General features: G+C 43.8%; 5 protein-coding genes and 1 long non-coding RNA gene across 9 annotated transcripts; 2 read left to right on the top strand and 4 right to left on the bottom strand.

The window, feature by feature from the left end:
* The first annotated feature begins 16,469 nt into the window (after positions 1-16,469).
* Positions 16,470-19,833, top strand: LOC103701505 (plant intracellular Ras-group-related LRR protein 1). The gene is made up of 4 exons (XM_008783580.4): positions 16,470-16,541; positions 16,719-16,881; positions 17,467-17,636; positions 18,816-19,833. The coding sequence occupies exons 2-4, from the start codon at positions 16,726-16,728 to the stop codon at positions 19,510-19,512; spliced, it is 1,023 nt and encodes a 340-aa protein (XP_008781802.3). The 5' UTR covers positions 16,470-16,541; positions 16,719-16,725; the 3' UTR covers positions 19,513-19,833.
* A 1,597-nt stretch (positions 19,834-21,430) lies between these two features.
* Positions 21,431-29,382, top strand: LOC103701504 (coatomer subunit beta-1-like). Its single transcript, XM_039129080.1, is given in 7 exon segments — positions 21,431-23,756; positions 23,759-23,872; positions 26,479-26,898; positions 27,129-27,230; positions 28,031-28,116; positions 28,269-29,084; positions 29,183-29,382. Coding segments are annotated over 6 exon segments (2,871 nt in total). The 5' UTR covers positions 21,431-21,812; the 3' UTR covers positions 28,474-29,084; positions 29,183-29,382.
* A 223-nt stretch (positions 29,383-29,605) lies between these two features.
* Positions 29,606-30,726, bottom strand: LOC103701503 (putative peptidyl-tRNA hydrolase PTRHD1). The gene is made up of 2 exons (XM_008783578.3): positions 30,277-30,726; positions 29,606-30,157 (listed from the first exon to the last, which is right to left on the bottom strand). The coding sequence occupies exons 1-2, from the start codon at positions 30,655-30,657 to the stop codon at positions 29,975-29,977; spliced, it is 564 nt and encodes a 187-aa protein (XP_008781800.1). The 5' UTR covers positions 30,658-30,726; the 3' UTR covers positions 29,606-29,974.
* Positions 30,727-36,414: 5,688 nt separating this feature from the next.
* LOC103701506 (auxin efflux carrier component 2) lies at positions 36,415-40,025 on the bottom strand. The gene is made up of 6 exons (XM_008783581.3): positions 38,546-40,025; positions 38,096-38,396; positions 37,505-37,590; positions 37,171-37,328; positions 37,007-37,083; positions 36,415-36,919 (listed from the first exon to the last, which is right to left on the bottom strand). Exons 1-6 carry the CDS (start codon positions 39,741-39,743, stop codon positions 36,853-36,855), a joined length of 1,887 nt encoding a protein of 628 aa, XP_008781803.1. The 5' UTR covers positions 39,744-40,025; the 3' UTR covers positions 36,415-36,852.
* A 1,474-nt stretch (positions 40,026-41,499) lies between these two features.
* Positions 41,500-46,663, bottom strand: LOC113462362. Of its 4 annotated transcripts, none has more exons than XR_005512871.1 (3): positions 42,506-46,663; positions 42,305-42,427; positions 41,500-42,219 (listed from the first exon to the last, which is right to left on the bottom strand). It is a non-coding gene; the product is annotated as an uncharacterized LOC113462362 (long non-coding RNA). The 4 variants fall into 4 exon arrangements; XR_005512873.1 differs by having other exon boundaries at positions 42,305-42,419; XR_005512869.1 differs by having other exon boundaries at positions 42,305-42,657; positions 46,419-46,663.
* A 7,137-nt stretch (positions 46,664-53,800) lies between these two features.
* Positions 53,801-55,278, bottom strand: LOC103701508 (WRKY transcription factor WRKY51-like). Its single transcript, XM_008783582.4, has 3 exons — positions 54,505-55,278; positions 54,267-54,392; positions 53,801-54,171 (listed from the first exon to the last, which is right to left on the bottom strand). The coding sequence occupies exons 1-3, from the start codon at positions 55,152-55,154 to the stop codon at positions 54,003-54,005; spliced, it is 945 nt and encodes a 314-aa protein (XP_008781804.1). The 5' UTR covers positions 55,155-55,278; the 3' UTR covers positions 53,801-54,002.
* Positions 55,279-70,364: the final 15,086 nt, after the last annotated feature.

Genomic DNA, 70,364 nt, shown 5'->3' with positions numbered 1-70,364 from the left:
CAGGTTTCATAAGAGAGGTGAGCTACCCCGAGTGGCTGGCAAACGTCGTACTTGTCCGGAAGGCGAGCGGGAAGTGGAGGATGTGCGTCGACTACACCGACCTGAACAAGGCGTGCCCCAAGGATAGCTTTCCGCTTCCACGGATAGACCAAATGGTCGACGCGACTTCCGGATATCAGCTACTGTCTTTTATGGACGCCTTCTCCGGCTACAACCAAATAATGATGGCTCCACAGGACGAGGAGAAAACTGCCTTCATAACAGACCGGGGGCTGTACTGTTACAAGGTAATGCCCTTCGGTCTGAAGAACGCTGGCGCCACTTACCAGCGCCTCGTCAATAAAATCTTCAAGGAGCAGATCGGCCGGAATATGGAGGTGTACGTGGACGATATGCTGGTAAAAAGCCGCCATGCAGACCAGCACATTGCAGATCTGGAGGAGACTTTCACCACCTTGCGAAAGTTTCGCATGAAGCTAAACCCAGCGAAGTGCGCTTTTGGTGCTTCGGCCGGGAGGTTCCTCGGTTTCATTGTCAACCAGCGCGGGATCGAGGCCAACCCGGACAAGATCAAAGCCATCCAAGATATGTCCCCTCCGACCAAAGTGAAGGAGGTTCAGGAGCTCGCTGGAAGGGTCGCCGCGCTCGGACGATTTGTGGCAAAGTCGGCCGAACGCTGCCAACCATTCTTCAAGGTGTTGAAGCGCCCAAAAGACTTCCTCTGGACGGCCGAATGCCATGCGGCGTTCGACCAGCTCAAGGAGTACATGGCGTCTCCTCCCCTGTTGTCCAAGCCGCAAGAGGGGGAGATGCTCTACCTTTACCTGGCGGTCTCCCCAACCGCAGTCAGCGCAGTACTGGTTCGGGAAGAGGCAAGACTTCAGAAGCCTGTATACTACATCAGCCGAGTCCTCCGGGATGCCGAGACGCGGTACACGAAGGCTGAGAAGATCGCCTTCGCGCTGCTGACTGCGACCAGGAGGCTTCGCCCCTATTTCCAGGCTCATTCTGTCACCCTTTTGACCGATCAACCACTGCGGCAGATTCTCAGCAATCCAGAGAATGCGGGACGGCTGGTGAAGTGGGCAGTAGAACTTGGTGAGTTCGACATCCGCTACCAGCCCCGACCAGCCATCAAGGCCCAGGTACTCGCGGACTTTCTCGCTGAGTGCACTGTGCAGGAGGCGGAACCTAAGCCGCCGGAGACACCCAGCCTCGATCTCCCGATCTGGACGCTCCACATTGACGGGTCGTCGAACCCTGAAGGTGGAGGGGCTGGGCTGGTCCTCACCAATCCCGATGGAGTGATAGCCGAGTATGCCTTGAGGTTCGGATTTCCAGTGACCAACAATGAGGCGGAGTACGAGGCCCTAGTCGCGGGACTCAAACTCGCCAAGGAGCTCGGCATCCGGCGTCTGAAAGTCTTCACCGACTCCCAGCTGGTGGTCGGGCAGGTTCGAGGGGAGTTCGAGGCGCGGAGCCCGACCATGCAGAGCTACGTCCGGAAGGTGCAAACACTCATTCCCGACCTCGGCAGTGTTGACATTCAGCAGGTCCCGAGGAGCGAAAATGCCAGGGCCGACAGGTTGTCCCGCCTAGTGGACGCAGACGCGCACAACTTGTCGAGGGCAATCTACCTGGAGACCCTGGATGCCCCGAGCATTGACGGGGCTGGAGCGGTGATGGCAATTGATCCGGAGCCGTCTTGGATGGACCCGCTCGTCGCCTACCTCGCCGAAGGAATCCTCCCTGAAGACGAAGATCAGGCCCGGCGGCTTGTAAAGAAGTCCGCCCACTACGTACTTTATGAAGGGAGGCTGTATCGGACCTCGTTTACCGCCCCCCTCTTAAGGTGCCTCCGCCCCGCGGAAGCGGCCTACGCCCTCGGCGAAGTCCACGAAGGCATCTGCGGATCGCACTTGGGGGCTAGGTCCTTGGCGCATAAGATCATGAGGCAAGGCTACTATTGGCCGACCTTGTTGGAGGACTCGAAGGACCACGTGCGGAAATGCGACGCCTGCCAGCGCCACGCCAACGTCCAGAGAGTCCCCTCTGTCCCCTTGGCGCCAATCACCGCGCCCTGGCCCTTCGCACAATGGGGAATGGATATCCTCGGACCATTCCCCGTCGCTTCGGCCCAGCGGAAATTTTTGATTGTCGCCATCGACTACTTCACCAAGTGGGTGGAGGCAGAGCCACTGGCCACCATCACGGAGGCACAAGTCCGGAAGTTCGTGAAGAAGAACATCATTGTCCGATTTGGAGTACCTCGGGTCCTCATCTCGGATAACGGTCGACAGTTTGATAACAAGCACTTCCGGGACTTCTGCGAGGAATTTGGGATCGAGCATCGGTTCACATCCGTGTCGCATCCCCAAACCAACGGCGAGGCCGAGGTCACAAATCGGACAATCCTCCAAGGTATCAAAGCGCGGATCGGCCGGACGGGGCAAGCTTGGGTCGAGGAACTCGAGAATGTCCTTTGGGCGTATCGGACCACACAACGGACTCCTACTGGAGAGACGCCTTTCAGCCTAACCTATGGCACGGAAGCCGTTGCCCCCGTGGAGCTCGGACTCCCCTCGCCTCGGGTGGCCGCGCACCGACCCGAGGCCAATTCAGAGCAACTCCGAGGGAACTTGGATCTCTTGGAAGAGGCAAGGGAAATGGCTCAGGTACGGATGGCAATGTATCAGCAGAGGGTGGCCCGATATTACAACTCCAAAGTCCGACCGAAGCTTTTCAGAATTGGAGATCTGGTGCTGAGGCGAGCTAAGGCATCTCAACCTACGGAAGGTGGGAAGCTAGCGCCAAATTGGGAAGGCCCGTATAAAGTTCGTTGGGTAAACCGACCTGGCTCCTACCAGTTGGAAGCCCTAGATGGCCGAGAAATTCCAAGGGGCTGGAATTCCGCTAACCTGCGGATGTATTACCAGTAGAACAACAAGGCCAGAAAGACAATTTAAAAAGGTGCAATACTTTTCATTTCAATAATTTCTGGTTACAGTGGCGTGCTCGTGTGATTACAAGGAATTCCCAGAGGGGAATTAGGGAGTAAAGAAAGTAAAGAAGAGGTGGGGACCCAAACCCTCAACCCAGGGCGGCTGCAGTCCCACCAGAAGTGGGTGCTTCTAACCGGAGGCGCCATCCAGCACCTCACCAAAAAGAGGAGGAGCCGCCGCAGAAGAAGCTCCCGCTGCCCCCAGGGGAACGCCGCCTCCAAAGGATATTCCCATCTTCCCCAGTGGTAGGAAAGAGAAGGGATTCGAGGGGGAAGAGTATATGGAGGCGCGGTCCCGGATTGAGCGTCCGGCGCAGAGCTCAACCGGGAGGCTGAACTTCAAGGAGGGGAGATGTGATCCCGGATGAAACGCCTAGAGCGGAGTTCCGCCGGGGAGACCCTCCTTGTTGATCCCAGATGAAACGGCTAGTTGGCTGAAGTTGTAAGGGGAGCGCCTCCCCTTTCCTTCGACAGGAGTCTCTCAGTCATATGCCAAGGAGGAGGTCCGCGATCCATGGCAACCTGCAGCTCCGGCTTAGCAAATTCCATCGTACCTGCACCTGTATTTATAGCCAAGCTGCGGCCCCCTGGTAGTTCCGATACGGGTGGCTCCAATAAATGCAGGCGCACTGAATCCGGAGCCGTTCCGGCTCCCGAGGCGTATCTCCCCGCGATTTCCTAAGCGTCATTCTCCTTAAATCGCATTCTTTGTGCAGGACGATCCGGGTGACGTATACCCCTAGGTCCACGTGTTTCCGCTCGCGCCCAGGCCGCATCCTCCTCGAAGAACCCGCGTATCGCGGCCGCTCAACTAACACTCCTCACCAGCAGCAACTGGCGATCCGATTTCCCAGGTAACGCATTAATTAGCGTTTAATACCCTTCTCGTGTTCCCCCCAGGCAACGCTTGGAGGAGAGGAGAAACACGGTCGCGGCTGGGCACAGAGAAACCCCGATGGGCGGCGAGCGACAAGTGGCCGACCAACGAGCGGAATTTCCCTGAGGCTTGACAACCCTCAGATGCCTGGCTAACCCGATGATCATCCCGGGAGCAGACTAGCCGGAAGCCCCGACCGGTCGCCTCGGCTTGCGCCAGCCTAGGCCGACCAACGAGTGGAATCTCCCGAGGCTCGGCCCTCGGATGCCTGGCTAACCCGATGATCATCCCGGGAGCAGACTAGCCGGAAGCCCCGACCGGTCGCCTCGGCTTGCGCCAGCCTTGGCCGACCAACGAGCGGAATTTCCCTGAGGCTTGACAACCCTCAGATGCCTGGCTAACCCGATGAACATCCCGGGAGCAGACTAGCCGGAAGCCCCGACCGGTCGCCTCGGCTTGCGCCAGCCTTGGCCGACCAACGAGCGGAATTTCCCTGAGGCTTGACAACCCTCAGATGCCTGGCTAACCCGATGATCATCCCGGGAGCAGACTAGCCGGAAGCCCCGACCGGTCGCCTCGGCTTGCGCCAGCCTAGGCCGACCAACGAGTGGAATCTCCCGAGGCTCGGCCCTCGGATGCCTGGCTAACCCGATGATCATCCCGGGAGCAGACTAGCCGGAAGCCCCGACCGGTCGCCTCGGCTTGCGCCAGCCTAGGCCGACCAACGAGTGGAATCTCCCGAGGCTCGGCCCTCGGATGCCTGGCTAACCCGATGATCATCCCGGGAGCAGACTAGCCGGAAGCCCCGACCGGTCGCCTCGGCTTGCGCCAGCCTTGGCCGACCAACGAGTGGAATCTCCCGAGGCTCGGCCCTCGGATGCCTGGCTAACCCGATGATCATCCCGGGAGCAGACTAGCCGGAAGCCCCGACCGGTCGCCTCGGCTTGCGCCAGCCTAGGCCGACCAACGAGTGGAATCTCCCGAGGCTCGGCCCTCGGATGCCTGGCTAACCCGATGATCATCCCGGGAGCAGACTAGCCGGAAGCCCCGACCGGTCGCCTCGGATTGCGCCAGCCTTGGCCGACCAACGAGTGGAATCTCCCGAGGCTCGGCCCTCGGATGCCTGGCTAACCCGATGATCATCCCGGGAGCAGACTAGCCGGAAGCCCCGACCGGTCGCCTCGGCTTGCGCCAGCCTTGGCCGACCAACGAGCGGAATTTCCCTGAGGCTTGACAACCCTCAGATGCCTGGCTAACCCGATGATCATCCCGGGAGCAGACTAGCCGGAAGCCCCGACCGGTCGCTTCGGCTTGCGCCAGCCTTGGCCGACCAGCGAGCGGAAGAATTTCCTGAGGCCTAACCCTCGGATGCCTGGCTTAGCGCCGGAAGAATTTCCTGAGGCCTAACCCTCGGATGCCTGGCTTAGCGCCGGAAGAATTTCCTGAGGCCTAACCCTCGGATGCCTGGCTTAGCGCCGGAAGAATTTCCTGAGGCCTAACCCTCGGATGCCTGGCCTAGCGCCGGAAGAGTTTCCTGAGGCCTAACCCTCGGATGCCTGGCTTAGCGCCGGAAGAGTTTTCTGAGGCCTAACCCTCGGATGCCTGGCTTAGCGCCGGAAGAATTTCCTGAGGCCTAACCCTCGGATGCCTGGCTTAGCGCCGGAAGAATTTCCTGAGGCCTAACCCTCGGATGCCTGGCTTAGCGCCGGAAGAATTTCCTGAGGCCTAACCCTCGGATGCCTGGCCTAGCGCCGGAAGAGTTTCCTGAGGCCTAACCCTCGGATGCCTGGCTCAGCGCCGGAAGAGTTTCCTGAGGCCTAACCCTCGGGTGCCTGGCTTAGCGCCGGAAGAATTTCCTGAGGCCTAACCCTCAGATGCCTGGCTTAGCGCCGGAAGAGTTTCCTGAGGCCTAACCCTCGGATGCCTGGCCTAGCGCCGGAAGAGTTTCCTGAGGCCTAACCCTCGGATGCCTGGCTCAGCGCCGGAAGAGTTTCCTGAGGCCTAACCCTCGGATGCCTGGCTTAGCGCCGGAAGAATTTCCTGAGGCCTAACCCTCGGATGCCTGGCTTAGCGCCGGAAGAATTTCCTGAGGCCTAACCCTCGGATGCCTGGCTTAGCGCCGGAAGAGTTTCTTGAGGTTTAACCCTCGGATGCCTGGCCTAGCGCCGGAAGAACTTCGGGAATCAAAAGTCAGCAAGAAGCAACCAAGAGCTAAAAAAAAAAAAAAAAAAAAGAGGACGAGGGCGAGATGAAGAAATATTCGACGTGCATTAATTTTCAGGGCCGAGGCCCATACAATTGGGCAAAACGCCGACATACAAAAATAAAAAAGACAATAAAAGGTACAAGAGGTCAGCTTGGAGGAACTCCCGGGTCGGGAACGCCGGGCTCGTCCGCGGGAGGCAGGGAAGCAGCAGGAGAACCAGCAGGCGATGGCGCCGGAGAGGAGTCCAGGAGGGAGATCTCGCTCAGGTCAACTTCGGGATACTTAGCCGACACCCTTGCCAGGCCCTCCTCGAAGCCCAAGGTGAAGGCTTCGGCCCCCGCGTCCGACGCGTCATGGACAAACTCGTCAGACTGGCGATAGGTCCGCACTGCCTCCGACATATCATGGGCGAACTCGGCGGACTGGCGATAAGCCTCTACCGCCTGACGCCCGATTTCCGCCCTCTTCTCGGCCAGCTCCGCCTCAGCTCGCTCCATAATCTGAGCCTTGGCCTCCAAGACCTTCGCCACAATCCGGCCTTCGGCCTCAGAGGAGACCCTCAGCAGATCAGCCTGAGCCTCTTTATGCTTCGCCTCGGTAGCAACCCGAGCGGCCTCGGCTTCCTTCAGGCGCGAACGGAGCTCTTGGACGTCCGTGCATGACTTCTCCAGGGCCGACTCCAGTTCGCCTAGTTTGGCTTCAAAAGAGCGGATTCGGTCGCAGGCGTTGTCGGCAGACCGCTGGGCCTTCTCCCACCGCTCTCGATAGTCCGCGATCTTCCGGGACTGCTTTTCAGCCCGTTCCTCCGCCTTCTTGACCCTGCTTTCGAGGCCCGAGGCGGCTTTGAGTTGCTCCCGAGCCTCTGACAGTTGCTCCTCCAGGGCGGCGAAGCCGAGTGCCCGCTCTTCGGCCTCCCGGAGCCTCGCCTCGAGGTCCCCGGTCGTCCTGCCTGCCGCAGCCCGGCCTCCCTCTTCCATTGCTTTCAGCCGGTCCTCGGCCTTCGCCAAAAGCCCCGCCTGTTCCTTGTAGCACTCCTCCAGACGGATCATGTACTGGGCGAGCTAAGAAATAGGAAAAATAAGGGAGTCAGGCGGAGAACAACAGAGCCAATAAATGGTGAAAGACGGCCAGAAGAACACTCACCGACATGAGACAGACGCAGCTGGCGGCCCCAACGTCAGAGACATCCAACTCCCGGACCCGCCGACGGTCCTTCTCCAGCAACACTGTTTCGATGAGATTTCGGGCGCCATCGGTAGTGAAGGCAGACCCCGATTTCTCCCCGGAGCCGGATGGTGGTTCTGCAGCCTTACCCTTATCCATCGCCTGGGGAAGAGTCCGACTGATCGCGCTCGGGGCGGGGGTCGCCCCAGGAATTGATAGGGTCCCGCTCGGCCGGGGCCTCGGCGCGTCCCTCCTCGAGTCATCAGGAGCCGACCGAGTCGAAGGCCGGGTCGGGGACCGATCACGTCCGACCCGTCCGTCTTGAGCAGGCTCAGGTGGCACCTCCGGAGTAGCGGCAACCTTACCACCGGAGGGCTGATACAGCGTCAGCTGCCGGTCGGTGCCCACGACATCTCCCTGACCGATGGGCCCGGACTCGTCGGTCGGCATCGGAGGTATCTCCTTACGGGACTTCTTCGCCGGTGGGGTCCCGCTCGGAAGAGCTCGTTTCCTCCTCCGGACTGCTTCCAGCAGGGACGCCTTACCAACAGCCTTCGACTTCACCGACCGCATGACGTCGTCGACCTCTGCAAGAAGGACGGGATGGTCAGGGACTGAGAAACCGAAAGGAAGAAGGAACGAAAGAGAAGAAAAGAGCTAAAGAAACGATGGCGGACTCACGGTCGGTGGGGACCGAGCTCAAACCGACGTTCACCAAGGTATCCTCAGAAATGAGGCGGCCCACCGGGGGAAGCTGGCCCTCGGCGACCAACCCCTTCAAGGCGGCGACGCCCTCGGATTCCTCCCTCGACAACTTCGACAGGCCAATTGGGGACTTCACCGGCGTCCCCCAGATTGCCCTGATTTCCCAGGAGGGGTCTGCATCAACGAAAAAGAAGCGCTCCTTCCAGTGGTGAATGGAGGTAGGACCCTCCTTGACAAGGCCGCACCCTCGCCGCGCTGCGAAGCACCACCACCCTTTGTCCTGGGGGTGGCCGCTCAGGCCGTAGAGCTCCCAGAAAACGTTCAAGGTGGCGGGAATCGCATGCAAGCGACAGAGAACCTGGAAGACCGTCAGAGCACGCCACGAGTTCGGCACCAGTTGCGTCGGTGCCATTCCTAAACCCCGGAGCACCTGTAAGACTAGGTCTGAAGGGGGAAAGCGGAACCCGGCTTGGAGGATGCCCTCATTGATGGCGATCTTCCCTCGGGGAGGATGAGACATCCTCTCCTCAGGCCCTGGGAGCGTGACATTGCAGGCCTCGGGAAGGTGGTACCGAGCCACAAATCCGTCTAAGTCCTCGGCGACCAGTTTTGACTTGATGCTATCTGCTCCCACTTCGCCCATCCCTAATGGCCAATCTACGGTCAGGACGGGGTCAAGAAGGAGGGAAAGGCCGGAACGACTGGGGTGCACTAGTACAAAAAGAAAAAGTATGAAGAGCTCAAAGTAGAAGAGTGGGAAACTCACTTGAAGAGGAGGAAGAACGGCTCCGAGAGCGTCAAAGGAAAAGCAAGCGAACGTTTCGGCGGCAACAATGGTAGCGCAAAGGAGAAACTCGAAAATGTCCGTAAAGAAGAAGACGGACGGGGGAGGGCCCCCGATTAAATAGGCGAAAGGGCAAGTGACACCTCGATGACGCCAGAAGACGCCTGGCCGCCGAAGGGTCGCTCGCACCCCAAAGGCGAATCGACACCATTAAGGAAGGATGTCCGCCGAAATCCTCAGGTTGCCAGGTCAGCAGCAACCGCCATACGCCATAAAGAAGGCGGGAAGCTTGAAGCGCGCGCGCCTCTCCGAAGGATGGCGGCAATCTCGAAACATCACTCCCTTCACCTGTTCCCCTTCTGGTTCCAGGCTCGGAAGTGGGGGGCTACTGTTATGGGGGAATTGAGCCGCCATGCCCCACGTGATCGGCACGCGTATCCAGGAAAGCTACAGCTGCCCTATGATCCAGCACTCCGACCCCGAGTCGGACCTCCTCGGCTCCGCAGCCCGACCCCGGGTCGGCTGCCCTATGATCCAGCACTCCGACCCCAAGTCGGACCTCCTCGGCTCCGCAGCCCGACCCCGGGTCGGCTGCCCTATGATCCAGCACTCCGACCCCGAGTCGGACCTCCTCGGCTCCGCAGCCCGACCCCGGGTCGGCTGCCCTATGATCCAGCACTCCGACCCCGAGTCGGACCTCCTCGGCTCCGCAGCCCGACCCCGGGTCGGCTGCCCTATGATCCAGCATTCCGACCCCGAATCGGAGATCTTTTGATAACGACAGGCTATTCTCCAGAGGCACGCCGCGGCCTCCTGCTCCACTACTCCCTGCAACGGCTGTACCCGATGCTGCCCACGATCTCCTGTATCGCCCGTACAAAGCGGAGCTCCACTACGCCCTGCCATGACCGTACCCGGCACTGCTCCACGACGCCCCGTAACGGCCATGTCAGTGGCCATTCTATCGTGCCCCACGACGACAAACCCCCCTGAGAGACCTCCCAGCCAGGCATATATGCGGCTGGGGGGAGAAGGGGGGGGGTAAGCAATACCTCCCAGAGCACTCTCTCCCACTTGTGATTATCATCTCTCCTCCTCCAATCTCCTCTGACTTGACCGTCGGAGGGCCATCACCACCCTGGTGGTGGTGCAAGGCTTGTTTGCAGGTTCCTTGGCGGAAGGTGGAGCGCAACCAGCACCAATCAAGACAACTCAGGCGGAACCCCGTTCACACCGTCGTGTCAATCGTTCTCGGTTTGGACCACCAGCAACAGTAAGAAATTGAGTATTAGAGGGAGTGGATAAGATGTGATTGTTCATGTATATCCTAAGGTGTTGGAGTCAGAGTCCATTTATATATTCTATCCAAGTGTGGCAATACTATAGTTCTGAAGATATATAATGTTTGGGAAACATCATATCTCTTCGAAAACCAACATTCTCTTACAAAGAGTTGTGGCACTTCAGAAAGCAGCATCTAGCAAAAAGTATTTTAAAGCATTTAAACCAACTAAAATTTAGGAGATAAGGTTGGTTTATTTTTTAAAAAAATATTTTTTTTCAAATTAAAACTCCAACAATCTCCCAAAAAATTAATTTTTTATTAAAAAACGTAAAGAAGAATGTCCAAACAACTTATACTATGCAATCGGTAAGGTGTCCTATAGACTTGAACCTCACTTAGTGTTGATTGTATCTATCTAAAAGAATCATAGTAGATTAGACTTTGAACTAAGTCCTTTAACTCAAACTTCTACTTATCACACACAGCATGGATCAAATGATTCTTTATGCGGTCAATGCCATTAGAAGACCTTGCGCTTAGTACTTTAACTTTTTATGAGATTTTTTTAGGGTTAGCCCAAACTCCTAATCGCGGTATATATGATAATTCTCATATAGGTAAATCCTCCAAAAATATTGGTGATTTATACCCTACAGATTTTTTTGTCTTGGACTTATTAAGAGTATAACTCAATCCTCCAAGATATCCACTAATATGAACACTCGTCTAAAGAATGGGAGGAGGTAAACTCCAAGAATATGCTTTGACATTACTTAATTAGATTTATTTATACTATATTGAACCTCTTTCATGAGGTCTCTAATCACAGTAATTGGATATCCATTATCGGCGACCAAGTAATAGGCTTAAGCCTTGTCTTCCTTGATGATTAGGACTCTACTCCTAAACAAACTCTTGGTTAATTGATTTGCTAGGTTTTTCTTAAACTTAACAAATTCTTAGAAAATGACATTACTTTTTTTGATTTTTTTATAAATTTATGATAAATTTAGATACGACAATTCATTTTTTTATTAGTCAATTCTATCATGGCCATATTATCGCAAAGGATTGATATGGCCAGAGCTAGCTTATATGCTAAAGGTAGCTCTAAAATAAAATTTTTAATCTACTCTACCTTAGTATAGATAGTATCCAAAACAATCAACTCAGCCTCCATGGTACTTTGAGAAATAGTAGTTTATCTAAAAGATCCCCAAGCTATGGTAGCACCATCGAGAAGAAAAAAAATATCCGATGGTTGATTTACAGATCAAGAGAATTAATAATCCAATTTGTATCACTGTAACCCTCAAACACCTCAAGATATCCAGTGTACAAGAGAGATAGATCAAAGGTTTTCTTAAGATATTGGAATATCCTTTCAATGGCTGACTAATGAGATTGATTTGGATTTTGAGTATATTTACTTAGTCTCCCTACATCATGGGCAATATTAGGTCATGTCTTGTTCGTCTTATATAAGAGATAACCTATGATTTAGGAGTATTTAATTTGACCAATTGGTTCACCTAAATTCTTTTTAAGATGAATACTTGGATAATAAGGAGTAGATACAGCTTTTTGGTCAGAATAACCAAATTTTCCAATCATGTTCTTTATAGAATGAGCAAGGAAGAGAGATATCTCTTTAGGGGATCTGATCAACTTTAGCCTTAGGATAACATCAACTTTATCTAAGTCTTTCATATCAAAATATTTTGAAAAGAATTGCTTGATTTCATATCTGATTTTAAGAGAATTTTCCAAGGGTAGTATCAATATACTTACAAAGGATCATATAATCATAGTCGTTAATCTTGCAATAGACACTTTTATCATGATCATTGATGGTGAAACCAAAAGACTAATTAGTTTTATCAAATTTCTTGTTCTATTGTTTAGGTGTCTGTTTTAGACCATACAGAGACTTACAAAGTTTGCAAACTTTGTTCTTTTGTCCTTTCACAATGAATCCTTCGGCTATTCTATATAGATATTTTCATCTAGATCTCCATTTAGGAACGCAATCTTCACATCCATTTGATAAAAGACCAACTTATGGATGGAAGCAATAATAAGAAGGGCTCTAAGAGTCAAGATTCTAGCTATAGGAGAGTAAGTATCAAAGAAATCTAAACCCCTATTTTGGTTATACCCTTAGCTACTAATCTAATTTTATACTTTTCTATATATTCATCATGTCTAAGCTTTCTACAAAATATATACTTGCAACTTAATGATTTACTACTTAGAGGAAGATCAGTTACGATCCAGATCTGGTTTTGAATTATTGAGTTAAACTCACAGCTAATGGTTGCTTTCCAAAAAGAGATATTAGGTGAAGATATTGCCTCCACAAAAGTTGAAGGTTCACTTTAACTATAAAAGTAAAGAAGCATTCACTAGAGTCCTTTTCCTTCTTTGTTCTTGTGCTTTTTTATAGGTTCACAAAATACATAATCTAGGGTTTTTGTATGGGAGCAAAAGATCCATAAATCTTGAGAACTAAGAGCAGATGAAAGTTGAGAAGTAGGTCCCAAAGATGGTCTAGGATCAGGAGACTCTATAGCAGAGATTAAATCTAAAATGGTGAGCCAATATTTTACTTAATTGGCTTTGCCATATACTAAAAAAGGATCCATTAAATTTCTCAGATTAATTTGATTGTACTATAATCATCAAAGGAATCTAGTTATGAAGTTTTGATTATTTAATTGATTCAACAAAGATAAGTTTTAAGGGGTTTAGCCTTATTTGTTTAAATAGTCAATTAATGTTTCAATAATACAATACTAGGTTTTGGAATAAATATAATAAAGAGCAATAATAACAACAAAATTAAATAATTATACAAAGAAATATGACAAGTTAAGTAACTTTATAGTTTTTGCACATCTTTCAAAGCAGCAGCAATAGGTATTTTTAAAAATAACTAATAATATACATAGCTTTGAAAGTAGTAGTAATTTCTGCATAATTTTTAAAGATGAAGAAAATTTCTGCACAGATTTTGAAGAACATTTTTGCACAAGTTTTAAAGCTTGTGAAAAAATAGTTTTCATAGAATGTAGAGCTCTATAATACTTCTGTATGGATTTGCAAGTTGCAGAAAATTTTGGTACAGATTTTAAATCTGCAAAAAAAAAAAATAATCTGTTTGCACTATTTTTATAGTAAAGATTGATTTTTGTAAAGAAAACAATCTTTAAATTATAAAGATAAAAACTTTCTAATTTTGTGCAATCAAAGTAAATTCAATTTTCATCATTCAATAGCAAATTCTAGATTTATCAAGATCACATTCTTAAACTGTTGGTGGAATTTGGCTTTGAAATAGCTATGTTGCTATTTTTAGTTTTTAGAATAGTGTTATAAAAGAATAATCTACTAAAATAAATTTAGAAGATTGAAAAGATTTTGCCTGGGTCGATACGTGTGGTGTATGACGATCTCGTCCTCAAGGTACAACAATCTAGTTCAGTCTGATTCTCTTCTAACGGGCATGATTGCTGTAAGGCTTAGACCTAAATGACTTCGTTCGGTTGTCCAAAAAAGAAAAAAAAAAGTGGAAGAAACTTAGAAAAAAGTACTTTAGAAAATAGTATCTCAGTCTCAGAAGTAGTATGTTGTGAGGGAGTAACATATTTCTTCGAAAACCATCTGAACTAAATATGATGTGTTCAGATATATCCGAGGGCGCTAGACTCAGAGTCTATTTATATACTCCATCTGGATGATTGAGACAATACGATAGTTTCAAAGATACGTGATGTTTTGGAAGTAACATATTTCTTCGAAAACCAATATTATCTTCTGAAGGGCCGTAACTCTTCATAAAGAGGTAACTAGCAAAAACTATTTTAAAATATTCAAACCAACTAAAATTTAGAAAATAAAGTTGTTTATTTAAAATAAATAAATATTTTTTGAATTAAAACTCCGACACTTGCGGCTTTGGGATGCCATTAGAATCTAATAACTTAGTGATACTTTGCCATTAGAGAATTGTGTACATAGTTTTTTAAGTCAAATAAAGATTATTCTTCCTCTTCTTGATGATCATAAGACAAGATTTCGAAATGACCAAGGCACCAAAACCTCTTGAGGTTCCTCTTCATTTTAAACATGTTTTGAGACCGGGTAAAAAGATAAAGAACTATTTCAATTCCTTAAAAAAAGGCAACAATCCTTATAAAAAAGGCAAGGAAGCATTTCACCCGAACTCTCTATTTGCAACAATCCTTATCAACCGTTCTAGTCCCTCCTACTTTGGAGAGAATACAATGGTAAACAAAGGGCCATTTGATACTAATCCTCTCATATCTTTCGTTTTTTTTTTGGTAGGATATTTCTATATCGTGGTAACCTAATGCACATGTACCCAAGGTCAACTATCCTTGTATTTACAAAACTACTACGGTTTTCTAATTAAACACAAGTGGACCACTATCAAATGGTCAACCTTTTTGATAAGAAGGCGATGGTCCACCATCTCTTGTCTTCCAACCCATGTTCTGCCGGACGCCAAAAGCAATACTACACTTCAACTATCCATACTTTATACAAAATAGTTGAACCAATTTTTTCATCTTAAGATACCAAACCATCTTAAGATGCTTGTATTGATTTCGTTAGAATAAATTCAAACAAGGTGGTTATGATTAGTTGCAGGAATATATCTAAGGTTTTGGCATTGAGCTGGAGAGATCCAATTTTCATAGACATTCATAGACAAAGATGCAGTTATGCTAATTGCTTGTGAGGCCAATTTCATTAAAAAGAGCCATCTTGATTTTGTTTCGGTTCTACACTAAATGCTACATTTGAAGCATACAATTAGAGAGAGTCGGGTTATCTATCTTTTTGAATCGATATAGGGCCATGTTTTTGAACTCATATTCTCTGGATCTAATGCAACCGGCTGACATCTTACTAAATTTGTGTTCTAATCTTATTTTAGGATATGCACCAGGAATGAATCAAGTTGAGTTCAATTGCTTCACTGGTTCTCATCCTATCTAGCAAATCCAAGGATGAGGCTCAGATCTTAGGTGGTTGCCTGCAAACAAACTCGAAATGGCAGCACATGATGCATGGTAGTAATTAGATGAGTTTATATCTTATATTCCATGAGTTTATATCTTATATTACATATTGTTGCGATCTAAAGGGATCATATGTTACCGATTCACACACGACATGTATTGCAAGTAGTCTACATTTGAAGCCATCTACAACTTAAAAGACTACTACTGCTACCGATCATCCACCAAAATCACCATTCAATTCACCAGGCTGATATGGTAGCCAGAGATTGGTGCACTAAATGTGAACTTGGTAGTATTAATCTCGAACCGTATATCTTGCAGCCAATTAACAATTTACCTCTCGGATTAATGAATTGAGCTGGGATCCGGTAAGTGATTTTTAACATTTTTTTAATCTGATATTTTTAATAATAGATATAGATTTGGAATGGTCTGAACAATCTGGTTCGATGATTTTGTAGTTTACCATCGGTGATGGCATTCGATTGTAGCTTCTTCTTTTTTTCTTTTTTTTTTTTGTACAAAGGCGGCTCGCATGCGATGGATGTTGATGCAGCCAATAAAATTTAAAAAATATATTTTTAAAATAAGATATGAATATATAATATTTTTAGATAAAATTTTTAAAGTCGTGAGTCGCGAAGGAGACAACCCTTTGTACTTTGAAAATTTTATGGTAGGCGATATGGATATCACAACTTGCTCGAGGATGAAAAGGGCAGCTGACAACCCACATTTTGATGGAATCATACTATAGTCGTAGAATATGTGACAATCCCCAATATGCGACGAGGATCCTCAAGTCTGTCCCAACACCAAACACACTGCCCTGAAAAGGCCTCCGCTGGTAAATGGTAATTAATGGAGCCAGCTGGCCATCCGCTAACACTCTGCGACGTTTTGCTGTTCGAAACCAAAGACCGAGGCATGCGGCCGATCCCCTCCATCCAAGAGCGTGAGTTCCACCAATTGGACGATCACGATCAAGATGCTCTCATACCGTAAGCCTGTAAACCCAAAACGGGAGCAAAACACCGTTCATACTGCTCCGCAGGATCTGGCCTTTCATGCACCGTCGTGGTTGACGGAGAATTGTATTGCCCGTTCTATCCTTGACGGCTCGCAAAATCCGTGGAGTTTATTTACGACGGAAATAAATGCCGTTCCGTTATCAGCGGGCGACCGTTCTACCAGCCTATCAGATGGAAGGGGGCGTGGAAAATTTAGAGAGAGAGAGTGGTGGCCGTTAGGGTTGACTTTTCCTAGGCAAAACGTGCCGCCCCGACAGTCGCGCGTCACGCATACGTGTCTACCGCCCCGGTACATCCGTACGTACTTGGCAGCCCCTTCCGCCTTCCGGTATTTAACGCCTCATCCCCCCCCAGCATCCGTTCATTCCTCCTTTAAGCCCCTCCCCAAAACTTGTTTCCTTGTTTTCGTGTACCAAAACTTCCTCACCTGAAAAGAGGTGAGGCCTGGAATAAAGTTTTTGTCTGTTTGATTATTTTCTTTTGTTTTATTAAGTTTTTCATTTGTTTTTGGGTTTGTTTCTGTTTATTTGTATTGGTTTTGTTTGTCTACATATTTGTTCTGCTTATTTTCTGACCTGTTGTTTTGTAATGGCTTTTTGGTGGGTGTGATGAAGAGAAGAGATGGGGATGGAGGGGAAGAAGATGGTGGAAGCAGAGGAGGAATTGGAGAAGACCCAGAAGCTGGACCTCAGTGGGATGTCCTTGGACACCCTCCCCAACCCTTCTGTCAACCTGGCTTCTATCACCAAGCTTGACCTCTCCAACAACAATCTTGAGGTTACTTTCTGAGCGCCATAGATCTTTCAATTTTGGTGCAGATAGCATTATGGTTTATCTGTTGGTTTCGGAAGGATTTTGGGTTATTTCTAGGAAATACACGCATCTCATGGCCCAAAAAGAGAATCCTTCATTTTTGCTAATCTCTTCGTACGCTTCTTTGACCATTTTTACGATAGATGCACGGATGTTTTTTTGGTTCTTCTCTAGAAACGAAGTAGGCATGTGGTCTTCCTGTTAATATTTTGGAAAAGGACTGTCCTTTCTCAGTTCCTCTTTTTGTACCGTTCATAGATCTTGACTGATATGGAAAAATGACAAATTAGATTTTTTCCTTTCTATAACTAGTTACTATTGGAAATTATCTTATTTATTTATAATTGCTTCTTGTCTTCAACAAAGAAGAGACAACCATTGCTTTGGTTTCTTGTGCTCCTTTCCAAAACTATGGATCTCCTAAGATGTATAATATCTTCTATGTTCTAATTTTCTATCTGGATTCTAGTTGTGATAAATATATTCTCATTTTGTTGTGTTTTTCTTTCTCCCCTGTTGTCTGGTGGTTGTTGATTGATGGGAGAACAGAGTATCCCGGAGTCGCTGACGGCAAGGCTACTGAATTTGGTGGTGCTTGATGTGCACTCCAACCAGCTGAAGGTGCTGCCAAACTCCATCGGGTGTCTCTCCAAGCTCAAGGTCCTCAATATCTCTGGCAACCTTATCGGCTCCCTCCCGAAGACCGTCGAGGACTGCCGGTAATCATCTTCCACCTCTCTGTATTTATCACGAGTTATATATTTTGTGCCATTTCTTAAAATATATTGAGAATCATGAGAGAAGAGTGATCCAAATGGATAAGCATCATCAGTTTTTCAGAAAATTTTTGCTGTTTTTACAAGAGCAAGAGACAAAGCGACATAAGGTGTAAATAAAGAAGAGTGGTCCAAATAGATAAGCATGACCTGCTTTCAGAAAATCTTTGTGCTGTTTGTATAAGACGAAGAAGGAAGGGAACGTGAGGTGTGAAGTTCTAAGCAAGGAAGTTTTTTGTTTTTTTGGGTGATTGGAAGAAGGTTGTCTGAAAGAATTAACTTTTTTTTTTCTTGGTAGAAGAAAGAAATAACATTAAGAAGGCAATATAGCTACTATAATTTCTTACAACTTCATTAGATACGATCTATTAACAACAATTTCAAGTATCTGAAAATAGAAACAGGAAAACGGTACGTCCCAATGGCCCACGTGAATTCGAAATTAGGTCTAAATTAGTTAAGAGAAAAATTAGAGTACAAAGTAGGCTTTCCAAGTCTTTCTGACCAAGCTATGAAATATAAATTATTAACTTAAGCTTGTAGATGAATATGTTCAAGGGTTATGGTGTTGAAGGCTGCTGAAATTGTTCATACGCTTCCTATTGCTATTAGTGAAAGTATATTTTGATAATGAGGTTTATACAGGCAAACATGAGAGTCAACATTATTTATGAGCATGTTTTCTACCTAACTATGATACTAAAAGGAAGGCTACTAATTCAATGTTTTTTTTTCCTTTTTGGGTTCCCTCTGTTATTTTCTCTCACTCTCTTCGAACTAGGACTCATTTAATTTTTAATTTGTTTGACAACTCCAAGCACTGTGGAATTTGTTTCTATCTTATAGTTGTCAACTGTTTTCGAACCAGCGAATCTACCCTTGAACAACTGTAGAAATTATGCATAAATGCTAACCAATGATCGCTTCAAACTCAAATGGAGGAAAACTCCATATATTTCTCCTGTTCCCTTTTATTCTTCATATCAGTCAATTTGGTTATATGTTTACGAGAACAATGGGTATTAGCTTTACTTGTTAGAAAGGAATGTAATGGTATAATTCAGAAGGTTTTTCTTTTCTTTTCTTTGGTAACGTTTGTTCGTCTCCCCTCACTATGAACAGGGCTCTAGAGGAGCTGATAGCCAACTTCAACATGCTGACCAAGCTCCCAGATACCATCGGGTTCGAGCTGACCAACCTCAAGAAGCTTGCCGTCAACTCCAACAAGCTTGCCTTCCTTCCCTACTCGACGTCCCACATGACCTCCCTCCGAGTCCTTGATGCGCGGCTTAATTGCCTTCGCTCCCTTCCTGATGGCCTCGAGAACCTCATCCACCTGGAGGTCCTAAACGTGAGTCAGAACTTCCACTACCTCGAGTCCCTACCTTACTCCATTGGCCTCCTCGTCTCCTTAGTTGAGCTCGACATCAGCTACAACAAGATCACCATTCTGCCCGACTCCATGCGATGCCTCACTAAGCTTCGTAAACTCCACGCGGAAGGCAACCCTCTCGTGCGCCCCCCCATGGAGGTTGTGGAGCAGAGCGTGGAGGCTGTACGAGAGTACCTCAGTGCAAGGATGAACGGAAGTGCAACGAGCCCCAATTCCATTAGGAAGAAGTCATGGATAGTGAAGCTGGTGAAATGGGGGACGTTCAATGGTGCGATGTCGCCGAGCCATGTGGGGATCAGAGATGAGAATGATGGGTTCTTGCTGTCAGATTACCGCTCAATTAATGGCCTCGCAACCCCAAGGCATGTGGGAATGTTCTCGCCTCGCCGACTCTTCTCTTCACGCAGAGCTTCGCCACGAAGCTAGAAGCACTTCGCATACAGCCTGCAAAAACTTAAGAGCGGATTCTTTCTGGTTAGTGAAGGAATTCGATTAAGGGTGTTATGATACTGGAATAGTAGTGAAATGGGCTGCTCAGGACTGCTCCTCTTGTAAGAATGTTAGTCCCTAGAATTTTGCATACCAGAGACTGTAAGATAACTGTTACATGAAGATCCTGCTCTTTGTCGTTGGACTACTTTGACATAGAACTGAAAACTAGGCCATCATTATGTAAACAAAAGCATGAACAACAGAAAGTGTGTAAATTTGTTAAGATCTAATATATGATGTTGTCTTTATTGAGTAGCCCTCTATGTTAAGATGATCAGAAGCTCTAAGTAAAAATTTTACTTTCTAACATCTACTAGATGCAGAGGGTGAGCCGATCTTGGAGATTATCGATTTGAAACAGAGAAATAGCATCTCTGTATACAAGATTAGAACTGTGTATATATGTAACCCTCTCTAGACCTCGCAATAACTGGAGCCTCTTTGATATATTTGGAATGGAAGATCCGCAGCACTGGGAGGCTCCATAAACGGCTTACTGTAAGAAAAACTACAGACATAACATGTATATCAGCTCAAGAAACAAAGAAGAATCAGTAGCGTTGATAACAGGAGATCAGCTAGTTTCGGATCTTTGTTTATGAGCTCTTGAAAGAGCAAGAACAAAGATCTTGACTTTCAGATTTGTGGGTTCAAAATCATCCATTGTTGCAGCATAGAGTTGAATTTGACCGACACAATGCAATCGATCTTCGCTGACTGCAATGTCTCAAGAAATCACAGGAATATTGATCTATAGGCTAGACAAGCATTTGGGTGTAAAATCCTGGGCCAAAACAAGGTAATTTGAAACTGTCATTCCCTCCTCTGGATTTTCTGGTGTGTGACTAGGGATTGATTCCATAATTCTGCAAGGCAAATGCCCTTTTCACACTAGTGTTGGTGCAATTTTGGGTTGAGCATTTTTGCAAAGCACATTTACACATGCATTTGGTGCAACCTGGACTGATGGTTCATTGCCAAGTCTATATACACTTGTGTCGAAGAACAGCCATATTGTGGATCTTATATGAAAATAATGGAGCCATTTCAGAAGGCAGGGGTTCAGAGGAATCATTCTCCCTTGATTGATAATCAAAGGTTTATAGCAAAAGTAGCAGTATCAAGAGGTTTGTGTGATCCATTCCTAACCCACCCCACGTAGAATATAGAATGTTGGTAAGGTATAGTAACCAGGAGGTTAATTCTAAAGTTTTAGCTGCCTGTTTAAACTTTCAGAATGTCTTGCTTCTTTATTTTCTTTTCCCTCCTGAAAATATGTGCTCCTTGATGCAATGAAATACTAGTTCTCTTCAAATCATGATTCTAGGATTTTCTCATCCTCTGATAACAATTGTCATAAGCAACCAAGTTTAGCCTAACACAATGCTCCTTGCCTCCTTTAATGTTAATTGGTTAATTTTTGTCTCAGAAAGTTTTGGAATGACACATTCTTATACCATATTGTTTTATTTCCCAAACATTTTTCAATGTCCATTTTCATCATACACCAAATTGATTTCATTGTATGCAAAAAATTCCGAAAATATTATGTTCCACCAAAGGTGGGCCAGATCTTATACCGCATAAGTAAATGAAGTGCAAGCCTGCCGTGAAGCCGGGCATAGCGTTAATTTGGCCCGCACCAGCCTGGGTAAAGCGGGCCGGCTGTTCAAGGAAGAACCCGTAACCCATCCATGAGATCATAACTACTATGACGAAACTCCATAAACCGAAGTCTTCAGGCTCGGCTTCTCCCCGTTTCAGCCTCCCCTTCTCGCGCGCGTCGTTTCCGATAATCCGATCGGGCTCTCGGATCCGATCCCCCAGCTCATGCAAAGGCACGCGGTACGCCATTCTTCCTCTCTAACCTCTAAGCTTTTCTCCTCCTCTTCTCAATGAAGGAAAATGCCAATATTTCCTAGGTTTTATTTACTTTTTATCCCTGTTCCTTCTGACGTGCCACATCTCAATCGATATGTATTTTGATCTAAATAGACATGCTGCAGTTCTAAAGGCAGGTTTCCTTCTCCAGATCTGGTTCTCACGCAATCTCTTCTTCTCCAATTTCACTGTATTTCTATCCCAAATGCTCCAATTCTAGATTCATTCCTCCAGATCCGGACCCCATGGAGCTCTTCTTCTTCCTCCTTCTATAAAGATAGATGGAGTCGACTAGTTAGCAGCAGCGAGAGAGAGAAGGGGTTTGTTGTTTGGAATCGAAACAAGAATAAAAGATGGAGAAATCTTGCGCGCTGCTGGTTCACTTCGACAAGGGTACGCCGGCGATGGCGAACGAGATCAAGGAGGCCATGGAGCGCAACGACGTCCCGGCGAAGATCGACGCGATGAAGAAGGCCATCATGCTTCTCCTAAACGGCGAGACCGTCCCCCAGCTTTTCATCACCATCGTGCGTTACGTGCTCCCCTCGGAGGATCACACCATCCAGAAGCTCCTATTGCTTTGCCTGGAGATCATCGACAAGACCGACGCCCGCGGCCGCGTCCTCCCGGAGATGATCCTTATCTGCCAGAACCTCCGCAACAACCTCCAGCACCCAAACGAGTACCTCCGCGGCGTCACTCTCCGCTTCCTCTGCCGCCTCCCCGAGCCGGAGCTCCTCGAGCCCTTGATACCCTCCGTGCTCTCTAACCTGGAGCACCGCCACCCCTTCGTCCGCCGCCATGCCCTCCTCGCCGTCGCCGCCATATACCGCCTCCCCCAGGGGGAGCAGCTCCTCGCCGACGCCCCGGACACCGTGGGGCGCACCCTCGCCTCCGAGCAGGACCCCTCCGCCCGCCGCAACGCCTTCCTGATGCTCTGCCACTGCGCCCAGGACCGCGCCGTCGCCCACCTCCTCTCCCACGTCGACGCCGTCGCCGGCTGGGGCGAGCTCATGCAGATGGTAGCACTCGACCTCGTCTGCAAGGTCTGCCGCTCCAAGCCCGCCGAGAAGGGCCGCTACATCAAGATCATCATCTCCCTCCTCGCCGCCCCCTCCGCCGCCGTCGTCTACGAGTGCGCCGGCGCCCTCGTCTCCCTCTCTTCCGCCCCCACCGCCATCCGCGCCGCCGCCAACACCTACTGCCAGCTCCTTCTCTCCCAGAGCGACAACAACGTCAAGCTCATCGTCCTCGACCGCCTCGCCGAGCTCAAGTCCTCCCACCGCGAGATCATGGTCGAGATGATCATGGACGTCCTCCGCGCCCTCGCCAGCCCCAACCTTGACATCCGCCGCAAGACCCTCGACATCGCCCTCGATCTCATCACCCCAAGGAACGTCGACGAGGTCGTCCTCACCCTCAAGAAGGAGGTCGTCAAGACCCAGAGCGCCGAGCACGAGAAGAACGGCGAGTACCGCCAGATGCTCGTCCAGGCCATCCATTCCTGCGCCTTGAAATTCCCTGAGGTCGCCAGCACCGTCGTCCACCTGCTGATGGACTTCCTGGGTGACAGCAACGTCGCCTCTGCGATCGACGTCGTGCTCTTCGTGCGGGAGATCATCGAGAGCAACCCGAAGCTCAGGGTCTCCATAATCACAAGGCTGCTCGATACTTTCTACCAGATTCGGGCTGCCCGCGTCTGCTCGTGTGCTCTCTGGATCATCGGGGAGCACTGCCTCTCGCTCTCCGAAGTAGAGAGCGGGATCGCTACCATCAAGCAATGCCTTGGGGATCTCCCATTCTACACTGCTATAGAGGAGCGGGAGGCAACCGATTCTCTGAAGAAGCTGCAGCAGATGAACTCTTCCGTCACTGCTTCTTCTAGAAGGCCGGCTGTTCTTGCAGACGGGACCTATGCCACTCAGAGTGCTGCTTCTGAGATTGCTTTCTCAGCCCCCACCCTTGTCCCCGGATCCTTGGCTTCACCTCGGAATCTGAGGTCCTTGATTCTGGCAGGAGATTTCTTCTTAGGGGCAGTCGTGGCATGCACTTTAACAAAACTAGTTTTGAGGGTGGAAGAGGTCCAGCCATCCAAGGCTGAGGTGAACAAAGCATGTACTGGGGCCTTATTGATTATGGCTTCTATGCTTCAATTAGGGCAGTCTCCAGTTCTTCCCCACCCGATCGATAATGATTCTCATGATAGAATTGTACTCTGCATAAGGTTACTCTGCAATACTGGAGACAAAATGAGGAAGATATGGTTACAGTCTTGCCGCCAAAGTTTTGCTAAGAGCCTAAGATGCTTGCAGATAAGCAGTTCCAGGAGACGGAGGAGATCAAAGCAAAGGCTCAGATATCTTATGCACAACCGGATGATCTTATCGATATCTACCATTTAAAGAGTAGAAAGGTATGGAAGGATAGCATTATTCCTTTATCATTTTTATTTATGTCATCCTTTCAAACATTATATCATAAATATCTAGTTATTCGATATTTATGACTATAGATGATATGTTAGAGTATGGTTATAGTACTCTATACCATGCCTAGATCACTCATATTGCAACTTGCTTACTATTTCATGTTGGACACCATTCACAAAAATGCACGTGCTATGCAAGGCTAATTTTAGGGTACAAGTTTATCTTTTAGCTAAGTGAGCATTCTAATTAATTTTTTAGTGGAGGATTAAACATGGTGGCAGCAGGGAATTTGTCTTTTTTTTTTGCTGCAATAGATTATTTATATAATTCTAGTATGGAGACATCTAAAAAGTTTAAAAACAACAAGTCTCGGAGTGCTCTGGCACCTCCCCCTTCCCAACCCACAGGGCTTCTCCAAAGTGGTCAGCCACATACGAGGCCACCCAATCCGCAACTCCATTAGCTTCTCTATAAACATGCTTGGCCTGGAAGACAACGTCACCACTTGCCATGGCCCGAATGTCCCGAAGCAAGGGATGGCACCCACCCATGCCACCGGTGCCCCCCTGAGAGAATTTGACTTTATCAACTGGGCAATTGTTTGTGATGCAACATGCTAATGGTGCCTTGAAATCAAAGAACCAAAGCATGAATAGGATACTGGTGTGGAAGTGAAGGAGGAAGAGGAGCTTTGTTGTAGATGATCATACAAATTAAAAAGAATGGAGGGGTTTAATGGTGTGTCAGTATTGCTTTATTTTGTTGCCTTCTAGCTGTATAGCCAGAGGGAAAGTGAGTTTCAGAATAGCAGTAAAATGTAGGATGAGAGTGGTAATAATGTTCAGTCTTTTGTTTGTTTTTTTATTGTGAGGAGAACATGTTCTTTCTGATACTTTGATTAGCAGCTTTTGAGTAGATGGAAACTTGCTATACTGCCAAGTTCGATGAAGTTATTCTTTTGATAAGAAAGCAAAGCATAAAATATTGCATTAAAGCATTTCAAAGTAGCCCAGGTTTTTGTTTGCAAGAACTATTTCGAGTCTCTTTTGAGTTCCAATGTCTACATGGACTTAGCCCATTCTTCAGTGCAAATGTCAACACCTGATTTGCTGGACCATTAGCTTTTGGAAAATGGTTCTTATCTTGACTGAGCAGTAACATGCCAGTATCAAGACACCAAATTGTTTTCAACCACTCTCCTGTTGAAGTTGAATCTCCCTCCCAAATAATGTTGTTGGTCCAACAAATTTAAGACGGCATACTTCATTACTATCAAGTTTCCATCAGTTTGGTTTGTTTCACTAAATTTTGTAGCGAGATAAAGGAATGTAGTTGTAACAATTTGACCTCCCTTTGATCCAATAAGAAACCAGCACCTGCAATCTTGGATATTGAGCAGACTGCCCAGTCAAAACTTTTGCTGTGGATTAAGGAAGGGAGGTCCCTCTTTCATGCAGATAAAGTCTATTCTGGCTGAAGCTTTACTAAGTTTGCAAAATTTAAAGCAATATCCAATTTATTAGGCTTGCAATTGGACCCAGCCGGATAGGGGCAAGCATAACTTGGACCCATCTTGATTTTCTTTTAGGTCATGATTTTAGACCAGACCCAAAATTAATCTAATGCATTCAGGTTCATGTTAGATAGGTCTAGGCTTGTGCACGATGCAAAACAAAAGAAAAGTACACTAGTCATTCTATGTTTAGAAGAACCTAAAAAAGACATGTATGTCATATGTTGAGAACTAAGGGTACTAGTGTGGATTACTACCACTAATGTCATTATCAACAACATAGTTCAACTATAATTGTGCCTTTAACCTACAAATAAATATCACTAGTACCTAGCCTACAAAGCTAGACATGGTAACAAGGAGAGTCATGGATTTCCCGGTTGAACTGGACCAGGCCAATTCAGGTCAAGTTGGGTCATCTAATATTTGACCTGTTTGACCTGGTTAATATGTAAATGGGGTCAAGTAAGAATACCTATTTTTTTAACGGTGCTCTTTTTAAGCCCTTGGCATTAGATGTAAAGGTGAAGTTTCGGTAACAATCATGGTGTGGAGTTCCCTGTAGCTGGGTTGCTGGGGTTATCGAGTGATTAGTTGCATTTTTTATTCTATAGTGAGAACTTGTGTTATGCCATGATGGAAGTTATATTTCTTGAATTGCTATTAATGTTGTTAATATGTCTAAACTTGGTGACACTATGGTGATATCATGAGTGGTTATACTCATGTATTTTTTAAGGAAAATATTGATAAATGAGAGCTGAGTAGGCCTATCATATAGGAGTTTTGCTCCCTTTGTTGGGGGTAATTATATGTTAAGAGAATAAATTTAGCTCATGTTTTCATTGCTCGAATTTTTATAAAGCAACTGTTTTGTAATTTTAAATTACCAATGGCTTTGTTATCTTCTGATTTCGGCTTTACAAGAAGGGTTAGCACTGATGTGTGAAATACATGATTTTCTCATTGGCAGTCACCTGTTTGATGCTATTGAGTCTCTAGTCTTTTTTCAGACAATGGCAATTTTAAATTGTTTATTCCATCAAATATGATCTTGATGACATCCCTTTTCTGTAGGGTATGAGCCAGCTTGAGTTGGAGGATGAGGTTCAAGATGATTTAAAACGAGCAACAGGAGAGTTCACTAAGGACGAAGATGATGCAAATAAACTGAATCGCATTCTTCAACTCACAGGATTTAGCGATCCAGTGTATGCAGAAGCCTATGTGACAGTTCATCATTATGATATTGTCCTTGATGTTACAATTATCAATCGTACAAAGGATACTCTTCAGAACTTGTGTTTGGAGCTAGCAACCATGGGAGACCTCAAACTTGTAGAGCGCCCACAGAACTATACACTAGCACCAGAGTCAAGCAAGCAGATCAAGGCCAATATTAAGGTCTCTTCAACAGAAACTGGAGTCATATTTGGTAACATTGTTTATGAGACTTCAAATGTGCTTGAGCGGATGGTGGTTGTCCTCAACTCTCGTGCCGCTCCAACGGAATGAACAAAATGGAACAACTGCTTCATCAAATCCATGGCTAAGCTGCAATAACGGAAGGCGGTTTGTCACAATTTTGACATCTCTATTGGGAATCCGTTGTTGTTTAATCCGATCTGTCCATTTTGGTATTTTGTTTTGGTGTTTTTAATTGATCAACAAAAACAAATCTTTCTTTTCTATTTGTTCTAGTTCAATGTTTTGACGGGGTCGTGCAGTGCAAATCCATTCACGTTGACATCATGGACTACATTTCTCCGGCTGCCTGTGCTGATGTGACATTTAGAACTATGTGGGCAGAATTTGAGTGGGAAAACAAGGTATTTTTTCCATCCGTTGCTTAAGATATGTTTCGCAATGTAGTCACTGTAGACACTATTAATGTACATAATTCTAACTGATTGCCTTGTGTTACAAATATTACAGTTAGTTATTCTCCATATGATTTTTTTTTTTTGTATTAGTCATATCCCGCACATAGCCTCGACCAAAGTCCAAAGGCAACTAGAACAAGATATGGATATTAATTTGAATATGTGGATTTATATTTGTCTTTTGTATTTTCTCAATGTAATATATGATAAAATCATAGTTCAAAGGTTTGCTGATAGTGACATGGATATATAACATGGGTTATCAAGTTTTGATCCAACTTAATTTTAAGATGGATCCAAACAGAGCCAAACATCTTACATTGAATAGTCATGTATTGGCATCAATTGGTGGAACTGTTTGGATGCATAAATTTGGTAGGTCTATTGTAATTCTTTAGTTTACAAGGCTATAATTCTGGTTGAAATCAAAGTCAGTTATGAAGAAAGGGCTTGTTATTTTGCTTACTTTGGAGTGGGTATATCATATGTTGTATCAGGAAAGAGTAAACCTGTAGGGCGTGTTCTTAAGGAAAGAAGCAAGTGCAGGAGCTAGGTGCACCTTTTTTTCTCCTCATTCTTTATCTGATGGTGCAGAATTCTGGTTTCATTGATTATTTTTTTTTTGGCTTTTCATTTATCTCTTGCTTTTTTTATGGCATTCTAGATTTACTTTGTTGACCAATGGATAATGCATGCCTACTATTTGAATTTATAATGAGTTATCTTTTTTATTCACTTATTTTTAGGTGGCGGTGAGCACTACAATTGAGCATGAGAAGGAATTTTTGAATCACATTGTCAAGTCAGCAAACATGAAGTGCCTCACCCCACTGTACGTTTCTAATCCTCCAAATTGTTTGTTGATCTCTGTCATAAAGATAGTAATAGATTTTATCATTAGCTAACCACTTCTGGAGCCTTTCCTTCTTAATACTATAATCATTGCCCGAATATCTAATTTCCACTTCAATTGCTGTCCTTCAGGTCTGCTCTGGATGGGGAATGTGGATTTCTTGCAGCTAATTTGTATGCAAAGAGTGTGTTTGGAGAGGATGCATTGGTGAATGTTAGCATTGAGAAGCAGGCAGATGGGAAACTGAGTGGCTACATTAGGATAAGGAGCAAGACTCAAGGAATTGCCCTCAGTTTAGGGGACAAGATTACTCTCAAACAGAAGGGAGGCATTTAATCTGAAATCTTTTCATTTTGTCAAAGCCAATTGGCTTTCCGCTTTAACATCATTTGTTCATTTATATTATTACTTTTTCCAGATTTTCCTCATTCTGAGCACAAATAGTCCTTTCCCCTTTCTTTTCTTGTCTCTTTTTTGCATCAGTCTGGGCTCGGAGTCTCTTTGCCTGCCTGAATTTGTTCCTTGTTAACTCGTTGCTTTGTTTTGTTCTCAATAGAAATAGAAATGTATACATAACTATACTTTTGCAATGTTAAGGATCTCCTATCATTGTTCCTTTGACCATGCTTGTGCATGGAACCCTATTTCATCTAAGCAACACGTGAAGGTCCTAGAGTAATACCGTGATGATATGAGATCACATGGCTACGGTTATGCCTCAAGTTTCCAAGTTACCTCCACTGAACATCATAAGTAATAGCCTTTTGTTTTGTGCGCTTGAAATTGGCAGCATGTTTGTCTTGAATTGCTTATTAACTGCTTTTAGCCTAAATATTTCTTGATGGTTTTACAAATTGATGATGTTAGAATGGTTTCAGGTATAACCCTACCGTATTGAATTGCACAGTTGACCATGAAGGCCTAAACCCTTTTTTCCTCTCCTCCCGGTAATGAGAAGGCCTCAAACTTGTACAGCAACTATAATTTCATGCTAACTATAAATGCTCTCTCTCACGCATGCAACCTTGCCTGTGTTTTTAAACAGAGCAACTTCTTTTGAGTCATCTGAAGATGAAGTGACAAGTTGCGAGAATTGGAGCTTTTTGGTTGAAGGCTTGAATCCAAAGTTGCTTATAGGGTATTATGATAAGTGCATAATTAGTTATTTGAATATAAAATCAAGCTTGTAATATTGTATGACCTAGAATTTGGAACAACAAAGAGGCTTCAGGAAAACATATTTATCTAAAACAAATAAAAATGAGATGGATATGCTGAAAAATATATGAAAAGACAGTGGAAAATGAAAATACAAGAGATGTGGAGCTGCCAATGAAATATATCTTCACTTTTTCAACTGGAAGACGTGCCGTTTAAATTGGCACAAAAAAAAATTTGAATAATATACATCATGTAATATGAAAATCTGAATAGACTAGGATACTTCAGTTTTTTTTAAGCTTTGGGCTTAGAAGAAATAGACATAGATATATGAAAACAAATTGAAATCACACGAAAATATTCGGCAAGTGATGCTTAGAACCCCGATACAAAATAGATGATTCGTTCAAACATGTTTAACAGTGATGGTTATGGCTAAATGTTAGTGCACATCCACGTCAACATGGCGAAATATTTAATTTCCCCATCTTCTTAGAGAATGCCCCTTTCGCAAATCGACAACTTGTGCTTTTAAATGTCTGTAGAAATTATAGAGCAGAATCTCCACGCTTTTATTCTTCTCTGAAGCAAGAAAAAGGAATCACAGCAACTCTGTGGATTCTCTGTGAAAAGACACGAGATCAAACAATGGGCGGGCGGTCATGCTTTGCCTGGCTCACTTGCAAAGCTTAAGCTTCTTGAAGGAGGAGGCAACTTGGGATTTAGGGTATGGCCTGGTAGCAAGACAGGTGGGGATGTTCTCCGGTTGCTCGATCCACAGCTTATGCTCGATCCGTCCTGCCTCCAGCTTCTCCGACAGGTTCCGTAGCTGCGTCTCCCCCTTCACCTCCAGAGTCACCTAAGCAACACCCAGAAAAGAAAAAAAAGTTGAAGAAGAAACGTGGATGCTGTGAGCGTCATTTCTACAAACACTCGCTGGTGCATAAGAATTCTATGAGGTAATTTCGTCGAGCAGACCTTGTGCATGGAGTCGATGTTGGATTCGGAGCAGTAGGCCGCGGTGTCGGGATGGTCGCGGTGGGACCAGATTGCGGCCACGGAGGCGTGGCAGCCCTGGCTCACGATGCTCCCGAGCGGCCACGTGTCGACCAGGTCGCGCCGGAGGACCACGTACTGTACAATCGCGTCGCCCTGCTCTCCGCCGCCATCGGACGGAGGAGCGGGCTCTCCGGCCGTCGCCGCCGCCTCGGTCGAGGTGCTCATCTTCTTGACGAAATTAAGGTTGGAAACCCTAACCAGAGGACCGGAATAAGAGCGCGGAGGAAAATAGATCCGGAGACCAGCACTCGACGGGGTATAGAAGGCCAGGCGAACGGGCAAAGGAAACGCTGTTCGCATTTCGGTCCGCAGCTTGCCGATTTACTGCCGCTGGATATCATCAAATTTAGCCAGGATCCTCTCCACTTACACCAAGTTTTGCCTCCAATCATAAATGTACATGTATCGCATAACGGTCATCATTACGTAGATAGGTTTTACATCATACGATGCACCGCTTCGTGTCCTATTTGCAGGTCGTTGATTCAATCACAGCCATCGCACTATATAGCACACAGATGAATCCAATTAGCAACGAACGGTCGTGTATTAAAAGACCATTCAAACTCAAATTTGAATCAGGTCAAATGATAGGAAGGTGATTATATTGTAAAGAAATCTATACTAGTGCAAATAGAAGATCAAAGGGCATCAAGGAATCTTTTTTTTATAAAAATGCAATCTTATGTGCTAGTCGTCCGACAAGGCTCATGCTTGTACTATGCGATGGAGTTCTTAAATTGACAGGTAGATTGATGCGATGTTATAGATTTATAGGATATGATATAATTTTGTGTTGTTTATCTGGATCTAAGCAAGCACATTGTGATGCAATTTTATGTGTTGGTCCTTCTGGCACAGTTCATACTAATAGTATGTAACATAGTTCTTAACTCAGCTTAAGAGTTATTGGATCATCCGAGAATCAAGAATGATCTTAGATTTCTACTTTCCTTCTTTTTCCCTTTTTATATTTTATCAAAGAGCAAGAGAGATGTCAATTCTAGTTAATTAGCAATCATTGGTGGCAATCCTCGATGCGAGCAAGGTTCTTTAATCTCATAATGAAATTATTATATCAAAGATTCCTTAGACTGAATTTTTTTATCTTGTGGATTAAAGCACATTTTACTGAGAGGAGATAACTAGCATATCTAAGCTCTTAATTTTATTCATGAAAATCCCAATTGTGCAATAAAACATTTCATTGTTGATATGATTTAAATTTTTTTTGTTCTTCTGATAAATGCTGTTGAGATCATAGATCTGTTTATTTCCACATAATGATTTATGGAGTGTTTCATATTATACCCATAATGACATCGAACATCCCTCTGACGTATAGGATATATTTTTCAAGTATCCTAAATAACTACAATTATTTGCCATGTAGTATGTTATAGCAAACTAATATTTCTGCCCCTCACACCGGAGAGCATCTGTGACTACACGATAAAAAGATTCCAAAGGGACATGGATGACAGTCTAATTAGCTTTTAAACACATTGGCTGCAGAATAGTCGGTCTGACTTGATAAGAAGTATCTGATGGGTTTTTTTTTTTTAAGAGAGAGAGAGCTCAAAAGCAAGCTCCATGGCTGAAGGATGTACAGGAAACCAGGTTGGAAGAAACAGGTCAAAACATATTAAAAAGCAAGCAAAACTTCTAGGAAACACTTAAAAAGGAGAAAAGAAAGATGAACAGGAAACCAGGTTGAAACAAACAAACAGAGAAACAGGTCAAAACATATTAAAAAGCAAGCAAAACTTCTGGTAAACATTTCAAAAGGAGAAAAGAAAGTTTACCTGCATCAGCCATCTCCAAAAGTTGCAGCCATGATTCATTACCATGAAAGTTTTTCTAATTAATATTTCAATCTAAATTTTTCCATTCTATTCCCCCTCAATCGATTAACCAAGCTATTGGCGTAATCTTCCATTCAAGCTAGACAGCTCTAATCCATCTTAAACAAAAAAAAAACACCGCATAATGCTACCGATCAATGCGTGGCTAGGTTTCCATGCCAGATTGGTGCAAAGGCTAATTGGTTTTAAGAGATTGTTCAAATGTGCCAATGCATGCATATGTTTTCAAATGGTTTTTGCGCAGCTTGTGGTTGATCCACTATTTAAACAGATAAATAGATATGGTAATTCATGTCATATCTTTTGAATCAATCAGAATTGTTGATCTTTTTATTCATGTGTCGGTGAAACGCCACTTCATGATGCATTAAATACTAAACTCAAAAATGCAGAATAATGAACTCATATTTCTTCGCACGCATTTAAATATATTTAAAAATTTTATTGGTGACAGAATTCAGGTGATCCTTCTAACTAAAATCTTTTTAGAGCGAAGCAACGATGTTTCAAGTAATTACGTTAAGCTTCAAGCCCCATCTCTATCCCTCACCAACTTGAACCCCATCTCTATTCCTCACCAAACTTGCATGGCTGTCATGTTCTTTTTACCATGCAAGCATGCAGGCACCATAAAAAAAAAATAGTGTTTTTCGACTGTAATCTACTAATGCTGGAAAGAAATGTTGGTAAGTTAGTTAGCATGCTAAAATTTGCAGACGCTTACGTACAGGTTTAGAAGCAGATTTCGATTCTATTCCTTTTTCTTTCTTTTCAGCCAGTCTTTCTTACCACCCCTGTTTTTCTTATGCTGCTTCCTTCTTTTGATCATTTCTCGAATATCGTCTAAGTTAGCATTATCCCCCTAAAGAATAAGATCATTGTCTTCTTTCAAAACATAATTACATACAGTCGTCCAGAATTTTCTTGTATGCACATCCAACTGAGCTCCATTAAATTTCGTAAACTTTGGTTTTCAGATCTTTTTATGAAAGTATACCTGCTTACCGCGGCCAAGACTGCTGCGTGATGGTGGTAACTGGGTAATATCTGTATCTGATGCGGTGTACGATTTATTGCGTCTACGTCTACCCGCGCATGTCTGAGCCCAAGTTTCCAAGAAGGTGCGTGCAGCTGAGAGGACACGTGCCCGACAGTGTGAGCAGGGAAACGACAAACTAAGATGAAAAAAGTCGCGATGACGTCATGTGGACTGGACTTGTCCAAGCATGTGTGGCCACCCCAGACCTCTTCCCCTGGACCATTGGCATTAGCCTGCAAAGAGATTCGTCATTGGAAATCACACCTAGAATCTGTCCCCCACCATTTTTTTTTTTAAAAAAAAAATCAATGGGTACGACCGTATGTTGATCCGTTCTTGGCCAGAAATGAATTAAGCTATCCATGAACAGCTTGGGTTGGTACACTAGCGTCGCTTGATTAGAAAATTAGCCAATCGTCCAAGCACAACTCACATGTCCATGTTGAACTTTAAACAAGCTAAACCCGAACAGCCTTCGGAGCTGGCAGCGGCTTAGGCGTGCCTACGTTAAACTTGACTTATTCTGCGAGCCAATGCAGTCATACTGGAGGATGACTCGACCATGATAATCAGTTGGATCTTGAAGAGCACCGGCGGCGTGGATGGGGTGTCACCCTTTACTCCGAAATATTCGAGCTATGGTAAATGGAGATGTTGTCTTTCAGACTAAGCATGTATATAGAGAGGCCAATGGGATTGCAGATTGAGTGGCCTCGTTTATGGCCGACCATTCTGAGGAGCTATGAGGGTTGGAAAGAGAGAGTTACCTAGAACACTCCGAGATTTATTTTAATTTAACTTTTTTGGATATATTTATATTAGATGTGTAGAGTCATACATTGCAACAAAATAAATAAATAAAAATTCAGATCCTCTCTAATTCATGTTATAAATTTGGACAGTTCAATTCAATCACCCATTGCCTATGCGTGATATTAGCAATGTGTGATTGAATAGAGGAGAGATATAATGCTAGTGACATTGCCTATTGTACTTGTCCTCTACTATCATCCAGTTCTAACCAATGCATGAATTATGGTATATATGAATGAAAATTGTCTACTTTAGTAGCCTGTCTTCTCTCCCTCTATTTCTCCTCTCCTCTTCCTTAACTTCTTCCATCTGTTGTGAGGTTCCCTCGCTTCTTGGTAATCATTTCATCATCTTAATGAATGGGCGGTGCATTAGCACTGTTTTCCACGCGCGCGGAGGGAGAGAGGGAGAGAGAAGCTCAATAGCCAAGCTCGAACATGTCTTCCTGAGCTTACCTTAGGCTCTTGCCAAATTTAGACGCACCCTTTTTCTTTTGTTCGAGCTAAGCTTGGCACGGTGTTTTTGCAGCCCCAATCTCCCACTTGACATGGCTCTGGCATCTCAACTCTTGCTCACCAATAGAGATTTGACAAGTCAGCACAGGAATCAGCTGGTTGCTGTTAGGAGACCAGAAGACCGCACAGCTGAGCCTTGCCCTCCAACAACTGTTAAAGAAGTCAGAACTTTGGAAGTGGAGGAGAGATTTATAACGGTATAGCATATCAAGGAGAGCATTGATTGATCCATAGCAGAAATCTCGCACAGAGATTATGGAGAATCTGACCATGGACTGAAACATACGCTGTACAAATTAAAGCTTACTTTTATATTCACATATAAGAGTGTTGAAGTCTAGGTGATTTATTTGTCCAGCTCTAGGTGCCTCTCTTTTTGATGAGTTTTGTCATTGTTATCTCTCTCCAGTGTCGGCTTTGCGCCATACAGGTTTTCCTCATTGCCTGTCACTGAAAGGGGTTGCGTCCTAGGTCTGCAGCAACCCTATCTGCCCCATAATTCAGCACTTAGGACATTGTGATGCATTCTAGCTTAAAGCATAGGCATCTAGATATACTGTGGTTAAACATAATTGGTGACTGATCTGATATTACTCGGAAAGATCTCTACTGCATGGAAGTATCTATCCTGGACAAGTAATAAATAGGTCCTCCTAAAGTTTGATCATCTGCATTAATTTGGGAGTGTGACATCTGTTACATCTAACAAATCTGCCTTCATATAATGGGATCGGTGTTTCTTTCTTTCTTTCTTTCTTTCTTTTTTTCTTTTTTTTTTTGTAGATCACTTCTCATGATAAATGTTGTTAGATGTGACACAGATTAAGGATCATATCTAAGAACAGCAAAAACTGCATGCATCTTCCATCATGGAAAAGAACAAAAGATCGAAATACCTAAGATGGAAGTGACGAATATATCGATGCAACAAGACCGCTTGCTTATGGGACTTGATCTTGGACGAAGTCGAATGGCCAAATAGGATCTATAGATGAATCCAAAATTAGTACAGCAAACTTAATGTTTTTTCGATGAAAATACAAGTTAGTTTTAATAATAGTGTTTATATTTGTATTTCCTACTGGTCCTAATGGAATATCCAATAACTTTTCTTCCTTAGATCTTATCAGAATCAGATAATAAATTAACAAGGTGGCTTGCAAATTCTATTCATTACTTTGTCCAGACAAACATCATTTCCATCATTCTCTGCTTCTAGCAGCCGATTCAAGGTTGCCATGCTTGTTTTTCCCTGGTTAAAGTTTTCTGTCCATTTTTCTCCAAAAAAAAAAGAAAAGAAAAGAAGGTTTCCAGTGCCTTACTCGCTCCGATCCCTTATTGTTTATACTATGTTCACTTGGACTTGTTCGACTGCATCTAAGCCTTTCCCAGCCATAGAAAATAACAACAATTAGACAAAAAAATAAAAAAAATCCTATCATGTGCACTCACTGTATCTCGAACCAAGAGAGTGCCTTGGATTCTTCAATGGGAACTGAGGGACACTTTTCACACCCAGCTACTATTCACATGCACTGCCAATGAGCAGACAAAAGAAACCAAATAACAATTAAAGGTGCAGTTGTGGTGTCTGTCCAAAGTTACGAAGTCTCGGGCAGGATAGTGCAGCGAATTACCAACTCTTTCTTTTTGATAAAGAAAGGATAGTTCAGTGAACCAGCCCTTTCAACCCTTCAAAGTTTTACCCAGCAGACCCGCGTGGGAGGCCATTAAATTAACCCGACCTATTTCAAGGTAGCTTAAACAGTCAAAGATGAGAACGAACTCATCGGTTTTAATTTTGAGGACAAACTAAGGCAGAAGATCTTTAGATTGCATGTATTATATTAGTAAGGTTGGAGGTCTCACCAAGTCTTCACTGGAGAAATCACATGCACGTCTTACCAAGCCACTTTATGTATGGGGCTTGACATCAAGAAGCAAGAAAGTCCAGCCTAAAGGCTGGACAAATTCGCATCCCAATAGATAAACAGATTAAAATCTTAAAAAATTTGAATCTCGCATCCCAACGATCACATGCTTGAGCTCTAGTGATAAGCCCTTACTTTGAAATTAACACTAAATGCATGGCACCTAGCTTCCTAATAATAATTTAAAAAAGGCACTTTGCTTGAAGAGACCATGCCTTAGTACTCCTTCCTCCTATTCCTTGTTTGCGGTATTCCCGTTGTCTGGTTTCCTCCCTCTTTTCTTCAAGGTTGTGTCAGTAGGCTCTCTCTCCTCACTAGTTTCTGTAAGCCGCCTAGACTCCGAGCAGAACATAGTAGAGGATCGTTATCGGCAGTGCAATAAGCATCCCAAAAATAACTCTGCAGAAGAGAGACTTCATCGACTCAGTCATACATTGAAACGATAATAAGTTTTATGTAAACTTGAGGATTTGAGTTTGCACATACGCAGTACTAAGGATGTCAGGGTGGCAGTTGTACTCCTTGGCAAATACAAATGGTACGATCCCTTGAGGAAGAGCAGCCTGTCAACAATTAATTGTTGGCCTGTTAGATCGAACTGCGTCTATGGTTTTAGGGTTTTTTAAGGCTCGAGGGTCTCAAATGCAAACCTGAACAATGGCAACATGCAAAAGGACTCCACGGAGCCCAATGGCAATGGATGTTGCTGCCATCACCGCTGGACCCGTCAAGAACCTAACAGCCATGGAGAACGCCGCCACGGATTTTCCGCATGCAATGATCTTTGATTGCAGGGCCATGAAGAGTCCTATTTGATGACCAAATGGAAGACATTAAGATGTTCTACCTTTTCTATAGAAAAATTAAACGGTGGGCGCATTTGACCACCGTTTCATCGAGGAAGCCAAATGATTAAACTACAAGTTTGGCGTTTCTGAAATTTTTTATTGCTATCTGTTTAGATAAACAATATAAAAGAAGTACCTAAGCTGAACATAGCCATCCCCAATCCTGCATCAGATAGTATTGATATGGAGCCTTTTATTATCGTAGGCATCTCGATGTTCCACCTGAAAGTCGATTTAGCATTGCACCACCTTAGCAAAACTTGCGAGTTAAAAATAATTAGCCAATAAAAATTCAAACCAGCTGATAGGGTCCGAACACCTAAAAAGAGAGTGAATATGGATGTCAGTGGTAATTAAGTAGGTTGTACCCCATTACATGCTTTGCTAATTAATTAGAAAAAGAGAAGGACCCGAAAAGACATTTATGGAAGTCGTTCAGATTAGATAGAGATATGGTATCTGTGATTGATGGTGTAAACGATAACAAGACTATACGGCAAAGAAGAATTAAAAATTCAAAGAGTTGGAGCATCTTGGGGCTCCACCAGTAGCATGTGCTTCAAGGTGCATGCAAGTATCCAAGATTGTAACCGGACCATTATGATCAATAAAAAATAAAAAAGGATCAATTAGATATCCATTAGAAATAAGATCGCACTGTAAGAGAACACGTTAACAATCCAAAAACCTAAGAGGAGAAATTCTGAGTTTAAGCTAGCTTGTGCACCTGAAAGATACGAGGGACCACACCAGGCCGAAGAGACTGGAGTAAGTGTTAGGGTTTCTGATGAGCTTCCTCCACACCATGATGAGGATGAGCCTGGTCATCACACTGGCTGGTGGCATCCGGTGGTTGCTCTCCACCAGCCCTGCGACTCCCCCCGTGTCTGCTCCCTTCTTCTGGTCCGCATAAGGAGACGCCGGAAACTTCCCTTCCTGCAGGCTCTTGCACCCGTCCTCTATTTCTAGCTCTCCATTAACTCCTGCCTTCCTTATTGGACTAGCATTTCCACTAGGTGCATGCAATCCTGTGACATAATACTTCGATGTTTACTTTGCACTAAAATGACTGTATAACTCTAAAAAAGAAAAGATTGCACCTAGATAATAACGGAGATAACTCGATCTGATGGTTTTCTAAAGTCCAAGGAAGATAAATTAGCTAGTGGTATGATACCTTTAGGAGTGGGGATATCCAGATGGAAAGCAGGCTTAGAAGGATCCATATTTCCAAAATCATGAGAGGCAGCCCGGTTCACCGCATTTCTTAGATTAGCCTCCGAGCCCGGCGAGGCACTCGAGCTCCAGACGAACATGTGGAGCTCCTTATTAGAATTAGCACTGGTGGATGAATTCAGGCCACCATCCTTCTTACTGCCGCCAGCCAAACCGGAAAGCATGGGATTGGGACCCGGGTAGGTGGAAGAAGAGGTGGAGAAGAGCCCCCCATTCATGAAGTCACCGCTCTTGCTCCCATCTCCCTTGTGCTTCCCGAACCTCATCCCTGGCTCCTCCTCGAACCCACCATTGCACCCGCTCCTCGGGCTGGTCACCTTGCTGGGGAACATGGCGTAGAAGTCGGTCTGGTTGAAGCTCGAAGCCCTCGGGGTTGGCTCTCTCGACGATTGGACGGAATAGATCTCGACTCCGGTGAGGTTCGAAGCCCTCGGAGTCATCGAGGTCATAGAATTAAAACCATGAGACTTGTTATAGGAGGACGCCGTCGACCTCGCCGCCGAAGAACCGGACCTCCTGACTACCACATGGAGCTTCCCGTCCTGCCCGATCTCCGCATCCGCTTGCAGCGGCTCCCGGCCATTGAGGGAGACCACATCGGACTCGACTCGAAAGGAAGTGATGGATCCAGCTATGTCAGGGGGGAATTGCTCGGAGATCAAGGCCTTGGCGCCCCGGTACTCGAAGAGGAAGAGCATGAGGGTGTACCAAATGACACTCTGCAGCACGACGATCTGGACCATGAGGCTGCCGGAGAAGTCACCGTACATGGCGCGGAGGAGGGGGATCCCCATGACGAGGGTGTTGGGGAGGGTGGAAAGGGAGAAGAGAGTGATCGTCCAGTCGATGTTGCCGCGCTTGGAGAGGTTGTGCCAGAGGAAGAGGGCGAAGAGGATGACGACCTTCTGGAGGGAGTCGGCAGCGATGAAGTGGTAGTTCATCGCATAGAGGTTGTTGGTGGAGATGAAGTGGAAGGAGAGAAGGGGGACGGCGAACACCGCCACGAAGCGGTTGATGCCGGAGCATTGCGCCGGAGTGAAGATCTTCCACCACCGGACGGAGCCATAGGCCAAGATCATCGCCACATAGAGCGGTACAATCGCCGCCAGAACGTCATAGATGTCCTTCCCGGTGATCATGGCGGACTAACTATATATTGCAAGCCGAACGCAGGCACTTACAAGGTAGACGGACGGAGAAAGAAGATAAGCTAGTAACAGGATGTATACTCTTTCTAACTCTTACTCATGGTGTTATGCTACGAAAATCCTGATGGGGATTGGAGCTAGAAGAGATGGCATGCAAGGGATAATATGTTTTGGGAGACTCTCACAGAATTTAAGAAGGTAGATGTTGCAAGTAGAATATAGTAGAGGGCCTTTTCACCTTTTTTCTCTTTTTTTTTCTTGGGGGCGGTGGGAAGAGATGGGTTCTACCGGGAGGGGCTCCTGGATTGGGGCTGATACGTGCATGGGTTGCTGGGTTGTCGAGAGTTGGTCGTTAAACTCATCAGCAATCCGACGTGTCCTTCCTCTTCTGTCCACCTTGGAATGCTGCCCTCTCTCGCCCCATTGGCTGGCCAAGTGTCCTTTTTTATTTTTCCTATTTTTTCTGACTCCACCTGTTTTATTATATACGAAGAAGGAGATGCAAAAGAGCAGGCGATTCGCCAAGAGTTGCTGGCCAAATCCAACGCCACATTTTGATTGAGTGATGGAATCACATCAAACCGAGGTAATTGGCTTGTTTTTTCCCCATACATCCATGCTAATCAAACTGCTTGGAGTATAAAACTAGATCTTTTTGCACATCTGATTGAGATATGTGACTTATTCGACAATTAAAAAGACATATGGTGCACAAGAAGTTGAAACCTGCTCGAATTTTATGGAGGCTATCTATCGTTTTCCTTCTCTGCATATACTCTAATAAAGACATGAACATTCCCTCCCAACTAAAAAGTTAAACAATAAAATTTTAAATAAAAATCAGAGATGCAAAAGGAGAAGCCAACCCACGAAAGCCTTCCAAGTTCCAATTTAAGCTGCAGGGATATATTCTTCAAGAGTGATTATCTCCCAATACCCCTAAAAAACCCAGCACTTTCATGAAAAGACCAACACTTCATCCAAACCTCTAATTAACAAGCAGGCAGCTTGTAAGCACTTAATGCTTTCAAATTTTCGAGTAAATAAGCACATTCTGATTCATTCTGACCTATTCTTGGCCATCTAATTAAGCTCTTCTCAGTTGGACCCAGTGAAAAACAATCTCGAACCCAACCGAACCCTAACCTGGATCCATTCTTCCGATTATCACGTCTAAATGGAATCCAAAAAGGAATGCTTATTGACCTGGATTCAGTCCTCTTGGAGACCTGAAGCTGCTCATGGTTATATATTATTATAGATAAAAAGCATTCCCCTGTAGATTCACCAAAAGCTAAGCCTAGATCTACCTGCTAGTATTGTTTCAGACTTCAGGCAAAAAGATGTAAAAGCTATGGAATATGAAGCGCTAGCTGGCTTCCATTGCACCACATTAATAATTAGTATAGCTCCAACTGCCGAGGTTATTAATTTGGATGACACATGCTTTGCTAAACTAAAAATAGTGTATGAGATCTAGGGATTGAGCTAAGCCATATGTTAGCTGAAACGGTAAGTACGTCGGAGCGAGACATTGATGGGTTGGAAACCTGTGCTTGAAAACGAAAGTGTCTCGGTGAAGGCAGACACCAGCCCAAAAGTCTCAACATATGGAACTAAGATGAAGCCATGAGTCAAAACTCCTGGAGGTTTGACTTGGTTGGAGATGAATGACTTTGTACTTAAGCATCTCTAACATGGCTATCCATGCTCTGGAATAAAAAGAACCAAACATTAGAACGAGATATCAGATCAATTCGTTTTAGACCAGCTTTATAGGCACTCATTTGAACAAGAAGCCTTGGTGAAAATTAAAATACACATTCTTTTTCCAATCCAATGCCAATCAGACTCTATAAGCTAAGAGATTCATAGACTTGGAGAGGGGGAGAAGAAAAAAAATTCATGGACTGAAATATTAATGCCCAACAGTGGTGCAATACCTCCCATTCTCAAACTCTCTGAAATCTACTATAAAAATACAGACTCTGGCGGTGCATCTCCTCGAAATCTACTATAAAAATACAGAGTCTGGCGGTGCATCTCCCCTAGGACGTGTGTCCCATTTGCTAGTTGTATGTTGGTCTCCGCAAGGAGTAACTAGAGGCACCATCAGCTTGTCACCGGGACAACTAACAGATCATGGTTTAGGTTGCAGATTCATGCAAATTAACTACCTCACAATGCATGCCATAAGGTACCATTGATTCGACCCCAAGGCTAGGGGAATCATGTCTGCATGGGCATCAAGGAAGGCACAATTCACATGGATCTGTTCATGTTAGATCGTGCAGTTCTCGACCTGCAGGAACCTCCAAACTGAACTGTGACTCGAACAAGAAGGGCTTATACATTAGCACATTCTCTATAATCACAAAAAATTAAAATTGATACCGCAAGAGAGCATGAAGAAATAGTTGTTGTTGATAATTCAGTTCATCTTTGCAGTGTATGAATTAACAGGTTCCTGTCAGACGTACTCACATAAGAAAGTATGGACGAAATTAGACAATATTGCGCCAACAGAGTTAAAATTGATGGGGCCAATTTACCTTAGAAAGATATAATTGCATCACAGTCGTCCACATAACCTGCTGTGCTAGGCCTGGATTTTGTTCTCTCTCTGATTGTTCGCCACCTCGGACGATTGCTACTTCTCGAGTACTCCTAAGGAGCTTGATGCAATGAAACAGTCAAAAGAGAAACACAAAAAGTGTAAATATGAACCTGAAGGAAAGAACAAAGGCATCAACCTGCAACAAAGCAATAGCATCTTGCTGTCCCTGAGTTACTGCTTTTGCTCTTTCCCTGTAGGTGACTTCAGCTCCCAATCAAACTTTGCTGTTGTTGAAGGTTTTTTCCTTCTCCCTTTTTTCTCAAAAGAATATGGCCGATATACCAGCAGCTGGAATTTAACACGGGACCTCTCCCATGTTGGTGATGTTGTCATCAATATTTCATTAAGAAAAAGAAATGATAGAAAGGAAACAGGGGGAAAAAAGAAAGGAAATAAAGGAGATGACGGAGAGCAGCAGAAGAGAGGTCCCAAAAACCGGCCCAAACACATACAGCCCTTCAAGCCCAAAATAACTTAAAAAGAAAAGATGAAAAAAGAACCCATAAAGGACAGGTAACAAGAAGCAAAGGGTTGTATGCCAACAAGCTCCTAGACCCCCAGACCAAGAGAAAGCACCAGTCTTTTGCCTCCAACAAAATAAAAATCCTCAGCAACCAAGGTCAATTACAAAACAGAAAATGTGGACTTAAATAATCGCAACTAAAAGATTAAAATATCTACTTTTCGTGACATAAGTTTCCCTTAGAAGAAGCAATATTCAGTTTACAGGTTCTCACTTTTCCAGCACAGCAAAAGGGATATCATCAAAGATGTTAACTTACATTATTGACACATATTAGACAAGTTTCAATTAAACAGAATCTCACATAACAAATAACATAATCGACAAGAATAAGTTTCTATTTTATCTTTCCACAGATTAAAATAAAGGAAACAAGTGAATTAATTTCAATAAATATACTTCGCTTCACCTGAAAGAGTCAAACTTGCAAAAGTTGATACCTTGTACTGCTTTCTTATAGATGTGGACACATTCAGACACCATAAAGGGCTGCAATTGCACAGATTTATGTCCATTGTATTATGATCAACCAAGATATAAGTTTGTAATTGTTACATAGAAGCACATATATCGCGCCTATGAAAGCAAGGTGTGTAAACTATGCCTGTGTCATCATTCTAATAATCAAAAATGCATGTAAACAACACATTGGGTTCTGTGGTTCCCAACTTATATATTAGAACAACAGAGGCCATAAGTGAACAGAAGGTTGATATTGAAGAACTGAAGACATGGATGATGAGCATTCTAGTAATGATGTATATATTTAATTAGTGAGATGAGCAAGACTGCCTCCAGATAGAATTCAGGACCCTTTATTGGCAGGAAACAAAGAAGCAGCACTAAAGCTGCATGCCCATAGAATAATCAAAAAAGAAGGGATATTAGATCATGTGCCAGAAGAGGTGAATGGTATACAGATCTGGAATCCAGGTGCTGTGGTTAGTTTCTCATGGGCAATTATACGATGCACATTATAAAAAGAGGAAGATCTTATGTCTAGCGACAAGTATATATGCTAACCTAGAGATTGAGCGACTAAAATGTAATTCTGGTTCTAAATGTTGTGTTTCATGTGGGCTAACTAGGAAAGGATGCATAAAAGGAGTAGAGGAAACATAAGGACCGCACCAATTGCAATACAAAGGCAAAGGACTAACTGAGATGATATGGGCATGTGCAAAGCATATATGAAAAGACATAGGAAGATGGACTCTGATTTGTTTCAGAGGATGAATCATACAAAGTAAGATATGTAAAATAACCTGGATAGGCATTGTAACATGGTATTTCAATAAGCTTATGCTGATAGCAGATGTAGCTATAAATAGGAAGTCCTAGTCAAGAATTTAAAATGTGAGATAAGTTTTGTTGCTTATGGTTATAATACCTCTAAGTCTGAGAGAGTGAAGAATTAAAAATAAATAGAAGTCCTAGCTATAAAACCTATCACATAAAAGTGGAACTAAAAGACTGAGTGAAGAAAGATGGAAAATGCTTTGAATGCAAGCATTCACCAGCCCACTCAGACGCCAAACCCAGAGGAATATTATAAGCATGTGATTTGAGTCTTGGCCATAACTGGCAACTGAGATCGATACATTAACTAATTATAGAAGGCGATACAGTTTACTCCTACAAGATGGTCCACTGAAAAAAAAATAGCATGGCATACACATTAAGAAGAATTTGCATTTAAAGAGGTATCAGTTTGCTCCATGTATGTGAGTCAATTAGCAGATTATTAGAGGGGCTCGTGAAAAGGATTTTCTAGCTACAAAAGAAGCTCTGTATCTTGCATAAGTGGAACCTTCTACTGCAAGAACTGAAACAAGCTAACGGGAAATTTTAATCAAACAAAAGAAATGAAAATCACTAGTACTGATGTAGCATAAGTTAAAAATTTCTGGAGAGAGAAAAGATGGGAAGCATCACAAAGACTCATTGGCTCATGGGCATAAGAGAATGCAAATTTATGATTTGCAGAGGCTCAAAGTTACTTGTTCATTATAGAAGTCAACAAATTGGAAAGATAATAATGATATCTCCCTCAGCAAGATTTAAAAAGACTGGGAATTTTAAATAAAAAAGGAGAACGCATTTGTGAGCAGTGTTAGCTTAAGAAGATTGAAGATCTTGTTATAACATACATTTGACAGAAAAAACGTTCAGATAATTGAGGTATCTACATGGACTTCCATTACTCCTCTGGAGCATTTTAATCACAACTGTTCTTATTATCCTTGGTTTGTCCAACTAATATTTCTCATTATACACATCTAGACATCAATCCACAAAAAGATAGGAAATTGAATTTGTATAGATATAAAATCCTATGACCAAGGAGCGGACGGTAAAGAAGATATCGACCAATCATCAACATAATGTGTGTTGGCAAGTGTATCTCCCTCTGTTAAAATTTTTTTAAGAAAGTATTCCTCAAAAGCTTCTGATGCACCTCAGTGAATACTTCCATAATCTGGGTAAAGAGAGGCAGATGCAGGTCATCTTCTTTCCTCAAACCCTTACTGATATGGAGAAAACCTTTTGGTGGGTCATGAACGAGAAAGTGTAAAGAGGTAAACTTGATGCATTTAAACACTCACCCATCTACTTGGGCCCAAATCTCATTTGTCATAACAACATACTACAACAAGAAGACAGGGTATGCCCTAGCATTTAGTTCCATCACTTGCTCTGTCTCCGGGAGGTCCAGTGCAAGTGGTATTCAACTTTTAGCATCCTAATCCTTTCATCATTTTTATGAAATAATTATCAATATTGTTCCCACCATGATTTGTTTATAAAAAAAGTAAAAGGGAAAGTATCTAACAAGAAAACCTCATTGGTGTTTTTAACCTCATTGGTGTTTTTAAAAGCGTTCTCTAGGTCAAACGCTGAATTCCTAGAATCCTACCCTAATTCTAGTCAACAACTGATTCTTCCAACATGTAGTCTAAAGCAAAGATTATGTAAAAGCAGTGCACATCTTTCATCACAATCTTTGACGAATTACCCTTATCATCAACTTAAAACTCTTCCTCTGCTCATGTAAGCGCTAAGCCAGAAGTCTTAATAATTGACAACATCACAGCAAAAGCAGATTCCCTTTTTCTATTTCCTCTAATGATTTGTTAAAATAGATTCTTCTAGACCAATCAAATGAGCTCGATCTCAAAGAGATTACAACATCCAATGGTACATGATAAGCTAAGAGAAAAATATAAGAGGAAAAAAGGATAGCAGTATAGAGATCTACAGCAAAACATTTAATATTAACACTTGTTATCATTTAACCAGTAATTTTAGTTCAGTTTTCAAGAAAGGTTAACTAGACGCATCTGAAATCTGAATCCAATTACTATACCATTATATAAAGCACGCGAAACTTGGTTGACATGGTTAAAATCAAAATAAAAAATACAACCTAATTTAAGCAATTGGACCCGGAAAAGGAAGGATTTTTATAGAAAAGCAAGCAACGTTTTCCCCTTGGAGTGCACATAAAGAGAAGCTAGAGCATCACCGATTCGAAGGAAAGGAGTGGAAGAACTATGGAACAAGACGACTCCGGCGTCGAAGAGCATTGGGGTTTTAAGGGGTTTCGGGTTTCATGGATGGGAACCGAGACCTCGGAACCGTTGCGTGCTTCAAAGAATGGGCGGTGTTGAAGGTATGAACTTCCCAAGAGAGAAGCGGAAGCCATGGAATCGAGACGAAGGGGAAGCAAAGGAGGAGGAGGAAAGCTGTAGGGAGCGGAAATGGAAAATATTTTTGAAATCCGAAAAATTATCCGTTCCTCCCCTCCATAAAGTCAGATATAATTTCCTCTATAGTGATTTAATTATTTAAGAGCCTTTTTGTTATGAGTTCAAAGAGAAATTGCAAATTATCTGCACTTCCAAAATTTTCTAGCATAAAGTTAACAAATGGAATATATGGAAAAAAAGATAATATTATTTTATGAAATACGTAACGGGAGAATACTTTGCAAGTGTTAATGCATGTTTAATTATTTAACGATTCCCTGATTTACAGGTTTAATATACGTACACCAAACCTAATAAAGTTTGAAGAAATATATGTGCAGAAAAAAGTGATATTGTTATGGGCTATAATTACGGAGAACATGCTCATCACCATACTCAAATAAAGCAGTAATGCATGTTTGTTTGCTTGGACAGATTGATAGTGTTTGACGGTGCATTTTTTTTGCTATTTCATAACAAAAAATAAAAAATATTTTTTACTTTATTTTATTTTTAAAAATATATATAGGTTTGGTATAAGTAGCTAAGATGATGATAATAATGACAAAGATATTGGAGGCTGTGACGGTGGTTGTGATGAAAGCAATAGTGGTCGGGCATCCATGATGTGGCAAGCCAAGCCTTCGTCATGAGGGTCGGCCTTTTGTTTAGGCTATTTATAATTTAGAAAGGTCGAGCGGCAAGCCAAGCCTTTGGCGCAGAGGCCGGTCTTCTGCTTGGGTCATTTACAACCTGAGGAGGTCGAGTGGTAAGCCAAGCCTTTCACACGAGAGCCAGTCTTCTGCTTGGGCCAGTTACGACCTAAGGAGATTGATTGACAAGCCAAGCCTTCGGCACGGGGGCCGACCTTCTGCTTGGGTCATTTATGACCTAGAGAGGTCGAGTGGCAAGCTAAGCCTTCAGCGCGGGTGCTGGCTTTAATGAGACCCCAGGCATCCCTAGGGTGTCTCCTTTATTAGGACTCGAGCGTCCCCAAGGTGATCCAAGTCGAATACGTTTGTCACAGCCATCCGATCTGAAAGGCAAAAATATGACAAAAATATTTTTTAAAAGATAAGATTGGGATACAAAGGACCTCACTGATAACAGGCGCGAGGGTTGTTGGAGTTCCAAGCTCGTGGGATTGGGGCATTGCCGAGGTGCCCCAACCTAAATGACGAAGACCGACAGTTGCTGGATTCCGAGCTTGTTTGAAGACTTTAGATCGGTGATGAGCGCCTCGTGCTTAGTTTCATTATCTTATGTGGAGAATTTGAACTAGAGATTGTACTCCATGATTACTCCGTCAGGGATGGTGAGTATGGGACCAGTCCTGCTGCCCCCCGGGCCCGATGACCCACCCATGTGCAGGGTCCATGGGCGTTCGGTGGTCATCCTTTTGAGGAGCTCGGTTATCCGAGGCACTTAAGGCCACGGCAGGTTCGCCAGCAATGGTGTTGATGATGCCGGTTGTCAAGCGATTGTCGATTGACTTCAGATGCGATGGATCAGAGATCAAAGCGGGCACTTCTAGGTCCTGTCGAGGACACACATACAGATAAATACGCTTGCACCAAATGAGTGCTTTGATTTTATCCTTGAGCTGAACACACACTTTAGTGTCATGGTTGCGGTCTCGATGGAAATGACTGTACTTCTTCTGACCTCTCTTGGTCATCATGCCTTTCATTGGTTGCGGAGGGCGTAGATAGCTTCGGCCTTCAATTTTTATGAGGATCTGGGCCCTTGGGGTAGTGAGAGGGGTGTATTTCCCAAACTTTCGAGGAAGGCCCTTGAGTCGCTACGAGACCCTTTCACACCAAGGCAAGACACCCTCGGCTCTCTTTGCTCCTTGCATCCCCCCTTTCCTCCTCATGGGGTCTCCTACTAGTAGACTCTCGACGGAAGGCTATGGTTTTCTTTGCATTGGCGTACTTGTCAGCTTGTGCCAGAATTTCGGCGAAGTCGACCGAAAAGTGCTTTTCAGCGTAAAGAGCAAGCTCGACGGTTGTAGGCCACTTTTCATCGCTGACATCACGACTGACTGATAGGTCGCGAACCTCCATCGTCACCACATTGAAGTGGCTAACATGGTCCCTAAGATACTTTTTCTCCTTCTGCTTAATATAAAATAGTGCGTCCGAATAGCAACGCCGTCTTTGGCTTGAGACGAAGTGTGTCACGAAGAGACGAGCGAGCTGCTAGAAAAAGTGGACAAAATTGGGCCGAAGCCCGAAGAACCAGAATTGAACCTCCTTACAAAGGGTTGCGGGGAATGCCTTACAAAGCATGGGGTCGATGGCTCCATGCAGTATCATGAGAGTCTTAAAGCTCTCAAATTGGTCTTGAAGATTCGAGGCACCGTCGTACGACTCTATCTAGGGCATCTTGAACCGAGGTGAAATCAGGTCCTCCATGATCCGCATGGCAAAGGGGGCTCTGAGGAGAAGTTGAAGTCGTTGTTGGCCCTCAAAGCCCATCCCGTAAGAGCCCGAATCGGCTGGCCCCTTTTGTCGATTCTCCGATTGAGGTCCCCATCCCGGCGGGATGGGGACTCGATGCGGCGAACGGGCAAGAGGCTCTACACATAGTCTTCGCTGGAATAGGGGCTTGGAGTACGTTGTTTTCCATCCTGGCCGAGATTGCTCCGCAGAGTACATCGTCTTTGGTGAAATTGCTCCGAATCTCCACATTGGGAGCGATGGCTGACCATGCCAGGTGCATGTGGTGCGCCGACGACCGAGACTGGTGGCCAGGATGGTCGGATTTATGCTGGATCGGCTCCGGTCGTGGTGCTGCCTGCAGCAGACCCTAGACTGCCGTGGCCAACGGCCGCACCTGTTAAATGACCTGGTCGAACTGCTCACTACCCATAGGCGCAACGGGCCATCTTGGTGGAGAAGACTCCGGCTTTGCAACGGCCCTCGGGAGGTCAGCGCACAGTGTTGCGAAGCACGCAATGCATCGTGGGCTCCTCATGTCTTCATGCTAGTTGTCTCTCCCCTAGATGGCCATTGATGTTGCTGAGGGATGGTGGCCCTCCTTATAGGACCAATCTGTTGCCGCCAAAATTGGGCTGAGGTCGGAGCGCAGCTCGGACAACCCTAAGGTCAGCTGGAGACGAAACCAAGTAGGTTAACTGAGGTGCGGGGGTGGTTCTCCTCCGTATATGGCCTACAAAAAGTCTGCTTTCCGAAGAGTTTTCGACGAAGGACCCTCCGATCTTAAGTCAGAATCAGAAGGCAACAGTGTAGAAGGGAGAGAATTTTAGCAGAGTGTTGGCTCTATGAGTAATATTGTATGCATACTTGAGATCTTTCAAGTTGCCCCTTTATATAGAGAAGCTCATCTTGTCATTTCCTGGTCTGACGTGGCATGCAATGATAGTCAAGTAACAGCTGAGGCGTGAGTGCTAGTCTGCGTGGGCTGCGGGCAATGCTGGATGTAGGTCATAGTGCTATCGTGACTACGGGCCACCGAAGCTGTTGGTGTTAGGACTGTTAGTCCTTTTCGACAGTCAGTCCTTGTTGACACGTGTTGATTATTCTCTTCGGCTATTGGTTGTTCGGCTGGATTGAGGTTGCTCACTTCGGTTGGTCAGTGCTCATTAGGGTCGAGGCTGTTCTCCTTAGTTTACGTCCAGGGTCGAGGGGGCATGTATGGTCCGAGGTCGAAGTGTCCAATATTTTTTACAGCACCTATCTATAAAAAATTACAAGGGTTATGTAAAAAAAAAAAAATATTTCAAAAAAAAAAGAGATAGAGATGTACGTTGGTTTATGCCAGGCCTAGCTCCATGGGTGAGAGAGAAAACGATAGGTTGGTTAGCGAGTGCATGATGAGCTTCGCGTGGGCCAACGGCTCCTTGGTTGCCCATGCAATAAACCTCCAAAGTAGGAAGCGGCTGCTGTCAAGTTATTCAAGCCCTTCGTCTTCTGAGGTGGTAAGTAGTAAAAAAAAAAAAAAAGAGAAAGTGGACCCCGGTGACAGGGAACAGGGACTACACACCGTAGACTAGAGGGGTTAAAGTTCTGAAATAAGGTACTCCAACCTCCAAGAACCCAAGGCCAAGGCATGGGGATTGCCATTACTGGTCTCCTTGAGTGACCATTCCTTACGCGGTGGTGGAGCCGACCGCGGTCTATTACGAACCAACTTGATCTTATTCGCATCCAGTGTACTCTCAGGCCAATAGAATGCTAACTGTGTCATATTAGCATGCGGAGTGACATCTTAGCTGTGTCAGGGTCCAGAATTTGACGCCGAACCAACCTCGCCCAGCTTTTGCAAGCAATTGGTTGTTCCAACTTTTTATCAGGACGATTGGAGAACCTTTAGACCGCATTCTTGGTCTAAAGTTCGGATCACCAAAAAAAAATTTAAGAAAACGACAGGCAAGAACCAAGTTGAACAATGGACCTTTTGTATTAAGTAATTATAATTCGTTTGCTAGTGGTTCAAGTCAAAGGGAACAACTGGAGACATCTCGGTTTGGTCTGAATGCAACGCCACGCAGGAGAAAAATAAATGAAGGGTCCCCTTCACCGAGCACGAACTATAGTAATTAATCAAGCCATCATGTATTAAATATTTGGAAGGTGGAAGACTTCAACCCCGACCTGCCCTGAAAAATAATATTCTGCGTTCCTGGTCCAATATATGAATTCTTCCTTCCAGAAATTCGAGTAATATTATACTATACGGCTCCCAAGTTCTTCCGCAAGACCATACCTAATTTCCTTCCACTTGGAATAATATAATTTCGGACGCAAACATCAATCCTGACTTCAATCTTTTGTTCAGTGTCATAAGATTCTTCCATATCGAGTTTTACGTCACGGACTCTGGGTAGGCCTATTGAAAGGTCCAATTAGCAGCTCATTGGATGATAATAAATTAATACGATTTTTTAATCTAATGTCCTATAATGGACCGTATACTATATTGCTAAGCTTAGTTGACTATTCACTTACGGGTCTAAAAGCTACGGTCATTTAAACTTTCGTAAGCAAAGTTGACCTACCCTCACATGTTTGTTGACAATTATATTACCATATTTCAGAACTATGCTTATAATGCAATCCCCTCCCACTCTCTTTTTCTATCTCCATAAATGCCATAGGTTTATAAAATATCACCATGTTGTATGTTGTGGTTCAAATTTGGCCTGAGGATGACCATGCCGGAGGAGTCGAAGGAGCCGCCGGAGCGTCAGGAAAAATGGGGCAAGATCGCCATCCGCGTGCCGGAGTACTTGCACAAAGCCTTACCGGTGTTTTCGGTAAGGACGCTCGGATGATCAAGTTAGGAAAATGTATATTTGGTTTTTCTCAAGAGAAAGAGAGTCCTCCCTTTGGGATTACCTGACGGGACTATTTATAGTTCCTGTGGAGAGGCCCAAGTGGCGGAGGCATTGTCCGCCTTCATTATGAGGGGGGATGGCTCTTAGCCGAATGGCGTGCAGCTAAAGCTAGGCGGTAGCTTGCGGTGCCCCCGTTCCTGAGAACGGTAAGGTGTTGACAGTCGTAGCAGGGCATAGTCGGAGTAGTTACGAAGCCGTCCTTTGACTATCGTCGACCAGCTCGTAAAACGTAGCGTAGTGGCATTATAATATATGGCCACGTAGGAGGGTGTAGGCGCGCACATGGTTGCAGCCGTTGGTGAGGCCGAGCATGTCGAGAGGTCGCATCATGCATTCGATGAGGTCGGCCTGATGGGTGGTGTGGTAAGCCCAGCACCTCGAATTCCGAGCTCAAGGGTCAGGGCATATTACTGAAGAGAACGTCCTGGACCTAGTCGGACGAGTCGGCGGGTACAGGAGGTCGGAAGAGCTTTCGGCGGAGTTTGAAGTCGGACTGATTCTAGGCCGAATCGAGGACACGTCTGGTCAGCGTCGATGCTTATTGGGCTGAAATTAGGTGACTCATTTGTTGTGGGCTGGACGATCCATTTAGCCCTCCATCATTGCCTATTTTGAAACTAATGTAGTATTGCAATCTCCCTGGCACTCCATTCTCTCCCAAAAGAGCACTGGTTTATAAATCGACATATCTTGAGTTGTCTTGACGTTTGCAATGCCAACTTTAGTATTTATTATCAGTAATTACTGTTGTGGTTCAAATTTCCCTATCTATTACAATCTCGGAGGCTGAGTGCAGTAACATGTCGGCCTAATCCAGATAAGTCCCTAAAATCCGTTTGCACGTAACTCGAATAGTTTCCCAAATCAGCGGCTTGCACAAAATAGACCTACATGCGTCATCATTAACACCACTTCTAGTGTTTAACTTGGAATGGTCCAATTTCCAGTTCTCCCCACCAATAATTTGTCATACGAAGACACGCCAACACAGTATGAATTCAGGTATCCTACAAATATATCTACCTTCCAAGTATAGTCGGTTTTACAAACATGCCAAAGAAAGTAATAAGCTGATTCCTCATGGCGCGCTCACATCTATGTGTAAGTGAGATGCCGGTTTATTAAAAAAAAAAAAAAAAAAAAAGAGGTAATAAGCTAACTCTTCTTCACATCAAAATTAGTGAAAACGGTGAGTTCTGAACTGAATCTGTGAACAATTTAGCCTGACTTTTAGCTCAGTTATGTTTTTTTTTTTTTTTTTTTTTTTTTTTTGTGTTGGGGGGGGGGGGGGGGGGGGGGGGTATGAGATTCCAAAGTCTGAGCTTAAAATCCCCTTCGTCTTTCTCAAAAATAACCTTAACGGCTTTTCCAATGCGCTGTTGGTCGTAACTGTCCACCTAAATTTAAGTTATCCTAACAAATGGCCACTAGAAACCAGAGTAACTACACAAATTGACAGTTTCCTAACAAATTGCCATTGGAAATCGACAAATCCACAAATTATTGCCGCGAGATTCGGCCTCAAACTCTCGAATCTTAAGGGCCTAATACTGCCATCCTTCTTGGCCCCTTCCGCGCTTCACTGCGGTGTGCAAGTCAAGAGGGAGAAAGATAAGCGAGCATTGGTCAACGACGACAGACAAGAAGCCGGACACCGGGCCCCACCGCCCGCAACCACCACCACCCCATCCTTTGACCGCCAGCCTCATCGTGGGTCCCGCCTACCAGCTCTTTTTGACCCAGGCTTGGGAAACGACACCGGACTTCAAAGCTAAGCATTAAATCCGCTTGAATCACAGCACACAAAAGGACAAAGTCCTTAATCACACGGTCCCCTTCCCAACTGTTCCATGGTCAACAAATAGTCGAATTTCCTAAAAACTTTACTTCATCTCCTCAAAATTTTTTACAACATCAAAAAAAAAACACAGGAGCCACATCACGGTGACGGGAACACAAGATGGACGGCCTGATCACGCAACTTGGTACTCCCTTCATTTCAAGGAGAAGACTCCATCAGGAGTTTATCGTTGGACAGCGATACAGGATTCTGGGTGTGCCGATGCTCGCCCTCGTACGTTACGATCAGCATCGACGGGTCGTCGGGCGCCCTCTCCACGTGCTTCCTCGCCGGACACCCCCTCACGCTGCTGCACTTGTAATAGCCTCTGCAAGAACAGCAAGAACAAACGAACGGATCGGATCAGTCCCAGAGGAGCGGATAAAAAAGATCAGACGGCAGGGAATGGCAGAGCATAGCAACCTGGGATAAGGAGAACCCTTGATCGGCTTCTGCCCGTACTTCCGCCACGAGTACTCGTCCGGCGGGATATCGGCCATCCTCGAGCTTATCGCCGGGACTCGTATCGTCCTCTTCACCCGAGATTTCCTGAAAACCGTTACGCGTAGATTAGACTAGAGGGCACAGGTATTTGATAACATGCGCGGGTAAAGGCGGTTCCTATCGTGCGCGGGAGGGGAGAGGGCTCATTCTGTGGTACCTTCTCTTCGAGCAATGGCAGCGGCCGCCGGAAGCGGCATACTTGCCGGCGGCGACCTCGGAGTGAGCATGGCCGTGGCATTTTTTCTTGGAGGACGACAGCGGCGGCTTGCCTGCGGAGGCGGCGGGGGCGGCCAGAGGGAGGAGGGACGAGCCCTGCTTGCCGTTGGAGACGCTGCCGTCGCCGGTGATCGACGAGAGGAAGGAGGAGCTGGCCGATGAGAGCGGGGCCGAGATACTGAAGCTCTCCTTGGAGTACTGGACGGAAGAAATCTCACGGCGCAGGGCCGGATCGGGCTTTGTGAAGTCCAGGGTTAGGGCCTGGGGCGCCGCAGGAGGCGGCGGCGGGAGGGACGGGGGCTGCCGCGCCAGCCGCGGCGCCGGGGCCAGGTTGAGGTTCTGCGCAGCGACAGGAGAGGCGGCGGCCGGCGGCCCGCGGCGGAAACGGGCGTGGCCTGTCCGGTTGAGGATGGAGATGACCTTCTTAAACTTGGTGACCGTCTGATCGGCGATATCCCTGCAATCAGACGGCGACTTCTGGTGGGTGAGCTGCAAGACCAGGTGCTCCAAGCTCCGGAGGCCCGCGGAGGCGGCCTCCTGGATCGCGATCTGGTCGTCCACCTTCGCGTAGCCCATCAGATCAACGGCCATCGGCGACTGACGAGGTCCAGAATACCTTACGAAATCGAAATTGGAGCCCTACAAGCCCTAAGCGACCATTAGAGATAAGAGGAAAGAGGGGAGAGATTAGATTGGAGCTGGGGGAGAGGAACCGAGGGTGGGGAGGGGTTATAAGGAGAAGAGGGGCGACCGGAGAAACCGGCTAGAGGATTCTTAGTCAAAAGGGTCGTCAGATCGGACGGTTCTGATGAAATCAACTTCCCGTGTTTTTTCTTGCTATGCGAACGACTCCGCGTTCAACAGAGTAGCTGGCGGAAGCGTCAGTCATAAGGCGGACTGCCCTTTTTAAAAGAAGTTCTTCTCGAGACGGGATCTCGATATGGTAGCGAGATATCCCGTAACTTCTTCCTGTAGCTGGGTGGACTTTTGGATAACTTCTTGCCACCTTGGTGTGTGCTTTTTTTTTCTTTTTTTTTTTTGAATCTCCAAGTCAGCTTTTGGTATCGCTCGAATAAAAAAAAAGGCTTAGACGATCGATCTAAATGCATATAAAATTTATTTAATACCCACTATTTAATTCAACCTTATTTTGAGTAATTCAATTTAATTCATCTTATTCCTAGTAATTCAACTTCACTTAGCTAATTTGATTTAATTTGATTTAATTTGAATTTAATTTGAGATGAGATTCAAAATTTAGAAGTTGGATTAGATTATGATTTGCCCACAATCTAAATTATGGTGTGTTGTATGCTATTGAACTCAACTTAACCCTGTTGTGGACTAATCATATCTTGATTGAATTGTAGAAGATTCTTATGATTGCAGGAGAGCTAATCATAGATCAAATTTCGAGCCTAAATTTTATTTATTTTTAATCAAATTTTGGCTCGGATGTATATAAAAAATTGATATTTTTTGTGTGATGACCAACTTTATTGTGGAGGAACCGTCACGACTAACTAGATCCTCCTGTGGAGGCTGGGTGAACTTTTGAATAACTTCTAGCCATATTGGTGTGTACATTATTTTTATGGATCTCCAAGTCAACTTTTGGTACTGCTTGAGTACAAAAAAAATAAACTTAAACTATCTAGATGCGCATAAAGTTTATTTAATATTCACTATTTAATTCAACTTTATTCTGAGTAATTCATCTTATTCTTAATAATTTAACCTAACTTAGCTAATTTGGTTTAATTTGAATTTAATTTGAGATGAGATTCAAAACTTAGAAGTTGGATTAGATAACAATTTGTCCACAACCTAAATTATTGTATGATGTATGCCATTGAACTTGACTTAACCCCGTTGTCGGCTGCATCATATCTTGATGGAATTGTAGAAGATTAGTATAATTGCAGGAATGGATCAAATTTTGAGTCTAAATTTTATTTATGTATAATCAAATTTTGGATCGGATGTATATAAAAATTTTGAATTTTTTTTTGGGGGGTTCAAGCCCATGATCTGCTTTATTGTGGAGGAACCAGTGTTAGCGATGACCAAGTGAATGACGAGAAAACGAAAGGTGACATCGCGAGAAAACGTTGGGAAAAAAGTGGATGCAGACTTGGGGGGAGTAGGGACACGCGAGGCATTGGCATTTGAAACGGGGGGTCGACCAAAGCGACCCGTCTCGGAGACCGGATTTTGCCGGTGAGCGAGTGTAATCGTCGGATCGTCTCTAGATCGATCAGACGGTCGTGGGGCAAAGAAACGGTTGACTGGGAGGAAGGCCACGATAATAATAATTGTTTCGATGGCTTCTCCTCGGCGTTGCCGCTCCATCAGATGACCGACGCGTGGCAAAGTTAACATCTCGGTTCATCCTAGCTATTAGTTGTCCCTAAATTATTGCCGATTTTTTTTTTTTGGCGACTTTTCGTTTACTTTTGCTTTTTTATGGTTCCGATAAAGAAGAAAGGCAAAAAGTCAACGAAGGAATAGTGATGGAGGAGAGAATCGCGTGTTGACGTTAAAGATAAGACTAAGAACAAGTCGTAGGACGAAGGCAATCAATGTTCAATGGTGGGGTCCGGACTCTGGATGAGTGCGAAGAGGACCATCCTTTCGGGCCGTTGGATTGAAGGGCCTCAGCGAATGAGGGCGGTAGGATTTTATGCCGGTGTTCCAGATCAAACTACGGATGGACCTTTGTTCTATATCCTAGGGTTTTGAACGAGACGCGTCCGCGGACCGCGGTGGACTTTAAAACGAGGAAGGTGCGGCGTCTTTGTTGGTCCTTTCTCAAGGCACCTGGCAAATTAGAAAAAGGCCTTGGGAGAAGGACTCGGCCGTTTGGTTTGGTTTAACTTGGCCCATACTTGCGGCTGGGAGTTTGGGTATTTTTCACAAGCAGGTGGCGAGCGTTCTTCAAATAGCGATAGGCCAGTGCATGTATAATAGCTGGTTCGGATGGTCCAAAATGCACGCCATCTATCACAGTGTGAATTGCCTCGATCAGCGGAGCGGTCCGATTCAATCACCGCTGTACATGTACCGATCATTTAATTATAATAAATTTTAATGAATGCCAGTGCCACGTCAATAGACATTTAGATACAAAATGGCCTTGGATTCCATCTATCCAGGACACTTCATAGAATGTACTCGCTAGTTTTTCCAAATCTCATCGTTTACCAAGTCATCTGAGAGCAATCCTTTAAGTCGACCTTCTCAACGTTCTCTAAAGATTTCACGTACAATTTCAAAAACTGGAAGCTTCCTTCTTGTCTTTGAAAACAAAACCAGAGTAAAAGAATATCCTGATATGGGTTTTTGCTGTGGTATACGTATCCTGATATGATTGTGCCCAACTAACGGTGCTGATTGCGTGGCCGCGTGGGCAGCGCCTAGTTTTTTTTGTTTTTCTCAGCACTATGGAAGAGAGGTCAAATCTAAATAAAGAAACTACCCGGCATCTGCCCGACCTCTTTTAGTCAACACAGAATCTGGAAATTTGTGAGATGAGAAAGATGGAGGCATCTAAAAGGAGCAATAGCGGTGCCTTGGTTTTCAAGCTCAAGGATTTGATCGGGAGTCGAGAGTAGTATGTAAGTATGTAACTCCTCTCCAAGGGTTAAAGCTTCGTTAAACCATTCAGCCACCTCCTGTCATCTATTAACTAATTGAAACCAGGAGGACTCTTTCGAAATAAGATGTTTGAAATAATAATTTAGGCATGTTCCGTTGATCATAAAAAAAAGCACATATTTTAGAGTAATTTATTTTTGGTTGAACATGTACTTTTCTACGAAAGTTGTATAAAATATTTATTATATTTTTAATAAAAAAATTATCTACAAATTTTGATGGCTGAAATGTATTTTTTTTAAAAAAATATTTTGGTTTTTAATTGGTGAAAAGTGGCTTTTTCATATCTTTCATATTTTTTCTAATGAAATATGAGAATTTTATTTTGATGGGAGTATTATTTTCCATCTCTTTTCTTAAAAAAAAACACTAATTAAATAAAAAATATTTTTTTTATTTTTTGTTGACTCTTTTTTTTTTTTGAGAATCAAATGAGTTATCTTCACCCACTCCACACGACACATACTATAATTTGGTTGACTAAGCCCAAGAGTATGTTGCCGTTCACGCTTGGAGGGTTGCTGTTTATGTGATACTTGGTTCCAAATCCAATAGAATCCGTCTCCTCCAAAAACCGTGTGGTCGCCCATCTGATCCTTGGTCAATGAAATGCCTCTTTTATGGTTCGTGGGACTTGTGTTATGAGTTCCTCCTCCGTGGATCGAGCACGCTCAGCCCAAGGAAGTTCATATGAGGCTGCGGAAAAATCAAAAAAAAAAAAAGAAGTTGGCCTTTATCACGGTGGAGTAAGTCATTCAATACATGTGTATAAAGACAAACAGTGATATAAGCCGCATATAACTAAGGAACTGGCGGGGAAGAAAAGTGGAGACCAATGTCCCTCCCCCTAATAAAATCGTCAAACAAAAAATATATTTAAAATGAATGCCATGTTATGGAAGGATTAAGTAGAAAGCATGCGTGAAATTAGAATAGCAACATAACCAAAAAGCGAGGGGGAGAGAGAAAGGTAGGTACATCAGCTGAGCTAATTTATTGATTAAATTCAAAATTGTGACATGCTTAAAGCACATAGAAGAGGGGCTTTGATGCAAAAAAACAAAAAGTCATTCAAGAGTTTAAATGTCAAATTCTTGGTGTTTGACTCTCTGAACATCCACCTACTACCATTGAATTTGAGCTAGAAGCCAAGAAGTCAAGAACTAGGAAAACACTCCCTTACATCATCAACCCTCTATTTTCCACCTCACTTATCGTGTGCCAAACCAATTATCCTACAAGATGAAGCTATTTAATCCTCCACTTGTAACCCATAGATCTAGGGAAAATAGTTCCCTTATAAAATTCTAACCTGTTATCTCTCTCCTTTCGCTAAATATCCTTTCTCTTCTTCCAAAAAATAGCAAGAAATCTTAAAATGAAATTCCTTAAAATTAGGCTAGAATTTGAAAAACTCTGAAAATTCAGGAAACTCTAACTCTCTTGAGCCTCTCCAAACCCATCATTTCTCTTATTATCCCCTCCTCTCCTTATCATGGGCCTTAAACACTAATCCATCACTAGCTACTTAGCAAGAAAGAAAGAAGGAGCCTCAAAGATGCATTGAGCGCCTACGTCCTTCACTCCTTTTTCTCCTATTCTCTCCCTCTCTTCTTTTTATTCTTTTCTCTTTTGCCATGCATGATGAAAGCCTAAGAACGGACTAAGAAACTATTTACCTCTAGGACCATCTTATTGGATGGGCAGTGGGATTGCACTATAAACACTGTCCCACCATGAAACCAGATCTTTAACCATAACTACGTGAGACTCTATAATTTGATGACAACTCCAAAATAAATCCTAGGTCATTGAGGAAGCTCCAAACATATTTCCACTCTTCAGTGGGTTCTAAAATGCAATTAAAGTCTCCAATAAAATTTTTTGGAATATGCTACCGAAAAACTTGAGGCAGTTCTTTCTGTCAAATCCTCCATGTGCTAACATCTATAGCATCCAAAAGTCGTGACTTGATGTTAGTTGTAGCAATAATACCAAATAACGCTTGATCGGAATCATAACAAAATCTGCTTACAAATTTGATTTCCAAATGACTGCAAGATCACCAACCTTCCATTAGAGGGAATTGCTTTAATCAACCACTCCATAAAAAGATGGTGATGGAGGTGATGGACGGCTTCCCAGCCAATTTAAACTGCAGAAAAGTACACATATCAAGGGGATGACATAAGAACAATCGATGACGGTTATATATGAAAGCAAGTTCCCTGGTTCCTCTCACATTCCAAACCATGGTATTCATCAAGAGGAGGAGCTCGCCACCAGCTCTTCTTTCTTTTTCTATCTTCTTTAGCAGTTGATGATGACCTCCTTTAGCGGTGGTGAACAACTTACCCAAATGCCCATCCGCTATGCCATTAGAGTGGAAGATGTCCTGAACTCAACATCGCAACAAATATGGTGTATATTCATCGACTTGACCTCGGTATTGTCCAAAGTGCTCGATTTTGAGGCTAGCCAAAGTATCATTCTGGTTGACTGAGCAATGGAGAAGAGCCACATGTCTCTCATTTAAGTCTATTTAAGGGCAATTAGTGTTCATTAAGAATGTGGCTACCTACAACTATAACCTATTATGGCTGGATGATCAAAAAATTCTTGCCCACTTGTATGACTTGACTCGGTTGTTACTAAGTAGTCAAGGCATGTCCACCAATCTTGATAACGGACGCCGACCTCCCTCTATATAAGTCGGTAGCAATTGAGGGAACCTTCAAATATGATTTTTCTCTCACCATCTCTCTCTCCAAAAACTTTGCTTCTCTCTTAAACTTTCCCTATTTTTCTCGAATTCGGCTCACTTAAGCATTGGAGGGTCTCTTGTGAGACAAAAACTGGCAAGGACTTTCTTTTCCTATTTTCAAGTCATTCAAGTCGGCTAGGCGTCGTTCAGCTCGAGCTTAAGTTCGATTGCCATTAGCTATTTCCTCCAACTTTCCGGCCATCTTCTAATCTTAGAGTTTTGCTACCGATCTCAACTTCTCACCTCCATCGAACACCGACCTCATTATTTCAAATCGAATTATAACAGCAGCAACAACCATCCAGTCTTAGCTGAGTATACCATCATAGATGGATTTCTCAGGCTTAGAATACTGACTAGTTGGGCTGCAGATCCTCAAATGGCTGGCCTCCTAAATTGGAAGGCTTTCCCGCAGCAGTAGCAATACTGGGTGCTCTTCCTGATCTCAATATCCATAGGAGCATCTAATAATCTAAACCATTGTGCAGCATGGCGAATTGCACTTTCTTTTGACTAGAAATTCGTCGCCAATCCTCCAGAGCAAACATTTTACTGGCCACAACCCATGGACTTGTCAGCAACATCACTGCCTTATCTTCTTCAATATGAAAACAGAGGAGTAAAATCCCATGAGACAAAGTCAACACCCAAAATTCCTTGGAAAATTCCACCTTTGACCATTCTGCAATGAACTTCGTAGAAAATCCCTTCCCAGAAAACTTTCGAATGGAAGCATTAAGCCAGGGTGTCCTAGCCTTGTCAATTTTTCCATCCTTTGCAACTCCTATCAACATATTCTTCTTAGGAGTGCAATTGGGTTGGATTGAGTTGGATAAAACAATCAATCAATTTAAATTCGGTCCTATTTATTAAATATGTCAAAACTTTATATTTAAATCCGATCATTTTATTAAACAAGGAACATGCTCACAGCAGACGTACCCATCCTCCTCTTCGGACGTTTTCGAGGGATCTTCCTAGGTAGCTTCTAGAAAAAATCGAAGGTTCTCATGTTAGGCTATCCATATCGGTTTCAGATGCTCACCAGCAACATTGTACATCATATAGAATTCTAGCCCTTAATAAAATCTCGGCCAAAATAAATTAATATATCTTAAGATACCTGCCAAAAAGGTATCAATATATCAATCAAGATATTCCAATCTTTTATTCTTAATTTTTAACAATTAATGATTTTCTATTACAGACTATAAAATTAGTGTATGCAAGCTATTATCAAGATCTCAGTTCTATACCAATTGTTGAGGCCATGAAATATCTTAATATTTTGCTAATTTTTTATAAAACTAATCTTGGTCGCGATAAACTGAGATCTTGAAAAATCTCAAATATCAATCATCTGCTGAGATGATTGAGATATCGGCCCTACATATACTGGAAGCATTTTAGACAACCAACATGTCCCAACCAACTGAAATTTTAGCCTAGTATAGATTTTATGCTAGCAATACCTATGGACTAGATTGCATTCAAGTTGATGAGTTTTACTACAACAGCATGCCCAACCCAAAGGGAAGATTGTGTCATGGAGGATTGGAATACAGAGCCATGTTGGATCCTTGGTGATAGACCAGAAGAGGGTCAAGTAGCCTGGAATCCAGAGAGAAGATATACAGAACCAGGCCTGGCCCATGATGCTTGGGTGGAGGAGACTTCAGAAATCCTTATGGTGAACACTCAGGTTCTACCTCAGGTTTCTGGCTCACCCTGAATTTGATCTGAAACACTTCCCATGTACTGCCATAGGTTTAAAAACCCCTGTCGCTGGTGATGGAAATAATTATCACCCAATGGCCTTCAGAATTTCCCAAAGATTTCGGTCAACAGCATAAGTATCAGGCAGACGGCTAGGTTGACCATCAAGGAAGCCCACTATAGAAGGGAGGAGGAACCTCTTGCCCGTGAATAAAGCTTTGAATGGATAAAAATGGAAAATTTGGGGGGAAAGATAATCCTACCGCAGCCGTCATGCCCCCATTTTAGCATGAATTTTTTTCGATCGGGAAATTGTTTGTGTCAAATGAAAGAACTTGCAAACTAAATAAAGAATATAGCATAACCAAGTCAAGATTGAAAATGAGGTTGCCATTTGACCCGATTACCATCTGATTGAATTTTGAGGCACGTTTTGAATAGCAAAATGGGAGGGGGGGAAACAGTCTAAGATGTGGCATTGAAAAATAAATGAACCCCATCCTACATTGACATTGAATTTTATTTCATCAAAAAGAAACAATTCTTCAAAATTTCTTCACGTGTACCATTTTACCCTTTAAAAGCTACAATCTGTACATGCGATCCTAAGACATATTTATCCTTCCCGTTATCTTATATACATTTTCATCATTTAAATCTTAGTTTGGATAGTGTAAAAATTAAAAGGTTACAGTTGACTATTTACTCGTGGTTTTGCAAAGTTTATATATATATATATATATATATATATATATATATATAATGTGAATTGAGCATCAATGATGTATCATTCACTGTGATATTCACATTTAAGAGTCTAAATAAACAATTATTCAACTATAACATTGGTCAAACAGCTCCGGCCAAGAAGATGGGCTTACTTACACATTGGTCATAAGCCTTCCTCCTAAGTCCTATCTTGAAGATGTTGCCAAATGTTCTTATTCCACCTTTTTAAAGCCAGTTTTATCTTCGCCAACATCATAGCCACTCGAATACCTGGGGAGTGGTTGCCATGCACTTCGAACCACTTCTTGAACTTCACTGCAAAAGAGCCACAATTTTCTTCAAAATGAAAAGGCTTGCAACCACTGCAGAAAGAAGCCTCAGAGATTCTGGTTTCAAGAAAACAGCACAAGTCAAGATTATTAGATTTTTTGCATGGTTGCAAAAAGGTGGGCTTAGCTGCCCCCCTGCAGTTCCATGACAAAATCCTCATTTCTATCTTTTAACAACCCTCCCCCTTCAGACTCTTTTTAACATTCATAGCACTGTCGCCCTACTCCCCCCTACCCCCTGACTGACTACCTCCCTCACATTGCCTTCCTTCACCCCCTTTTGAAACACTCTCCAGCCTCAACTGCACTCCTCCTATAGTTAGCTTCCTTCGGCCGCTCAATGCTTTCATAATGAGACGATGAAGTAGCCAAATACCTCATTTTAGATTCCTTATTACCTTCGCTGGCCACCTCATCTACCTTCCTTCCCTGATTCGATGAGCATTCCTTCTCCTTCCCTTTATTGCACTTCATTTCTTTATGCTCTGCAGTGCCCCCACTTGGGTGCTCTGGGTTTAATGGTTCCTCCTCGATCACCAACACTTCGACCGAGCGTGGAGACTCAGATCCTCCTTTTCTGCCAATCACCACATTCTTTGAAGGGGACCGCTTCCTTTTCTCCTTCTGCACCTACTTTGAACTTGAAGGTTCTGTTACCATATCTCCTCTGCTGCCTCCTCTTCCATAGCTGAAGGACTGAAACGAGACCCCCCTTCTGTCCCTCATCGGATCGCGAAGCTTGTACTTAGAGTTGTAGAAATAAACACTTTCCTCGCAGCCCTTCGAGCTGGTGTCCAATCCATCTCATGCTGCTGTTGTTCATTTTTCTGATCGGTCCTCGTTCCTTCTATTTACAACCGAAACTATTGCAACTCTGATCCAGGGCCCGAGGATTGGCTTGATTCCCTTGTTCCCCTCCACTGAAACAAACCAGCGGGCACGCCTCTTATGGCTCATACATCTGGAAGTTCTTCACACAAATTGCTGCCAGTTTACCTCTTTTCCTCTAGATTCATATTGGTCCATGGATACACATGTGTCGGGATGTCAAGTTGAACAATGTGTAAGAAAATATAAAATATATAAATAAATCTATCACATCCTATAAGTTTAAATTTTTAGGATAAGTGGTGATTACAACATAGTATCAGAGAAGAGGTTCTGAGTTCGAACCTTGTCTCCGCCCCCTTTAACCTCATTATTAAAAATTTCACATATTGGGCTCCCCCATTAAAAAAAAAAAAAAGAAAAATCCGAACCACATGCGAGAAAAAATATAAAAAAATATAAAATATATAAATAAATCTATCTTATTTTATAAGCTTAAGTTTTTAGAATAAGTGGTGACCAGCTAGGAACCGTAAGCGCCTTTGATTTTTCTCCTTTAGAAGAGGAAACTTAAGCAACAAAACCGCATCATGAAGGGAAAATACCTGAAACTCACTGGTAAACCCCCGGTAAGCCTTCAACTCTCTCGGTATAAAGTACAAAGTTGATAGAAAACCCTTACCCAAAAATTTCCCAAGCAAAGCCGATTTCTACCGACGATAAGCTGCTTCCATTTCAAACACCACGACCTGTGAGAATCGCTGCTGCAAAGTGGCAATCTATTATAAAAAAATATAAAATATATAAATAAATCTATTTTATCTTGTCTATTTAAGTTTTTGAGATAAATAGTGATTTTAATATGATATCAAAGCAGAAGTCCTAAGTTCGATTTCTATCTCCATACTTTTTAACTTCATTATTAAAAATTTCACTTAGACTTACCTATTAAAAGAAAAGTCCGGCACAGTAACCTTTCCCATAGCTCTGGACCCCATCAGACTAGATCTCGAGCTCGAATCAATCGGCGAATAGGCACCTCCGCATCTCCCGGCCTCCTTTCCATCGTCACCTTGGCAAAGGCCCATCAGTCTCTTCAATTGTTTCTATTGTCTTCCTAGTCATGCAGCATGCACTGTTTTTTTCTTTTTTTGGAGTCATCTTAATACGGCATTCATCGTTTTTCCTCAACAAAGAAAGACCAGCAAGGTCGCAAAATAGAATTTAACATCGGATCCCTGGCCCCATTATGGGCTTTGAAAATTATAGTGGCACATATGGGTACCGTAAGGAACAAATGCCAAGGTTGTGGGAATTGCCAATACTCCATGGACCAGGCTTCATGTTGGGCCACATATGTTGCATTCTATAGGAGCATCTCCTGGTTTCTGGAAGGGGGAAAAAAAAAGAAGGAAAAATGGGTATGACTTAATAAATGGTACTGGAAAATCGACACAGCGAAAGTATAATACACATGGACGTTACAGATTTGGAGTATCCGGCCATGGATCCAAATCCAATGCTTTTTTCCTATTATCCCCTCAATAGCCTACACTCAGAGTCTACTCTTGCAAGATGGAAACTTTGTTTCCACCATAAAACCCGACAAGAGTCCTTGCTTCTTAGAGCCTATTTGAATATTTCTATAAAATCGAACTGAAGATCATATAAAAATCAGATCTGTTGGTCCATCTATCTTTTCATTCGTAAAAGTCTACTCTCATATAATATTTCTTTAAGATTTTTTTTTCATATAATTTGAGTTGGGTAGTATTTAGTTGATATAGGATTATTCTTAAATGGATAGTTTAATCTACGAATTCTATGAAATTTTCAGCTCAAATCTATAAAAATATTCAAACACCATCCATCTATAGCACGAAGATCACTCACTCACCAACGCATCATTTGTCGCCATATAAATTGCACTCTAGCTTGTAGTGGAAGCAAAGACTTCATTGCGTGTCTCGGATCTTCCTCGGTGACTCGTATCCTCTGCGGTTGAAATTCTGCATGCAAGCAGAGCAGGTGACGCGGAGCCAACCGGAAGTTTAGCGTGGGGTATGGACAAAAGGGTTTTCGTGTTCCGGGTTAACGACGAAAAAAGTTGACAACAATCACATGGGTCGCAAGGTGCTCTAACGTGAGCAAAACAAGTCAAAATGTGATATTCCATGATTGCTCCAAGCTACCCATTTGCCAAATTCCTAGAGACTAATTCTTTCAACGCATGGTGAATGCGCATCTCTCTCTCTCTCTCTCTCTCTCATGCATATTTTCTTGTTAAAAGATACGCAGTGTATTATTACTGGAGTATCTTTTGAGCATGCTCCCAAGCAATAAGTTGATTAAATGGCTAAGTTGATATCTGTTGGGTTTCTTTTCATCTCCTCTTTTTCGTACTTAGTTCTAATTTTTTTGTAGGAGCAACAAGTGACTTCACTTCCTTGAAAGTCGTGAGCTTTTCTATTCTAAGTGGGAGTAGCAAATGCTTGGATGGAGGATTACAGGGGGAATGCAAGTAGGTGGGATTTGCGGAAAACGAATCTCTCCATTATCCTAGTCATGAAATAAACAAATCTCATGGGATCTCGCACCGTCGTATGTGTGCTTCCATGCATCAAGGCATGCTTAACCGAAAGAATGCTCACACAAGTTGACAACCAACTCAACCTCATGGCTGCAGAGTGGAAGAGGTCCACAAGGCTATTACTGAGCCAAGCAGTTGATAAACCCAACGCCTCCAAAAGCGATGATCTATAGTTTATTTTTTATACACCACTAAGTTGTGAAAAATTTTAGTGATGCTTTTTCTTCTTGTTTTTCTTTAGCAACAAATATCCCACTCACTCGGATAATAAGTACTCTTAACAGGTTATTTGTTTTATATATCCTACAAGTTGACAATTATGTGGTGCGTGCTTAGCCTTTGAGATGCTGAGGATTCATTTTCAAAGACAGACGTGCTCCAACCAAAGAAGCCTATATAATGACGGAGCAAGAACAACGTAGATTTAGGTGAAAGAAAGACCTCATAAACTCCTGCACGAAGGAGGATTTCTTTTGTGAATAATAAGATGGAAGGAATTACATCACACCAGATATAAGACTAATGTCCGTCTTAATGTTGTAAACCCTGTGTGGACATTATTATAATGTGAGAATATTTACTGTACTTAATACCACAGGAGTTGCAGTAGTTGGCAGAAAATACTGTACAGCTCCAGAAGTAAATAGCCTATCGTAGGGGTAGACTTGCAGTTGTACCGACCACCACAGGAGTCAAAATAGCTAGCTCATGGGCAGCCATGGGAGGCATCCAAGGTTGGTATTCTATCGTGCATCGATCTCTAGCTGCCCCTGCTCATAAATTTTTATATGCTCCTAATGAGTTGCTGGTCACGGTGCGAGAGAAACAGCTAACGTACTGTTGTGGTTCAAATTTGGCCCAAGGGCGGCCACGCCAGAGGAGTCGGAAGATATGCCGGTCGAGACGGAAAAACGACGCCACTTCTCGCGCGCCGGCGTACATGCATAAAGCCTCACCGGTGTTTCCAGTACCGGTGAGGGCCCTCCGATACTTAAGTTAGCGTAGAGATTATGTTGGCCCTTCGATGCTTAAGTTAGCGTTACCTGAAGGGGCTATTTATAGTCCCTGCGGAAGTGCCCAAATGACGAAGATATGGTACGTCCTCATTATGGGAGGACATGGCGCTGGCCAGGTGGCACGCGGCCACGGCTTGCTTGAGGCACACAATTTGAGCTGTCCCTGCGCGCGGTATGGAGCTAGCGCATGCCGCAGGGTATGACCCTTGTTAGCAGGTATATTGTTAGCAATATATCATATAAATAAACAATAATTCTATTAATTCAATTAATGAAAAATCTTAAAGGGAATAATATACATGCATATCATTCGGCATCCAAATAATTCTATTTTAATGCAAAATAAATCTATTCTAGCACAAAATAAATCTATGCATTTAATAAATTTATATTATAGAATTTCAAATCCTACAAATCTACTAATATTAAATTAAAAATAAAAGTAGAAGAAAGTAGCCTGATTGAAGGTAGGTCGAAGCGCGTAGACGCTGTCCCAAAGAAGTATTTGCCCCCACGTACGGGTCACCCGGCAATCCTTCTCGGAGATACGACGACCCTACAACCTCTTCTTCGACACGTCTCGGAAGAAGTCAAAACGAACCCGATCGGACTTGCAGATCCAGCAAAGAGCAATATGAAAAGAATAAAATAAAACTGAATAAAAATGTAAAAATAAAATTTGGAAGTGGCTAAGAGGGAGAAGAATTTTTCCAGAATTTTTTCACTATTTTTCTGAAATTTTTCGTGCTACCAAAGAGATGAAATCAAGGGGTTTAAATAGGGGTTTTTACAGGGGCCGTTTGGTCATTTACGGACGCGTTTTCAAACGCGTCCGTTTTCAAATGCGTAACGCCCGCTGGGCGTTACCTTTTCTCAAACGCGCACGCGGCCCGAGATTTTGGCCGCGTGCGCATTTAAGTTTTTTTTTTTTCAACAATCCCCCACAAAAAAAAACTTAAATAATTTTAAAATCAAAATAAAATGCTGGATATCTTATATTATGTAATAGGTGTAGGTACCTTTCGGTTTGAACCTTCACTTAGTGACAATTGATTACATCTGTGGAGCCAAGGTGGTCTTAACCTTGAACCTCGGTCCATGGCTCAGATTAAATCAACAACACACATAATATAGCCCGATCTGGGTTCTAAGCGGGTTGCGCTGTTATGGCCATGCGCAGATATCTATCATGTGCTTTTTAGGGAATCGCCCATTTTCCATAATCGCGGCCTCACGACTGCACATATAGGTGAGTCCTAATAAGGAAGCTAGCAAGGAAGCTCCTGCCTCTTGGGTCTCGGACTCATTAAGAGTTATACAAACGAACTCATCCTACCGCTTGCTTTTATGAGCACTAGCGCCATAGGGATGAGGAAAACATGAAATAGTGCTCCTCTTAGTCACACTCCGGTTTGTTTCTACCCATTGAACCTTTTAAGGTTGGGTTCCCATCGTGGTGATCTATCTTTATGGGCTAAGCCCCATCCCCCTCGACGACTCTAGAACTACTGTTCTAGACAAGCCTTTAGTAAGCTGATCAGCCAAGTTATTTTCTGATTTAACAAAATTTAAGGCAACAACATTATTTTTCAATTTATATCTTAATGATTTATGACGCACTTTTAAGTGCCTGTTCATTTTTACATTGGCATTTTTTTGGTTGCACTTATCTATTGCAGATTTACAGTCACAATGTAAGGAGACAGGTGGTAAAGGTGACTCATCTACAGGAAGGTCTATTAGTAGATCTCTGAGCCACTCAGCCTCAGTACTAGTAGTGTCTAAAGCTATCAGTTCAGACTCCATGGTACTCCTAGATATTAAGGTTTGTTTGGTGGATTTCCAAGACACAGCAGCACCTCCTAGGAGAAAGACGTATCCTGTGGTGGATTTAACATCTAAGGTATCGCTGATCCAGTTGGCATCACTATAGCCTTCTAGAACAGCAGGAAACCCACTAAAGTGCAAACTATAGGACTTGGTACCCTTAAGATACCTAAGAATTCTCTCTAATGCTGTCCAGTGATCTCTATTTGGATTAATAGTATATCTACTAAGTCTATTTACAGCATATGCTATGTCTGGCCTGGTGTAGTTTGTTAGGAATCCTAGTGAGCCTATGATTTGAGCATATAGGCTTTGAAGGACAGGAGTTCCTAAGTTCTTCTTAAG

Source organism: Phoenix dactylifera, chromosome 1 (assembly GCF_009389715.1).
Source record: "Phoenix dactylifera cultivar Barhee BC4 chromosome 1, palm_55x_up_171113_PBpolish2nd_filt_p, whole genome shotgun sequence".
NCBI lineage: Eukaryota > Viridiplantae > Streptophyta > Magnoliopsida > Arecales > Arecaceae > Phoenix > Phoenix dactylifera.
The sequence above is the reverse complement of the archived record's forward strand: the minus strand, read 5'-3'. Positions and strand labels throughout refer to the sequence as shown.

What these genes read in the sequence shown, in the direction of transcription:
- LOC103701506 (XM_008783581.3), bottom strand. Translation starts at nt 39,743, where the DNA reads ATGATCACCGGGAAGGACATCTATGACGTTCTGGCGGCGATTGTACCG. An exon ending in TGGTCCCTCGTATCTTTCAG is followed by an intron (nt 37,591 to 38,095) that starts GTGCACAAGCTA and finishes ATCGACTTTCAG; the next exon opens with GTGGAACATCGAGATGCCTA. An exon ending in GATGGCTATGTTCAGCTTAG is followed by an intron (nt 37,329 to 37,504) that starts GTACTTCTTTTA and finishes GTCATCAAATAG; the next exon opens with GACTCTTCATGGCCCTGCAA.
- LOC103701503 (XM_008783578.3), bottom strand. Translation starts at nt 30,657, where the DNA reads ATGCGAACAGCGTTTCCTTTGCCCGTTCGCCTGGCCTTCTATACCCCG. An exon ending in ACATCGACTCCATGCACAAG is followed by an intron (nt 30,158 to 30,276) that starts GTCTGCTCGACG and finishes GGTGTTGCTTAG; the next exon opens with GTGACTCTGGAGGTGAAGGG.
- LOC103701505 (XM_008783580.4), top strand. Translation starts at nt 16,726, where the DNA reads ATGGGGATGGAGGGGAAGAAGATGGTGGAAGCAGAGGAGGAATTGGAG. An exon ending in TCTCCAACAACAATCTTGAG is followed by an intron (nt 16,882 to 17,466) that starts GTTACTTTCTGA and finishes ATGGGAGAACAG; the next exon opens with AGTATCCCGGAGTCGCTGAC. An exon ending in AAGACCGTCGAGGACTGCCG is followed by an intron (nt 17,637 to 18,815) that starts GTAATCATCTTC and finishes CACTATGAACAG; the next exon opens with GGCTCTAGAGGAGCTGATAG.
- LOC103701508 (XM_008783582.4), bottom strand. Translation starts at nt 55,154, where the DNA reads ATGGCCGTTGATCTGATGGGCTACGCGAAGGTGGACGACCAGATCGCG. An exon ending in TGCCATTGCTCGAAGAGAAG is followed by an intron (nt 54,393 to 54,504) that starts GTACCACAGAAT and finishes AACGGTTTTCAG; the next exon opens with GAAATCTCGGGTGAAGAGGA. An exon ending in AAGGGTTCTCCTTATCCCAG is followed by an intron (nt 54,172 to 54,266) that starts GTTGCTATGCTC and finishes CTGTTCTTGCAG; the next exon opens with AGGCTATTACAAGTGCAGCA.